The 72,089-nt window shown below is 42.5% G+C and overlaps 1 protein-coding gene across 1 annotated transcript; it reads right to left on the bottom strand.

The window, feature by feature from the left end:
* Positions 1–14,190: 14,190 nt before the first annotated feature.
* Positions 14,191–59,254, bottom strand: LOC126426923 (ankyrin repeat domain-containing protein 65-like). The gene is made up of 3 exons (XM_050089026.1): positions 59,164–59,254; positions 29,316–29,892; positions 14,191–14,711 (listed from the first exon to the last, which is right to left on the bottom strand). Exons 2-3 carry the CDS (start codon positions 29,879–29,881, stop codon positions 14,225–14,227), a joined length of 1,053 nt encoding a protein of 350 aa, XP_049944983.1. The 5' UTR covers positions 29,882–29,892; positions 59,164–59,254; the 3' UTR covers positions 14,191–14,224.
* Between the last annotated feature and the right edge of the window lie 12,835 nt (positions 59,255–72,089).

Genomic DNA, 72,089 nt, shown 5'->3' with positions numbered 1-72,089 from the left:
CACGGCACAGAGGACACACCAGGAACCGCGGTGTTGGCCGTCGAATGGCGCTAGCTGCGCAGCATTTGTGCACCGCCGCCGTCAGTGTCAGCCAGTTTGCCGTGGCGTACGGAGCTCCATCGCAGTCTTTAACACTGGTAGCATGCCGCGACAGCGTGGACGTGCACCGTATGTGCAGTTGACGGACTTTGAGCGAGGGCGTATAGTGGGCATGCGGGAGGCCGGGTGGCCGTACTTCCGAATTGCTCAACACGTGGGGCGTGAGGTCTCCACAGTACATCGATGTTGTCGCCAGTGGTCGGCGGAAGGTGCACGTGCCCGTCGACCTCGGACCGGACCGCAGCGACGCACGGATGCACGCCAAGACCGTAGGATCCTACGCAGTGCCGTAGGGGACCGCACCGCCACTTCCCAGCAAATTGGGGACACTGTTGCTCCTGGGGTATCGGCGAGGACCATTCGCAACCGTCTCCATGAAGCTGGGCTACGGTCCCGCACACCGTTAGGTCGTCTTCCGCTCACGCCCCAACATCGTGCAGCCCGCCTCCAGTGGTGTCGCGACAGGCGTGAATGGAGGGACGAATGGAGACGTGTCGTCTTCAGCGATGAGAGTCGCTTCTGCCTTGGTGCCAATGATGGTCGTATGCGTGTTTGGCGCCGTGCAGGTGAGCGCCACAATCAGGACTGCATACGACCGAGGCTCACAGGGCCAACACCTGGCATCATGGTGTGGGGAGCGATCTCCTGCACTGGCCGTACACCACTGGTGATCGTCGAGGGGACACTGAATAGTGCACGGTACATCCAAACCGTCATCGAACCCATCGTTCTACCATTCCTAGACCGGCAAGGGAACTTGCTGTTCCAACAGGACAATGCACGTCCGCATGTATCCCGTGCCACCCAACGTGCTCTAGAAGGTGTAAGTCAACTACCCTGGCCAGCAAGATCTCCGGATCTGTCCCCCATTGAGCATGTTTGGGACTGGATGAAGCGTCGTCTCACGCGGTCTGCACGTCCAGCATGAATGCTGGTCCAACTGAGGCGCCAGGTGGAAATGGCATGGCAAGCCGTTCCACAGGACTACATCCAGCATCTCTACGATCGTCTCCATGGGAGAATAGCAGCCTGCATTGCTGTGAAAGGTGGATATACACTGTACTAGTGCCGACATTGTGCATGCTCTGTTGCCTGTGTCTATGTGCCTGTGGTTCTGTCAGTGTGATCATGTGATGTATCTGACCTCAGGAATGTGTCAATAAAGTTTCCCCTTCCTGGGACAATGAATTCACGGTGTTCTTATTTCAATTTCCAGGAGTGTAATATTTAAATCCACATCACTAATGTGGTTCACTTACGTTTTAATAAATCCAAAGCTACTTATTAATTCATTAAAATGAATAGGATTATGCCTTGTGCAAGTATAGGTCAGGACAGCATAGGGTTCACATGTTATTTACACACACATACATGCACACCTGTTGTCTATTCTACAAACTAACTACCCATAAACATGCATTACTCAATATTCTACTTCTATCCACTACTAGTTAAGCCAATAAGCTACTTCAATGCTATTTCAACACCGTGTATATACCACTACAACATTGTTCTAATTCGTCCTCTTCTTGACGCTCGCGGCATACATCTTGTCACATGATAAATATGGACAAAATTTCCTTAAACATACACAGTAAAAAGAACAATGGTTATTTACACACCAAAACATTTATACCAGTTCGCACACCTGAAAAGAGACTCGAAATTATACATTTATCATACTCATATATTCACACATAAAACAGTAAGAAAATTTCATCTAAAATTACGTTATCACAAGAATTAATCACACAGATGGCTCTGAGAACGGTAAAAAATGTCTGCACTATACAGGTTATACTACATTTTCTTACCCATTTTGCTGCGATTTCGTTCCTTCTTTAAGTTACCTCTCGCTTCCAAATCAGTCATTTCGCCTGTGGTGGTTATTCTGGATTCATTTCTCATGAATGGCAAAATTGTGGTCACCTCTATTCTGTAAAACAGTATCATCTTAACATATTGAACTTACAACAGACACAAAAGATCCGAATCCTCCTGCAGTTTAAATGACAAATGTTTTGCTTCATCCTTATTACCTTAAACCAAGCTTTCCTTCGTTCCCATAATCAAAATTATTTAATCATCCTCTACCTTCAAGAGGGAAATTTCCTCAGTACAAATCATATAGGCTGCAGTGCATCCCGCACCAGCGAAAACGGTAAGCTGTAATGCTCACAGCATCAGCAAAAATACATAGACGTCGCTTTCCTAGGACAAGTATTAACGCAGAATATTTTTTTTTAGGCTCTGGCTCAACATCAGTGAAGACTACAAAAAGGATCCACATTTCTGTTCCATTCTCCATTTGCTGGAAAACTGCTCGTATTTGACTGCCACAATAATATTTCAGGGCGACGTAAATTACACAAACCACAATTCTTCTTTCACCTTGAAGGGAATCAATCCACTTACGAAATCCACAGACAGCACTTTCCGTACTCAGCTATAAAGAACAAAAAAGACATATATCATCAATATTAACATATCATCTCATATTGGGAAGCCAATGGTTAAACAATCGTATTATCGCGTCCTGTTTTCAAGATTCCAGATTTACTCATTCCTTTCTCAGAGTTCTCCTGTCTTAAAATATTCATACAGCACTCATACTATAGTATGAGATCCTCATTTATACTGACAGATATAGAATAGTAATAGATAGATAGTAGCACTGAAAGCAGAAAATCGGAAACAAGGCTACTAACAGCTGGGGACCTGGGTTTGCCAGACCCATAATACCCACAGATCGGATATTCCCCTGAGTTTTGCATTAATTCAACGCAGATCTTGCTTCTCTCAGGAGCGGCTCTTTTCAATTTACACACACAAAAAAAGAAAAACAGCATTTCACTCGTTCACAAAGAAACCTTTTCTCTTCACGTTTGAATCAAACTAAATCCTAATTGCACAAGGAAAGAAAAAAAATTAAAACATCACTTCAATCAATCACATAGAAACATCTTTATCATTATTTTTACCAACATATTATTCAAAATGCATACGTCACAAATTTATACTAATCAATTCTTTCTCCTCACCGTCCTCTCTACTTCTCACTGTCCTTTCTACTCATTTGCCATGTCGCTCATTTGTTCTGATTGGGCGCCTTCTGCGCTGATCATTTGTCATTGCCGGTTTTGTTCATTTCCATTTGCTGGATTATGTCTAGGATTGGCCGGCCGAATTTCGACATCATGAGGTGCTCCGCCTACAGTCCTATTCCCACCATATTCATCGTAGTATCGATTCTGGTTGCCGTACCTGTAGCGTTCACGATCTTGTCCACGTCCTCGATCATTTCCGTTGTTCCACCTGTGTTCGCGAGTGTTACCCCAGTTTCTATACGGCCGGTCCCGATTATTGTTCCGTTCGCGTCGCGACGACCAGTCACGCCGTTGATTAGTACTACGGCCACGACTGCGTCCGCGCTGCTGTGCCCCATAATAACTTTGTGCCTGATTAGGCGGGCATTCTGCTGTATTATATTCCAACTCTTGGAGAAGTGTCTTAAACGTTTCCACGTCCTCTTTGCATCGTCCCGCAAGAATGACGTGCCGCAAGTGCATCGGCAATTTGGTGATGCATATCCTAGTTAGTTCCGCAGGCCCGTATGGGTCGTATAAAAATTGATTTGCCTGCAGCATGTGGTCGAATAGGCGTGCAGGGCTGCCGAAACCAGACTGGTTCAAATTTGGCAGCATAATTATGCCATGTTTGACCCTGTCTTGTGCCGCTTCCGACCAATAGGCGGAGAGAAAGGCTTGTCGAAACTCCCGAGTGGAGTTGCAGTGACGCGCTGCCGACCTCATGCGACTCGCCGGTTCGCCTTCCAAATAGCCACACATATATTCTATCTTATGTGAACTTGCCCAGTCGGGGGGAAGACAAAACTCAAATTGCTCGAGCCATGCACGTGGATGTATTCCTTTTTGCGAATTTCGGAATATCTCAAACTTTCTTACTGTAAGGAAATGTTTGAAATCAAATCCCCGCAGTTCCTCCTGGCGAGGCCCTTGAATGTTTCTATGTCTCTCATGTCTGCCCCTTAAATTACATTCTTCCCTGTCGTCAAAATCTCCCTCGTGGCCGGAGTCCCTCTCTGCACTGTTCGTATGGCTATTTTTAGTGCTATTGGCGAGTTCGGAATCACACGCCATGCGGTTTTCCAGATGCGCCACGCGTTCTTGTAATTCGCCTGTTATAGCTTTGTTTTGCCTGTTCACTTCTAACTGTCCCTTCTGAAATCTCAGAAGCGAACGCACTTCTTCAGTCTCTGCGGCCGCTACCAGTGTAGTATTGTTCTCGCTTTCCGTCAGCTTCATCGTGCCTACAATGTCCGCTAATGCCGCAATCTTATCATCTATTTGTCTCTTGTCCTCCGCCCCAGTCTGCTTCAATTGTTCTACTTGCTGTTCCAACGCGTGGATCGCTAAACTGTTGTCCGCTATTGTGTTGCTAACGGACGTGGGACAATGCGTTTCCGCCTCTTGGACCCTCGAGAGTACCTGCTGGTGTTCCCTTTGGCATTCTTCTCTCAGCACTTGGAAATTCCTAAGTAGCTGTTCTTTGCTCTCTTTAAATTCGGCATCGCCAATCCGCTTACCCTGTTCTAACGCTTGCAGACGGTCATTGATTTGTTCAAATGTACGGCCTAATTCTTTCATAATATCACTTTTTATTTCACTTACCAGATTGTTTATTCTTTGTCAGATATCATCGGACACTCTCTGCATCGACTTGTCGACTTTATTTGTCTGCTGGATTAGTTTTTTGTCTATTTGTTCGCCTAGCTCGCGGATAGATTTTTCAGATGATTCTTTTTGCTCTCGGAACGATTTTTCTGATTTCTGCGTCATTTGTTCGCCTAGCTCGCGGATCGATTTTTCGGATGATTCTTTTTGTTCTTGGAACGATTTTTCTGATTTCTGCGTCATTTGTTCGCCTAGCTCGTGGATCGATTTTTCGGATGATTCTTTATTTTGTTGCAATAAGGCTTTCATGAGTTCTGCCAAATCAATTTGGTTAGTAGGAGGCAAATTTATTTCTGGCTCTGCTGTGAGCCCGTTCGTCCTGTCTTGCATTTCGTCTGAAGTATTCCCCATTGCATTTTCGGAACCGCCCGACGCGTTAATATTGGCAATCAAATTATCCCCTTGGTCCATGTTGCTTAAGTTGTCGGACCGCTTACTTTTAGCTTGGTTACGTGTCTGCATTAGTGCACTTTCATACCCAGTACGCAACACACTAATCACAATAAATGTATCCCACAAAAATTACGACAGTCACACGAAAGATACCCAACCTAGTACGCACATTTTCACACGCAAAACAAATTTTTATCTTTGATCGAAAAAGTGGAATTTACAAGCGAGAAAAAAAAACCCACACACACATAAAACACACAAATATAGAAAACAAACAACAAGACAAACAACACAACGCCGCTCAAAAACGCAGTGAATCTTTAGAAAGTCTCCTCAGAAACAACGCAGAAGTTGTTTGAGCACTGTAGGGAAAAAAAATTAAGATTATACAACGCTTGCAATCTAACGTCTCAGAGATTACAGAGTCTAGCGGAATCACAGAACAGGGTCGCCATGTGTAATATTGCTACAAGAATTTGCTATGCTGAAATCAGGTGCTAATAGTAGAATAAAAGCGGGTTAAAAGCTGTGAGCTGTCTGGGGAGAAGTTAACCATGCATTACTGCGCAACTGTTTCACCAGGTAACTAGTCTACCACATTACCAATCAGACTAACATTGATTATAATCTTTTACAGTCATACAACAACCGGTAATATATCTATATATAAAAAGGAGAATTTAAATAAAAAGAAAGAAATCAGTTTATATTTGGAAATTTATTTTAAGATTGTTCATTGAAATTTCAGCATATTATACGTGAGTTATAACTGAGCTGGTGCCTTGTTTAAGGATTGTAAAAATGTGAGATTTTAATCTTACGGAACACATCAAATATGGAGCCAAGATTGGGAGACTGCATACAACCCTGCATTCACAAAACAACACCCAAAGAACGTTGAAACATAAGCAAGAAGAAATTAACCACAACCAACAGATTCAGTTTTCACCCAAAGAAATTACGTTCGTAACACAATCCTGTCCGTCATGTAATTACCACACACTGGTATACTAAATTCATATTAACTCTTTGTGAAATCTTCCCAAAAAGAATAGCTGAAGGCTACTTTGATGATTACACCACATGCTCCACGTGGTCAACTTGGTTTACAGAAAGCGTATAACTCCACAGTAATTTTGATAATTAAAATAAATTCGATCGAAAAGCAATTGACAAAAGAAAAACCTTGAACTGGTTACTAACGTCTTACTATTAACCTGATGGGTCAAACAGTTATATAAGCACGTGGTACTGGTCTCGCAAAGTACACTCCACGTGGGTTGAACATAAAGAAAAGCATAAAGAAAAGTTGCTATATTGTAAAATATTGTCAAGACGAGACGTTATAATCACACAAGCATTCACATTTAAGATTGATTAACTTAGTTAGAGTTACTGATCAACACGTGGTTCCACTTTACTCACAAAGTAATGACAAAGCAACAACCGGAAACTAATATGAACTTCACACGAGAATTACACTACGCTGCAATTTAAGATAACCTTAGATATTTTAGAGCTAAATCCGAAATAAAGATGATTAAATTTTCAGTTAGGCTGAACTTAACAAATCCATTGTCCTATGGACTTAGCAGACACGCGCTTAGCCGGAGATCTTACCACTTCAGACGCTCGCCACGGTCCCACAGCAACTGCCTACTGCCCAGCGTGCTTCCTGAGGGTGGCTCACAAAGACAAACGGAAGTGGCCAGAGGGGCAGCTTCCTATACCAACATGACAAGGGACGGACAGAACCATACTAAGGATAGAAACCTCTCTGCTTTAAGAAAGCGTAGCTACCTGTTCCGACGTTGGTCCTACTGTTCTGTAGCAGACAGCCTTGTCTGCTACCCTCAAGCATGCAACTACAAACACATTTGATCATTCATCCTCTCACACAGAAGGGAAGGGGGATGATAGTATCTTATCATATACAGTATATAACAGAAAGCTGATGTAGGTTCCGTATGAGACTGTGAGACATGAATTACATATAAACTGTGTTTTAAAGTGTAGTAGTGTGACAGATCGTTCTTGTTTACGTGTAAAGGTAACACGTTCCACTACTCAGTCTCCTCCCAGATAGTCAGAAGCGCCACAGTAAATTTAGAAGAGGAATTTATTCCATAAATGACAACAGATTTAAGAAATCAAACATGAAAGGAATGCAACAGAGACCTTTCAATTTCTCTATAATTAGAGTAACAGTTCTGATATTGTGATTGTTCGCAACTCTAAAGATAAAGATTAGCAATATTCAGGGCAATCATTTCAACCTGAGTCATTTGTTTGGCAGTCAAACAACATTTTTAAAAAACACTGGTCTCTCGCAGGTGTATTGTTTGATATACTGGATAGCCTGGATTCCGCAGCGTCTGCCGCACACACTCCCGCTCAGAATTCAATGTTGACACAGTACTGCTGCCCTGCACTGAGATTTACGTGTTTATATATCAAAATACATTTTACCAGTTTCTCAGATACCAACCAGACATTTACAAACACGAGTTTAAACAGGAACACGTTTTAGAATATATGACGTTCCCTTACTGAGCAGATATCAGCGGTGAACACAGGTGTGTTTGACGATACGGGGAAAGGAGATGGAGTTCTGGGCTGTTTCCCCTCTGCTGAAGCGCGCTGTACCGTTCCAGTGTGCAGTAATAGACAACACCATATGAAGGGCGCCAGGCGCATTCCAAATTTTCGGTGAGGGGCATAACATTGCACTGTGTTACCTAGACAAAGAGTGTTTAATATCACGGCGGAGGTGTGTAAGATTGTGTGCGACATGGAAGTTATAGATGAGCTCAGAGCAATGAAACCTCAGTGTATATGTGCCACCTCTGGGGAAGATCTGGAAGAAAGAAGCAGTCATGTTAACTACGATATTTCCTGATGACGTTTATCCTCTGTTATCAGGACAGCTGATGTTTTTAAGAAATTGATCTAAAATGAATGTGACACCAACAGAAAGTTTTTAAAAAAAGGTCGGCAACGAGATGGTCTGTGTGGGTAGGTCCCATGCCCCCATTTGCAGAGGATTTGCCAGAATTACGAAGGGTGGTAGAACCTGCAAATAACTTGGACTGCGGGGCCACACACTGAACTGAAGGGCTTTCAGAAGTATTTGAAATTATTCCAGTATGTCTTACAAATGTTTTAAAAATTATTACCTGCAATAAACATCCGTAAAGTTATACTTCCAACCACAGAAACAATGACATGTTTTAAGTAGTACTATTAAGAGTGTCGCGAAAGAATTAAATCAACTGACAAATGTTGCGATACTATTTACGCAGGAATTTGGGAAGTAGCAGAAAGTATTGGAATATCACCTGAACTGAATGTAATGATTCATGACAGAAACAGAAAGACAGAAGAAATCGCTTTGTTGGTGAAGCATCAGAAGACGATTTACAACAGAGCATGAAGGACAGTTTTTAACTAAATGTTTACCACGTTATTACACAGTTGTGGGAAACTTAAGTGTAAAGTGTGCTGCCACAGACAACACAGACACATTCCGTTTCTTGTGGAACTATATAAGTGAACAAGATTCTCCAGTAGCAGACCATGTGGAAAACTTCGAATCTTTCAGTAGTGTAGATGTTAATAAACACGGCCTGAAAGAAGAAATTTTGCTCTTAAAAAGATCCATGAAGCCACTTCTTCTGCGCCTTCTCAAAGCTCTTCGTACATCCAATTTTAATGACGTACTGCAGAATACAATGATGGCCTTACAGATTATTCTGCACTTTACTTTGCCTGTTAGTGGCCACTCTGCTTGCGCAATGCTGAGTGTTCTTGCAAAAGTTACGAACTGTTACAGAACAGCATGTTGGATCAGCTTCAATAGCTATAGGGTCACAGTTTATCCAGTCGTTACACTATATTGGGATCATAGAAGATTAAGCTTCCAGATGTGTGGTTCCTGAAGAGGGGCAGCAGCCTTTTCAGCAGTTGCAGGGGCAACAGTCTGGATGATTGACTGACCTGGCCTTGTAACATTAACCAAAACGGCCTTGCTGAGCTGGTACTGCGAACGGCTGAAAGCCATCGTAAACTAAAGCTGTAATTTTTCCCGAGGGCATGCTGCTTTACTGTATGGTTAAATGATGATGGTGTCCTCTTGGGTAAAACATTCCGGAGGTAAAATAGTCCCCCATTCGGATCTCCGGACGGGGACTACTCAAGAGGGCGTCGTTATCAGAAGAAAGAAAACTGGCGTTCAATGGATCGGAGCATGGAATGTCAGATCCCTTAATCAGCCAGGTTGGTTAGAAAATTTAAAAAGGGAAATGGATAGATTAAAGTTAGATATAGTGGGAATTAGCGAAGTTCGTTGGCAGGAGGAACAAGACTTTTGGTCAGGTGATTACAGTGTTATAAATACAAAATCAAATATGGGTAATGCGGGTGTAGGTTTAATAATGAATAAAAAAATAAAAGTGCAGGTAAGCTACTACAAACAGCATAGTGAATGCATTATTGTGGCCAATATAGACATGAAGCCCACACCTACTACAGTAGTACAAGTTTAAATGCCAACTAGCTCTGCAGATGACGAAGAAATTGACGAAATGTATGATGAAATAAAAGAAATTATTCAGATAGTGAAGGGAGACGAAAATTTAATAGTCATGGGTGACTGGAATTCGATAGTAGGAAAGGAAAGAGAAGGAAACGTAGTAGGTGAATATGGATTGGGGGTAAGAAATGAAAGAGGAAGCCGCCTGGTAGGATTTTGCACAGCTAACACTTGGTTCAAGAATCATAAAAGAAGGCTGTATACATGGAAGAAGCCTGGAGATACTGACAGGTTTCAGATAGATTAAATAAAGGTAAGACAAAGATTTAGGAACCAGGTTTTAAATTGTAAGACATTTCCAGGGGCAGATGTGGACTCTGACCACGATGTATTGGTTACGAACTGTAAATTAAAACTGAAGAAACTGCAAAAAGGTGGGGATTTAAGGAGATGGGACCTGGGTAAACTGAAACAACCAGAGGTTGTACAGAGTTTCAGGGAGAGTATAAGGGAACAATTGACAAGAATGGGGGAAAGAAATACAGTAGAAGAAGAATGGGCAGCTTTGAGGGATGAAATAGTGAAGGCAGCAGAGGATCAAGTAGGTAAAAAGAGGAGGGCTAGTAGAAATCATTGGGTGACAGAAAAAATATTGAATTTAATTGATGAAAGGAGAAAACATAAATACGCAATAAATGAAGCAGGCAGAAAGGAATACAAATGTCTCAAAAATGAAATCGACAGGAAGTGCAAAATGGCTAAGCAGGGATGGCTAGAGGACAAATGTAAGGATGTAGAGGATTACCTCACTAGGGGTAAGATAGATACTGCCTACAGGAACTGGTAGAAGCAGAAGATCAGTTTGGATTCTGTAGAAATATTGGAACACGGGAGGAAGTACTGACTCTACAACTTATCTTAGAGAACCACTTGTATGAATATCAAGAGCTCAGATGGAAACCCAGTTCTGAACAAAGAAGAGAAAGCAGAAAGGTGGAAGGAGTATATAGAGGGTCTAAACAAGGACGAGGTACTTGACGGCAATATTATGGAAATGGAAGAGGATGTAGATGAAGATGAAATGGGTTATATGATATTGGGTGAAGAGTTTGACAGAGCACTGAAAGACCTAAGTCGAAACAAGGCTCCGGCAGTAGACAACATTCCATTAGAACTACTGACAGCCTTGCGAGAGCCAGTCCTGACAAAACTCTACCATCTGGTGAGCAAAATGTATGAGAGAAGCGAAATACCCTCAGACTTCAAGAAGAATATAATAATTCCATTCATAAAGAAAGCATGTGTTGACAGGTGTAAAAATTACCGAACTATCAGTTTAATAAGTCATGGCTGCAAAACACTAACGCGAATTCCTTACAGACAAGTGGAAAAACTGGTAGAAGCAGAAGATCAGTTTGGATTCCATAGAAATATTGAAACACGTGAGGCAATACTGGCCCTACAACTTATCTTAGAAGCTAGATTAAGAAAAGGCAATCCTACGTTTCTAGCATTTGTAGACTTACAGAAACATTTTGACAATGTTGACTGGAATACTCTCTTTCAAATTCTGAAGGTGGTAGGGGTAAAACACAGGGAGCGAAAGGTCATTTACAATTTGTAAAGAAACCATATGGCAGTTATTAGAGTCGAAGGACATGAAAGGGAAGCAGTGGTTGGGAAGGCAGTGAGACAGGGTTGTAGCCTCTACCCGATGCTATTCAATCTGTATATTAAGCAAGCAATAAAGGAAACAAAAGAAAAATTCGGAGTAGGTATTAAAATCCATGGAGAAGAAATAAAAACTTCAAGGTTCACCGATGACATTGTAATTCTGTCAGAGACAACAAAGGACCTGGAAGAGCAGTTGAACGGAATGGACAGTGTCTTCAAAGGAGGATATAAGATGGCATCAACAAAAGCAAAGCAAGGATAATGGAACGTAGTCAACTCAGGTGATGCTGAGGGAATTAGATTAGGGAATGAGACACTTAAAGTAGTAACGGAGTTTTGCTTTTTGGGGTGCAAAATAACTGATGATGGTCGAAGTAGAGAGGATATAAAACGTTGACTGGCAAAGGCAAGGAAAGCGTTTCTGAAGAAGAGAAATTTGTTAACATCGAGTATGGATTTAAGTGTCAGGAAGTCGTTTCTGAGAGTATTTGTATGGAGTGTAGCCATGTATGGAAGTAAAACATGGACGATAAATAGTTCGGACAAGAAGAGAATAGCACCTTTCGATATGTGGTGCTACAGGAGAATGCCGAAGATTAGATGGGTAGATCACCTAACTAATGAGGAGGTATTGAATAGAATTGGGGAGAAGAGGAGTTTGTGGCACAACTTGACTAGAAGAAGGGATCAGTTTGTAGGACATGTTCTGAGGCATCAAGGGATCACCAATTTAGTATTGGAGAGCAGGGTGGAGGGTAAAAATCGTAGAGGGAGACCAAGAGATGAATACACTAAACAGAATCAGAAGGATGTAGGCTGTATTATGCACTGGGAGATGAAGAAGCTTGCACAGGATAGAGTAGCATGGAGAGCTGCATCAAACCAGTCTCAGGACTGAAGACCACAACAACAACAAGTTACCAAGAAAAAAAAAGCTAAACTGCAGTTTAGTAAAGCGTCGAATATAGGCAAACTGCGAGAATCAAAGTTTCTTTAAAAAAGCCATTGACTGATTATTGTTATTATCGTTATCTGGCGTTATCCGAATTAACATAGTTTAAAATAGGAAAATTTGGAGGATGCCCAAAAACATTTAGCGGGGGCCCGGAGAGTCTAGTGCCAGCCTTGCCTGTTGATATCTGTATCGATATGGAATAGCTGCTCTTTCATAACAATACAAACGAATTACTCTGACTTCAATTCTATTTAAAGTCAGAGAATATGTGCGATCAGAAACAAGGGAATTAAGTAACATAATAGTAATTGACATTCATTACACTTATAAACGTGATGTATGAGTCAAAGTAAATATAATTTTATTACCTGTAGTTCCACGACTTGTGTTACCGTCTCAGCTGTGCCACTGTGACTGATGAGTGTCGAGATTCGTGTGTATCGTTGTGAAATTTGTTTTGCTTGCATGTGCTGAAATTTGAGCCTCAGCGTTCTGTATCAAATAGAACTATAATTACTTTGGTTGTTGCAATCCTTTATATCAATTACAGACAACAATACTAGAAGGACAGGATTTCTTTTACATTTTGTATGTGGTATCGTTACTTTACAACTATTTTACTGAGACTGGTGACTGCTTTTCATTAGAATCAAAACGGAGATTTTGTGTCTTGATAAACCAAGTGGTCTATGATGAACCATCCATACATATTACAGCTACGTTCCCCCAGTTTATAGCAGGTTTATATTAAATTGCCGCTATATGAGAGAGTGAGGTACAATGTAGGTGATGTTTGGTTCTGAGTTGTAATTCAATGTTTAACTATTGGCACTGCAGATGATACTGTTTTCTAATTTATTTTCGAAAACTGCAAAGTTCTCTCTGTGTGCATAGTTGTTTCACAGAATATTAGTAGCATCATTGGTTTTGGTGCTTTGGTAGTGGAACAGGTGTGACATTCCTGTGCCAGTTGCAGAGCTGGTGAGAGCTGTAATTCCGCAGACCGCCACCTGGGGGCAGTGAGGTAGCTGCCGGCAGTGGCGTCTGGCTGAGGGAAGTGTAGTGTAGACTGATGGGAGGGGAATGTGAAAGAGAGCGGGGAAGTTTATTGTTTTATCCTGTAATTTGGGAATAAAGGTGCACGTCATCCGGTAGGTAGTGGCACGTTTTGCAAGAGCAGCATAACAGCTGTGTGGGAACTGTGAGGTGGGAGGTTGTACTCTGATCGTGTTTAGTTAAATGTGGACTGACCATATAGTTCCAGATGATAGGAGCATAATATAGTGTGAATATCACTACTAATATCTCATTGTAATTAGACATGGGGAGTACAGTACTTTACAATGTTTGTTGAATATGCAGAAGTAAATTGAGTGTGATATCAGAAGTGAAAATTCTGGTGATGGAACTCATATAGCAGTGATTTCGATATGTTGCAAATTGCAATAGTCTGATATAGAACCTTGCTGACCGCTGTGAAATAGTATTCAGCGATCAGATATTATAGAGTAACAGTGTTTATTCACATTGAACTGTTGACTTTTGCAAAGTTTAGTGTAGAAGTGTACTCGAGGAATTTTCCTTGAGAGAAAGGTTGTCTGTTGTTACCTGAATTACTTTACTGTTACCTAGTGCTGTGTCAGTTTTGCCACAGAGTTGCTTAGACTATTTGTCTGCAGTATGCTACTCGGGGAGGAGTAAAATTAGTGAGTGACCGTAGGATTGAATTTTTGAATTTTTTATTGAAGAATAATGCTAATTATTATTGGAGAAGTTGTTTCAGTTCTTTTTTGCGGAAAGTCCGTTGGAGTGGCTGCCTCATGACAGCAACTCCATCAGCCTCCTCTCGTTTTCATCACTGGCGAGGTCCAGTGCTGTCCGACCATCACTAGCTGTGGCCCCCTTGTCAGCTCCCGCCTCGAGCAGCACAGCCGCAACTTCTGCGTGGCCATTGGCTGCCGCCCAGTGCAGCGGCGTCCACCCTCTGCCATCCCTGGCGTTGGGATCGGCAGTCGCCCTCAGAAGCAGCCTCGCCACAGCAGTGCCGCCCCACATTGCAGCCACGTGCAGAGGCGTCCTCTGCCACCAGCTGTCTCTGGCGTCCACCCCCGCCCCCGCCTCCACCAGCAGCCACGCCACCTCGACGTCTCCCCTGTGCGCTGCACAGTGCAGGGCAGTCCACCCCCACACACCGCCCCTCGCCTCCACGTCGGCCCCCTCAGCGAGCAGCGCCCTCAGCTCCCCCACTGCCCCCTGCTCGGCCACCTGGATCAGCCTGCTGCATCTCTCCTTTGCAGAGAGCCTCCTGCACAGAACACAGAAACTGCCACACTTTGCTACAAACACACACACACACACACACACACACACACACACACACACACACACACACACAATACAATGAAGAAAACTGGAAAAAAAAGGTTCAAAATGGTTCAAATGGCTCAGAGCACTATGGGACTTAACATCTGTGGTCATCAGTCCCCTAGAACTTAGAACTACTTAAACCTAACTAACCTAACGACATCACACACATCCATGCCCGAGGCAGGATTCGAACCTGCGACCATAGCGGTCACGCAGTTCCAGACTGAAGTGCCTAGAACCGCACGGCCACACCGGCCGGCGAGGTAAACTGACACACGAGGAAATAACTGTTGTGAATGCAAGTCTGTCCTGAAACAAACCTACAGATTCCCACTCCCACAATACAAAACAGTGTTCAACTCTGCATATATTAAGCTACAGCAGATTTGTTCAATCCCCCTTATAAAAAATTTTCATTCATTGTCCATTAAAAGTTGAATTATACAACCTATGAATGAATTACGTTGTCACGTTTTGTCTCACTCATTCCTGGAAGTCAGCTCCTTTGATCTCACTACGCTGTAGCTAATGCGTGACTCACCTCAACTGCAAAACAGGCTTATTACAGGTAATACTACTACTCTGTCTGCAGCTTAACTACCACATATCACACTCCATCTCAAGATTTTCAACGAGGCACTGCCGTCATACAAAGTCAAAAAAATTCAATCCAATTATCGGTCCATTTCTTGATACAGGCTCAGAGATACTGAAAGTTTCTGACACACAGACACACCGAATGGTTTAATACATCTCAGATATAAATAGCACCAAACTGGCAACTCTACACCCATAAAAATGTGTGTGTGTGTGTGTGTGTGTGTGTGTGTGTGTGTGTGTGTGTGTGTGTGAGAGAGAGAGAGAGAGAGAGAGAGAGAGAGAGAGAGAGATTTTGTGCGCCTGATAGCATATGCAAACGTATTTAACATGTACTATCATGCACAAAACTACCTGCATCATCAGAATTTTGTTTTACCTGATTTGTATGCAATCCACATAATACACGTCCTCTGCTCTCTTTTCAGTAAAGTCGTTTCACTATACAAAATGGTCAAAATGGTTACTCCAAGGGACACAAGAGACAACTGCTCTGTGTGACTACCAGTTTAGATGCAAATTAGTACTACGATAATGCAAATATCAGAAAACATGGTATTAGAGATTACACAGCCATTACGATTGTACACGCGAATTCATTACATAACCAACGTTTCAAAAAGCAACTTCCACCTTAAAATTGTACAACAAAAATTTTGTTTCTGAATTACACTCTCTGAATACAATCCAGCAGCTATTACTCCTGTTAACAGTAACATGAAATATGATAAATATGGTTTCAGTCACAAGTCAGGAAGACTGCCCATGTGTAAACTTGAAATGACATGAGAAAGTTTTCTGTTGACCGGAGATTCCAACCCCGAACTTAAACTGACACTTAAGTAAGCACAATCAAACATTAGAAATCGTCTTTTTTAACCAGTAGCGCGATGATAAACTGAAATGACGAGATGAAAATGTTTTACCTTACCAGGGTTCGAACCCTGCACCCCACAACGTTCACTTCTAGTCAAGTGTAGACGTCACATATCGGTTTACTTACACAACAGCGAAATGTGCATATGACGAAAATATCTGTGCCGACTATGAATCTAACATTGCACACATCGTTGTTGGCCTCATACAAAGAGACGTTGATTATCGAATTCCTTTTAACCGGGAGCTCCTACCTGAAACACATGATATGACGAAAAGTTCCATGTTTGACTTGCGAGTCGTAACCAGTACCCATAATTATTGTTGACAAAGTCCGGAGAATTGTTAAAAACCATAGTAATTTGTCACATGTTCTTTTGTGTGTGCGTATGAACTTGAAATGACAGGCCATGATTCGAACCCAGACGCGTGTATTTGTGAAGGTCTTGAGGACTTTGCAGTCATGCAGAAACAATGAAAGGGCGGAAATGTATCATCTCAAAGGGATCAAACGTGACGAAAAGGCAGATTTGAGTGCAGCACCAATATTTTCCACATCTCAAGCTCAAATGCAATAAGAGTCAAGTACCGTGACATTGCACGTCGATTGGCTCATTGATTAAAGAAAAGAAAATATCGTTTAAGAAACGCAATTGGTGATAGAGTTTCGACCTGGCATGACTTTCGCCTCTGCACTGACTCTCCTCCGGGTTACCAGAGGTGGGAGAGATGCTGCTTCTGCTTGTTAAAAATGATTGCCTGGTGTCAGAAACGAACCCAGATGTTGAGCCTAGGTAGCTCGAATCATTTCAGCTTCTTTAACTGATGCCTTCATGGAAGTGATGGGATTCAAAGCCACTACGAGCATACTAGAAACTCGCCGCCTTAACAACTTTTTTCAGTTTTATTTTTTAACCACTACAGCATCCTTTTCTCTACACGATATCTTCCATTACAAAGCTTTACTTTTTTATTTTTTTAGAGTGTCAGTGCCAGGAAGGTGGCCGCAAAGAGGGCAGGGGCCAAGAATCCACAGACTTGTCTGCCGTGCCGCCCTTATACCTGTCTCAGCTGTCCGCTCTCTCTGTGATGTACCGACATTCTTTTTCCGGGAGTCACTGGTCAGCACCAGGCAGGCGGGGCCAAGGAGGCCAGCAGTTGAGGACTCCGAGGCCTGCCCGCGATGCATCCCCCGTCCCTGTCACCGAGGCGATCCAATATTTTCGTGGATGATTTTTTATTTTTTTTTATTTTTAATACTTCATCCAGAAGACCATGTCTGCAAAGAAAGTATCTCAGCTGTGAGCGACGACTTGGAAGTTACGTGTTCACGGTTGTTTGTTTTCGATTTATTTCGCAGTATCTTGTAAGTCGCCCAGTGCGTCAGTTCCTGAGGTATGTTTGCCAAGTTGGTCTTCTGTTATCTTCCACTCGCTGGAAGCTCCATGCTGCGATTTCTGAATGTAATGCATAATAGTAGAAATCAGGACAGTCCCTTCTTCTGGTTAAAACAAGTTTTGGCGTACAGAATTAGGTAAATAACATTTATTAAAATGTACGAAATCTCTCTTGAGGACAAAATTGTCCTATGAGTTTCCTTCAACATAAAATAAGGTACTCCTGAGCTACGTATTTTAGAGTAGATTTCTGTTTCCTTAAACATAAATAAAAAAAATACCGTTTAAGAAAAAAAGAGCTTTAGCACGATTCGTTATGTTGTTCTTGTATTTACGTCTTTGCCTATTCACTTTGCAGACTGTTTCACGTAACTATATTAACTAAAAAGAACTGCGAAGTTTCTCTTGTAGTTTTTCGCCTCGGCGAAGCACACGCGGGGGAGACGCGCCACCCCGTGGTCCCGCGCCACGTCCGCTTGCGGCCGGCGTGCGTGCGGCGCCTCACCCAACGTCTGCTCGATTTGTTTCCCCCTGTTACCAGGTAACACGTTGTTCGTCCTTGTGGCCAGTTTACACCATTTCTTCATTGTAGATGGACATAGCACGTCTATATGATTCAAAAAATTGTTGGTAGGTGAGGAGTGCTGCTGTTTATCCAAATGATCTCCCAGCTGTAGTGCGACTACTTTTTGTGCAGTCACATTTCTGCTTTCGTTTTCCGTTAATTCCACGTATATGTTCCTAACTTTTATCATATTTGACGGGCGAACTCTGGTTTGGGTATAACTGAGTTCGAATTAAAGTAGTTAAAAATTATAAAAACGATTGGGGACGTGCCCTACTTCTATCGGTGGACGCAAGACAGTGGAAGTAATTTCGTCTGGTAAGTGGGACGTGAGGTTCATGGGTGTCTTCTTCCATAGCTCATATGTTGAACGCAGGAAGAGAGTTTGTGACTTTCTCCATACATATGTGAGATTTAGTCCCCCCCTCCACATTTTCAGCTGTGGAGTTAAAGTGTCAAACTTTACCTTCAAAATGTTACCACGAGTTACAAAATGACTCGAAGCTGAGAGAAATCTTGCTGCTGTTTCACGTGGAATGGGTATAACCTATGCCACGCTGTTGACTTTAGAAACCACATACATACTTGCAAAGCTGGCCTTTTGGATATCGTCAAGTCTTCTCGCGCTATGTTCTTTGACGCTAGCTGGCACGCTGGCAAGGATTTTCCTAGTTCGCAGATGTAGTACGATTTATGTTATACCTGTAGCCGATACCCAAGATTTGCATTTGGATGACCACACTGAGGTCTCCCGTGTTTTGCAAAGATATTCCACGAGTGATTTAGTGTTGCTCAGCTTCGCACTCATGCAAGTTCGTGTTTGCTGATTACCTGCAATGCCTTCTCCCAGTCACTTTCGCCGGTGATCACGAGACCCACAAACAATACTCTGGCGCCGGCCGCGGTGGCCGTGCGGTTCTAGGCGCTAAAGTCGGGAACCACGTGACTGCTACGGTCGCAGGTTCGAATCCTGCCTCGGGCATGGATGTGTGTGGTGTCCTTAGGTTAGTTAGGTTTAAGTAGTTCTAAGTTCTAGGGGACTGATGACCTCAGATGTTGAGTCGAATAGTGCTCAGAGCCATTTGAACCATTTTTTTGATACTCTGGCCATGTATGTGCAGCCCTCGTAGCTCTTTCTGCAGAGTGGCTAGCAGGGGTCCAGTGGCAATGGCAAACAAGGCCGTCGACATAGGACAACCGTGTCGCACCCACCTTGTGAACCCAAGTTCTCTGGTTAGCTGACCATTAATCCTGATTTTTGAGGTGCTGTTTTTTGAGGTGCTGTTCTTCAAAATTCTACCAGCGATGTCGGCAAAACACTTGGGAAAATCCAGTACGGTCATTGTTTCAAGAAGGCACTGATGGCTCACCTATCGAAAGCATTCTCAAAGTCGAGCGATGTACAGCGCACTGAAAAAATGGCTCTGAGCACTATGGAACTTAACTTCTGAGATCATCAGTGCCCTAGAACTTAGAACTACTTAAACCTAACGAACCTAAGGATATCACACACATCCATGTCCGAGGCAGGGTCGAACCTGCGACTGTAGCGGTCACGCGGTTCCTCCAGAGTGTAGCGCCTAGAACCGCTCGGCCACTCCGGCCGGGTACAGCGCACTGATGCCTGGGAACATGTGTTGTAGCTAGAACGTGTCTATATTCACAGACAGTTTGAATGACTGATCTGTGTCTACCTGCACTAGATTCATATGGGCCAGTTACCTCATGCATTGACATTTTTACTCTGCAGTCAAGAACGTGCACTACAATTTTGTAATCGCTATTCAGGAGGGTAACTGGTCTTAAGTTTTTTACTGTGCACTGTGTGGCTGTTTCGGAACTAGCACCACGATTCCTTCAAAAAATTCCTTTGAAATTTTTCCGTCAGAATTCATTATTTCATTACACACTACGAGAAGTTTTTGGTCTCCACAACCTGCTATAAGTCTGCTGGGAGGCCCTCAGGCCCCGGCAGTTTCCTTTTGGGACTCTGCACAACTGTGGTTCAATAGAAGTCTTGTGAGGATGGACATGGTCTGTTTCGAGAATCTGCTGTCTACAACAGAAGATGGAACTAGCAAGTGCAATACAGTCATGAGGGAGCCTATCTCACCTTCTCGAAAGTAAGAATTAAATCATATATTTGTATGTTTTGTGATCATACCAACCTAGATCACTTATAAAATAGCAGTACATGCCCTGTTATGTTCCAGCCTGGTTGTAACATTACGTTTCCTGGCGACTGGGGAATGATTTAAGTGTCTGGCTTTTAGTCACATAATAGCACAGACCACCATTTTATACGTTGTTGTGGGTGTATGCATTGCAGTTTGCAACACTTTGAAGGATTAACTATTTCTCGCATAATTTCTAGTTCAGATACGAGCATATCTTGCTAGTGGTGAAATAAACCGACATTGTGCTTCTATATGTGGCTAGAAAACGGCGTGATATGTGCTGAGTTCGGAATGCAGCAGGTGAATACTTTGTTGTAAAATCATTTCAGTTTCATCATCCCTCTACTGGTGAAAAATTTCGATACATTAAATTTTATTTTGCTTCATTCACAATCTCTGCACAAAACAAAACTTTATGCCCCATCATATCAAGTTTTAATGCTGTTACATGTGGTTAAAATGATAGTTAAGATCTCTTGTGCTTTGTTAGCCGAGACAGTAGTGAGTGGATTGGAGTCCTGGGTCCCAGTCCAATACAAAACCATATAGTCTGAAGTTGAATTTTGACTTTCGAAATGTCATTTATTTTAATGAACTTGAGCTTACAAGCACTGACGACTGTCACCTCTGGTAACAGATCTTCTGATATTTACGTTATTGTGGAATTGGTTTTCATATGGACTATAACCGTAAAGGGCAGTTTTCTCTAGTGGTCTGTTGTAATAATATTGTGTAGTGAAACGACTGTATCAGAAAGAGAGCAGACAAACTGCAAGACCGTTAGGTTATGTGGCTGCATAGAAACCAGGTGGAACACAGTTCAGGTCATTTGGCTTCTTCTGAGCATGATAACACATGCATATAAATTGCACAGGCACGACACTCATCTGGTTGTGAAAAAAATTTTAATGTTATTAATGTGATACTTCGATCATCAGACAGCATTTTCGATCATCAGACAGCATTCACAGCGTGTTTTAAAACCTGGCCTTTGAAAGGTACAGATAACGAAATGGTTGACAGTGTGTTTCAAAGGAGGGGAAATTCAGTACAGCAGGCAGTGCAGCAAGGTGGAACTAGTGACTTGACAACAGAAAGAGGCTGTGGCAGTGCAACAGTTACTCGTCATGAAAGTATTACAACATAAATCTAAATAATATGGTTGACAGAAATTTAAGTATTTTTCGAACGAGGGTCCTCCCTTTGTAGGCACACATGAAACCATGAGGCAGTTAAAGTAAGCTATGTCATAGTCCAGTCACAGAAAAACAAACACTGATGTACTGATGTGTGTGTGTATAGAGGGGAGGGGTTATGAGCAATGTATTAAGTTGTGCTGTGGACTTGATACTGAAATTAAATTAAGTTTGTCCTCCATATACAGTAGATGTGAATGGTAAATTGCATGAGAACTGATGTCTAGAAGGCCTGGCATGGATACAAGGGGAGGAGGATGAACATGGGATCATGAGACATCCTCCCTGAAAAATAGGAAAGCACTGTATCACTTCACTGTATGAAGTGAAAAATAATTCTGCTTGCATGCCGTTGTATCCATCTTATTTTAATTATTATTAAAATTCTAAGAATTTTAGTGTGAAACTAAGTATAATTTTTGAGGGGGAGGGGGAGTGAAATCAGAGAAAGACCGCGGCAGCTCCAGAACCAAACATTGTATATGTGTCTGCAACTGACACCCATTAGTGTGAGAAGTATGAGGCAGTGGCTTGGGTTAAGATCACTAATTACAGTATGGATCTAATACACATCAACAAGAGAACTTGTAAAATATGCACAAATAGTTCTACTGGTGTAACTGAACTTTGGTAATGTAGACGTATAGTTTTTTTCAGTAACTGTAAAATTTTACCATGAGTGAAAGGTCTGTCGTAGGTTTGTGAGTAGTGGATTACGGTGTGGGATTTGTTCAAAGTATTTTCATTGGGGGGAATGCAGTGGGGAAGCCAGTGGTCATTTTAGCGTGATTTTCTCCTGCGAATGTAGAATCTGTAGTAGAAACAAGTTAATAGAGGAGCAGGACCGTAAGATCTGTGCCCTTCAGGTCCAGTTACAATGCGCAAAGGAGGAACTAGATAGGTTGAGGAGAGTGAAGGGTGGTGGGGAATGGGAACTGGCAGTTGGCAAGAAGGTAGCTAGGAAGAGGAGGTATTCAGACAGTTTCACTTTGCATACATGCAATAGATACAACCAACTGTCAGAGTTGAGTGGAGAGGAGAGGAGCCTCGTGTAGCCGTAGATGTAGGTAACTTGCAGCAGTCCTCAGCAATTAGGAGGCCTAGGTTAGTTGCAAAGTCTAGCAGAAAGAAGGTTCTGCTGCTAGGTAGTTCCCACGGTAAAGGTGTGGGCCAGCAGTTGCAGGAAGTGTTGGGGAGTGAGTACCAGGTCACCAGCATTGTGAAGCCTAGTGCAGTAGTGCAGGGTTGGCTCAGGTGACTGAAAGCATAGGGGAGTTATGTAAGAATTTTACGAAAGAGGATCAGGTAGTGATAGTGGGTGGAGCAGGGAACAGTCTCGATAGGGACGGGGAATATGATGTCAGTGGTGACTTGGTTAAGACAGCTACTCAATCTGGTGGCACTAATGTGCATTTCGTGCAACTGTTTCAGCGTCATGCTCGGCCTCACCTTAATGCAGCTGTTAGGTGCGTTAATGTGGGGCTGGGGAGGGCACTGATGGTGGGGGGCATGGATCACATCTCAGTGGTGCCAGTTGGGTCTATCAGTAGATGGTGTTTCACTAGGCACGGCCTGCACCTCAACAGGTATGGGAAGGGGAGGCTGGCTAAGCTTATAGGTGACAGTGTAGTGGGTGGTGGTGGTGGTAGTGGTATCACTCATGGAAAAATTCCTGTAGTAGTTGGTGTTAGAGCTGCACCTTTTTTAGACTGAAGTCAGCTGATAGGTATACCTGCTTAAAGGAAGTGCCTGTAACTAAGGGCTCACCTCCAGAGGATGTAATGTTTCCAAGTAGAGAAGGAATTAGCATATTTCATCAAAATATAAGAGGTATTAGAGATAAAGTTTGTGAACTGCTAATAGATGTTAACTCTGTAATTATTGGTATATTAGAGCACCACTTAAATAATTTGATAATTCAGAGGCTTCCTTTACCAGGCTACAGATTAGCTGGCTGTTTCTCAAGGAGTTCCTTGTGGGGTGGAGGAGTGGCTCTGTACGTAAAAAACAGTATTTCATTTGAGTCCATAGACGTATCACGAGACTGCACTGAACAGATATTTGAAAGTTGTGCAGCATTAGTTGAATTTAGTGAAACTAAACTTCTAATTGCTGTTGTTTATAGGTCCCCTAACTCCAACTTCAAAGCATTTTTGCTTAAGCTAGAGAGGGTTTTTGATTCACTGTCGGAAGTACCAGAAAGTAGTTAAATGTGGTGACTTCAGTATTAATTTTGTACATGATTGTGCAAGAAAAAGGATGTTGGTAGATCTCCTAAATTCATATGATCTGATGCAGACTGTGTTTTTTCCAACTAGGGTGCAGGGGAACAGTAGCACAGTCATAGACAATATTTTTATTCATTCTTCATTACTAGGTGAGCATTCTTTTAGTAAAAGGGTGAATGGCCTTTCAGACTGTGGTGTCACCGCCACACTTGCTAGGTGGTAGCCTTTAAATCGGCCGCGGTCCGTTAGTATACGTCGGACACGCGTGTCGCCACTATCAGTGATCGCAGACAGAGGGCCGCCACACGGCAGGTCTAGAGAAACTTCCTAGCACTCGCGCCAGTTGTACAACCGACTTTGCTGGCGATGGTTCACTGACAAAATACGCTCTCATTTGCCGAGGCGATAGTTTAGCATAGCCTTCAGCTACGTCATTTGCTACGACCTAGCAAGGCGCCATTATCAGTTACTATTCATATTGAATCATGTACTGTCAAGACCGACGTTCACCATTAACGGATTAAAGTTAAGTATTCCACCAGCTACATCCTTTTTTCTAAATTCTAATTTCCTTGTCCTGTTCCAGACCTCACGCCAGCCTGCGTGAGCTAAAATGCGTGCCTTTCGGCCTCCTTCTAGTAACACGGTGTTGGCTCTCCTGCCAACTGAAACACAGACCATGATGCACACATTTTAACACTAAAAGGTTTTTGTACTCAAACCAATGTCGTATTTAATTACAAACTACGTAGGAAAGTTAATCCAACAGCAGTAGAGAGTTTTGCAAAACTTGTCAAGGAACAAGAGTGGTAAGATGTTTATAGTGCCGATAATATAGATGATAAACAGAACGCTTTCCGTAACACATTTCTCATGCTCTTTGAGAGTTGCTTTCCATTACAACATTCTAAACGGGGTACTAGCAGAAATGGACAGTCTGGTTGGCTGACTAGTGGGATAAGGATATCATGTAGAACAAAGCGGGAATTATATCAAAATGTTAGAAGTAGTCACAATCAAGCTACAGTAGCCCACTTCAAACAGTATTGTAAGGTGCTTAAAAATGTTATTAGCAAGGCAAAAAGTATGTGGTATGCAAATAGAATATCTAATTCACAGGATAAAATTAAAGCCATATGGTCAGTTGTGAAGGAAGTGTCTGGTCAGCAGCACAAGGTTGATGATATAGTCAGTTCGCAGTAATAATATTTCTGTTACTGGTAAATCAGATATATGTACAGTATTTAACAATCGTTTCCCGAGCATTGGTGGTGAATTAAATAAAAATTTAGTTTGTACAGGAAATCATATAAATTTCTTAGCAAATGCCTTTCCGAGATTGACGTCTGAAATACTCCTCTGTGATACAGACAAGAGGCAGATTGAGTCAATAATTAAATCACTGAAGACTAAGGACTCTCATGGTTATAATGGAGTGTCTAGCAAACTATTAAAGTACTGTGCTGCACATGTTAGCCCTGCATTTAGCCATATTTGTAAGTTTTCCTTTAGGAATGGTTAGTTTCCTGAGTGATTAAAGTACTCAGTAATAAAGCCGCTTTATAAAATGCGATAAAGGGATAATGTAGATAATTTTAGACCTATTTCTATGCCATCAGTGTTTGCAAAAGTTATTGAAAAGGCTGTGTATGTAAGGTTAATTGATCATTTTATATGACACGATTTGCTATTAAATGTACAGTTCGGCTTTAGAAGTCGTTTGACAACTGAAAATGCTATATTCTCTTTTCTCCGTGGGGTGCTGGATGGGCTAAACAAAAGGTTTCGAACACTTGGCGTATTTTTTGATTTAACAAAGGCATTTGACTGCGTTGGTCTCACAATATTGCTCCAGAAGTTGGACCATTACGGAATAAGGGGAGTAGCTCACAATTGGTTCACCTCTTACTCTAGCAACAGGCAGCAAAAGGTCATTTTTCACGATGTTTATAATGGCCATGATGTGGGATCTGAGTGGGGTGCTGTCAAGTGGGGGGTGCCACAGGGATCAGTGTTGGGGCCACTCCTGTTCCTTATTTATATAAATGATATGCCCTCTACTATTATGGGTAACTCTAAAATATTTCTGTTTGCTGATGACACTAGCTTGGTAGTAAAGGATGTTGTGTGCAACATTGACTCAGTTTCAAGTAGTGCAGTACATGACCTCAGTTCATGGGTTGTAGAAAATAAACTAACATTGAATCACAGTAAGACTCAGTTTTTACAGTTTCTAACGCACAATTCAACAAAACCTGACGTTCAATCTCACAGAATGGGCATATGATTAGTGAAACTGAACAGTTCAAATTCCTAGGTGTTCAGATAGATAGTAAGCTGTCGTGGAAAGCCCACGTTCAGGATCTCGTTCAAAGACTTAATACTGTTATTTTCACTATTCGAACGGTATAGAAAGTGAGTGATACTTCGACACGTAAATTAGTCTACTTTGTGTACGCGTAGGCTTCCGCGGCCGTTTTCTTCAATAAAATTCTTCAGGGTATCAGACCGCATCGTCATAATTTAAAATGCGCCAACGTTTCGGCCAGCGTTGCAGCTAGCCTTCATCAGGGCCTTACGTTAATTGCTAAATGAACACACTTGGTTCCTTAAATAGCTGCACGAGAAAACCGTGTCGTTACTTGATTGGCTGTAAAAGGAGGAGGAGGAGGAGGGGTGAAAGGTATGCTTTATTGGTGTTTCCTTTATTATCTGTCATTGGCTGGAATAGCTGTTTTCTATTGGTCTTTATATTAATCCACCCCATTGGAGGAGACGGACGAATAGCGAACAGGTGATGGCTGTGACGTCACACTGTTTCCATGCTGTCCAGAAGCCGGCTGCGGCGTGCCATTGCTTTGTATGCTCGCGACCACTACTGCGGCTCTCCGCGTGTCTGCATGGGCCGCCACGGCTCTGCCGCCGCTCCGTAGCCCTGCTATTGCAGGCAGCCAAGACCTCGGAAGCTTGTACCCGTCCTCTCTATTCATGTTGGCGGGTCTTTTGGCTATTTCTATCGCCTCTCTAATCTTTCTTTTGAAAGTGAGAGGCTGTTTCGCCAGGACGCGGGCTTCTACTTTGCTTATTTTCATTCACTTATGTTGTATGGTATTATGTTTTGGGGTAACTCTTCCCATTCTAGAAGGATATTTTTGGCTCAAAAACGGGCGGTTCGGGCAATATGTGGTGTGATTTCACGAACCTGTTGTCGACCTCTGTTCACGAGTCTGGGTATTTTGACACTGGCCTCTCAATATGTATATTTCTTATTGTCGTTTCTTGTTACCAATATTAGTTTATTTCCAACAATAAGCAGCTTTCACTCGGTTGATACTTGGCAGAAATCAAACCTCCATTTGGATCGGACTTCCTTAACTCTTGTGCAAAAAGGTGTGCAGTATACTGCTGCATCCATTTTCAGTAAGCTGCCACTCGAATTCAAAAATCTTAGCAGTAATCCACGCGCTTTCAAATATAAACTGAAGAGTTTCCTCATGGGTCACTCCTTTTCTGTCGCGGAGTTCCTTGAAAAATTATGATTCTCATTGTATTGCTGATAGCGTTTGCTTAAACTTATGGACCGATTTTCTTTCAGGTTCATGAACATTTATTTTTATCCATTATTACTTTTATGTTGTATGTTCATGTACTGATACGTTCCATGATCTTGGAGATTTGCTCCTCAATTTGGTCCTACGGAACTTGACATGTAAATAAATAAATAAATAAAAATTACTGTTAGTAAAAATATTACCGTTAATAAAAACTTTTTCAAACTTAAGAGCCTGTGTCATTTCCCACAGGGTGCAGAACGAGTTTGGAATGATGTTTTAAGTTTTTTCAAGAACATAAATAATTCTAATATGTTCATTGTTTCAAACATGAATTTTCATGTTAGTCTTTATTGAATAAAAGAAACACACTGAATGATTTACAATACTAGCTACAAGTTCATTAAAACTGGTTCATGGAATGCACATAGTGTCATGTCAAACACAAGATTTCCAATATGCAAATTGCACATAAAATACTACATAAGTATTAAAATCTAGCTGAAAAATAAATGATAATTTATCAGTGTTAATAGCTATTAGACTTGTATGGACATATGTTATTGTAAGATAGTGCAAAAAGAAAGGAAACTCTGGTTGCAGAGCCTCATTAACGCTCACCAACTATCAGAGGTGGAAAGCAACAACAATAGATGGAATATATATATATATATATATATATATATATATATATATAATGTCATAGTGTCACAGTAGAATGAAAGTCTGTAGTGTTCACTGGGTGGCTATAGTAAAGCCATAGAGCAATCGACAGGCAGACAGGGGAGGGATACTTGTTCATGGAAGACACAGTAAAACATGGTATTCTGTGTGTCACAGAAGGGAATGTATCCTAGTACCGCATGAACTTTATGTAAGGGCTGAATAGAGAGGAGAACAAAATGAGATGGGAAGACTCAATTTTATGAGACCAGCCAGAACCGCCATGAGGATTGGTTCTAGTCTCATGAGGTGGCCTCACGCTGCAAGAGGTGTGAGCAGCCATACACTGGAGCACCGATGCTTACTTCACCTGGTCTTCTGAACATCTTCCATACAAGCTCTGACAGCAGACCATTATTATTTTTATGTAACGTGCCTTTAGATCAATTAGAATCTTCCATGCAGAGTTTGGATTAGGAGAGAACGAAGAATTATGTTGGGTTGCTTACTGATATATGGCTGGAACATAGAAAAAAGTGACAGACAACTATGCAACAGACAAAGCTGTAGTACTGAGGTGTGAATAGTGATTACTCTGATAGTCTGCTTTACTACATGAAGAAAATTCCACAGGTCAACACCAGCAATCTAAAATTATAAATATGTTGCCGCCCTCCTATAATCATTCTGCAGTACACTACCTTGCTCTAGGTGTTGGTTGTAAGTGACTTACTCGGTCTCATCTTTATGCAGCGTGGCACTATTCAAATGTGTCTCATTGTCATCTGCCACAGAGGCACTGAAGATGTTTAAACGCTACTTTATGTGAACAGGCTTACAGCAACCTGTACAGGCTGCCGGCTGCAAACTACACACATCAAAGTGTCTGAGCCCTTGCTGGGCAATACAGTTTTGTGCCCACAGCAGAATGGGCCATGCTCTATTCGCACAGTGAGTGTACCATTTCTACTGACAGTTGATGCCAAAACCTAAACAAGCCCTTTTTGTATACATGTAGTTTAACAGAATAATATCTACAAACTGGCTCTTTGAAGATTTTTGTTCGCTAACATTCCTGGTAATGAACTGGGTTCAGTTTAGGGATTCACTGACTCTGATACAGAAGGGCAATGATAGCATTGTGAGCTGTGATGAAACGACTGTCTACGATGGCGTATTTTATGGCATAGACACATCTAAAGAAACTCAGTGGCAAAAATTATAGAGTTGTAAATACGCACACACACATCCAGAACTGAGAGACACAAGTGAGTGGGCTGTCTCACACTAACCTGATTTTTGGTGGTGGATCGTACAGCAGCGGGCTCACTTCGATCAAGTCTTGTGGCTGCTTCCACATGGCATCCGCCCACCCCTGAGTGGCCATCACCTCACTGGTTCGTGTCTTCATAAATTCGATGGCGGCCCGCCTGAGGTCGCTGCAGGAGTGGCGGACTGCGAGGGCAGCTGCAGCCGCCGCGGTCTCCACAGTCAACTGAGCGGCCACCTGACGCTCACACTCCGCCTTCAGCCCCGACACGCCGTACTTGTCCGCTGCGGCCAGCAGCTGGCTGGCCATCGCGGGCAGCTGGGGGGCCCGCAGGGTGTACAGGTAGGAGACCAGCTGCCTCAGCACGGGGCCCCCCACGTCGGCGATGCTCACCACGCCAGTGCTCGCCTCGAGGGTGTCGTGGGCGAACATGGCGGCGAACACGGGGCTCCTGTCCACCAGGACGGCCCTGTGCGCCACCAGCCGCGTCTCGCCTGCCACGAGCGTCACCATGGCGTCGTCCCCGGCGTCTAGGAGGGCACCCAGGTCCACGGCCACCGTCTCCGTGACGTCCTTATCTGCTTCCATTGCTGACGATTCTGAAACACGACATCATCGAGCAGCCCTTTCAGCTTACATGTGACTGTCGATACTTCTACCGGAAACAGACACACCTGTCTCCAGCGACACTTTCTGTCAGACTGATGCCATTGGTGAATAACTGCAATTCTTTAATATTACCGTTTTCAAGGGTTTTTTTCAGTTCATTTTATTAGTAGAACAAGCTCCATAAGCGGCAGGGGAGCGCCACTCGCGGGCGCGGACCGAGAAGGGAACACCAGGAGGCCACCACCGCAGTTCGAGGCGGCCAGAGCGGGCGCGGACGGAATAGGGAACGTCCAGAGTGGCAGGGGAGCGCCACTCACGGGCGCGGACCGAGAAGGCAACACCAGGAGGTCACGACCGCAGTTGGAGGCGGCCGGAGTGGGCGCGGACGGAATAGGGAACACCTAGAGCGGCAGGATAGCGCGACTCGCGGGCGCGGACCGACTAGGGAACGGCAAACAGAACACCAGGCACCGGGCAGACATAAATGTGCGACCCGGTCCAGCAAGCAGCCATCCAACAGCTCCGCGATCAGGGCCTGAAAGTAAAGACAGCGTGGAGAATCACCTCAAAGGCAAATAACGCCCCAACTGAAAAGTACAGGGTCATCACGCACGATCCGCAAACGGTGGACAAAATGCTGGCGGAAGGCGCGGTGATAGACTACAAAAGAAGAGCCGCAGAACCCCCGCACGACCCCCCTCCACAACCGGCACAGTGCGGGAAGTGCCTCACATTCAGCCACACAACAGCCAAATGCACTGAACAAGTGAAATGCGCGCGATGTGCAGGCGCCCACAGCCTCTCCCAGTGCAAACAAATGGAGAGGCAACAGTGCTCCAACTGTGGCGGAGAACATTCGGCACTGTCCTACAAGTGCCCCCAGCGCCCAAAAAAGGCCTCCAGCAGTGAAACCACGGCCCCCATCAAAACAATTGATGGCCCAGCGCCCCTCCCAGCAGAAGAAATTTTTCCAGAAGAGGTAGTACTGAAGGACGACCTCATCAGACTCCTCACAACGGTCTTGCTGGATTTATTTCAAGACCGCCGTGAAGAAGTTAAAAGATCCATTGACAGAGCCTCCAAGCAAATACTCCAGAAGGGCATGTTCGCCACACAAGCAAGAAACTCACTCCACATAACAATAACAGACCGCTGGGACCCAGAACTGCAAACACAGTGGCACCCACAACACGACCACACACCACGACCCCACTCATCTCCCCCACCCCACCGCAAGACCCACGACACCACAACCAGCGCAAAACACAAACACACACAAGGAAGTAGGAAAGTACACCGCACCCACCCGCCCATCTTACCCACCTCCCTTAACATGGACAAAGCCAGTGAAGTAAATCACCTGAACCTCCTTTTCGCAAACACGAAAGGAATTAAATCCAAACGCCCCATACTAATGCACATGCTCCACCAAGAAAACATACACGTCGCTGCTTTCGCCGAAACATGGCTCAAAGACGGGACCAAATGCGATGTCCCAAAATATAATACATTTAGGAAAGACAGGCAGGACGGCAGAGGAGGGTGGCTATCTACGTCAGCAACACTATTGCGGCGAAAGAGGTCACCCTCCCTGCTGCTTTTGACAACACGGAAGCCATCGCGGTTGAGATAAAAGACAACAACAGGCGAACACTCAAAATAGCGTGCATGTATAACCCCCCAGGGACTGCGCTACAGGTCCAGTTCATCCAGTACTTTACTTCACTTCCTCGATCTATCTTAGTAGGAGACTTTAATGCCAGACACCACAGACTTGGCGACAGAGTAGACAATGGAAATGGACGCAGACTATTTGACCTCCTGACCACAGACCCGACCCTTCGACTTACACTAAATGAACCTACTTTCATAGGACACCAAGGTATCTCAGCCCCAGACCACATCATACACAGCCCCGACTTACACAACTCACTCCACCTACCCCGAATCGGAGACTCCATTACCAGCGACCACCTACCCATCCTCTTTTCCACATCCGCCAACCTCCCCCCTCCACCCCATCCCCACAGAAGAACAATAAGCCAGTATAATAGAGCAGACTGGGAAAAATACCAGGACACTATCAACCGTGAGCTATCCATTCCCATAACAATCACTGACGAAGACGACTTACATCTGGTCACCAACAAACTTGAAACGGCTGTCACCAAAGCGGTCCAGGAAGCAATCCCCACCAAAGTAGTAGAAAACTGGAAACCCACCATCCCAGAAGCAGCACTACAACTAATACGACAGAAAAACGACTACAGAGACAGATGAGACGAGACGACAATCCAGACCTAAAAAGACAATGGAACAGAATAAACGCCAGAATTAAAAGAGTAATATCTCAACACAGACAACGACAATGGGACGACACATGCAGCAAACTGGACTACAGGAGTGGGGGCAAGTTCTGGAAGAGTTTCAAAACACTCACAGGGCAACGCCAGACACACGCCAACACCCTGACAGTAAACAATGAACCTTCAACAGACCCCCTCGAGCAAGCAACAGCCTTTAAACAAACACTACAAGACGTATACTCATTCCCGAACGACAACAGATTTGATGACATATTCAGACGACATGTAGACATACAACTAGGAACCCTGATAAACGCCCCAACAACCGAAACCGAAGAACAGCAGGCCCTCACCAAAGACATCACAGACATAGAAACAGAAAACGCAATCTTCTCAGGACGCAACTCCGCCACCGGACAGAATGAAATTAGACGTATTCACCTACAAAAAGCCCCCCTCCTCGTCATAAATCCCATCCTATCCCTTATCTTTAATTACTGCCTACACAATGAGACAATACCAACAAACTGGAAGACAAGCAAGACTATAACGATACCTAAATCTGACAAACCTAGGACAGACCCAAAATCATACAGACCGATATCCCTACTGGACGTGATAGGGAAAACATACGAACGGATAATAACGGACCGCATAAGGACTTATGTCGAGACGAAAAACCTACTCCCCCTCACACAAGCAGGATTCAGACACAACCACTCGACCAACGACCCCCTCCTTAAACTGACAGACAGCATCACCAAAGGGTTCAACCAGGGACACTGCACACTCGCAGTGTTCCTGGCCATAGAACGGGCCTTCGACAAACTATGGCACCAGGGCCTGCTGTTCAAACTAATCAGCATCGGCATCCCAACCAAAGTAGTCAGGATTATCCAATCCTATATCACCAACCGGACCTGCAGGGTTCACGTCGCAAATCAGGCATCACAAGCCTTTACCCCACAAGCTGGCGTCCCCCAAGGTGGCGCCTTGTCCCCACTACTGTACACACTTTACACTGCTGACATACCTACCGTAACGACTCCCCACGGAGAAATGGGACTATATGCAGACGACACGGCTTACTGGTGTACGGAACTACGCACAACGACACTGCAACGAAAAACGACCACATACCTCCACCGCCTAGAAACCTGGATGGCAAAATGGAGGATACGACCTAACCCAACCAAGACACAGACAGTCCTCTTCAGACACAGACACTTAACAAAAAAGAAACAACAGAACGAACAGGACATCCGACTAACCCTCTGGAACAGCCCCCTACAACTAAACGACACAGCTAGATACCTCGGAGTATACCTAGACAAACATCTCAACTGGAAAACCCACCTGACGTACCTCCTTAACAAAACCCGACTCAGACAAAACCTAATACGACAAGTGCAAGGACGCTTCCATGGCTGCAACACTCAAACGGCACTACATACCTACAAAACCTTCATTCGTCCAGTTCTAGAGTATGCAGCAGCCCCCCTGGGAGGCATACATGCACCGATTGCAAAAAGACTATACAGCACAGAACGCAGACTAATACGAAGTATCGCAAGGCTGCCGTATCTGACACCAAGCAATGAAGTATATGAGACAACCAGAATGGAACCACTACAAACCAGATTAGCCAAAATGAGAGCCAGATACGGAAATCATATCCTAAACAAAAGACCGGACATGGAGGACCTAATCACAGTCAACCACAGAACAAAAAGGAAACCCAAATACAAATACACAACACCCACCCACACAATCGCCCACAACACAGCTAAGATGTACCCCGATCTCGCCCCAATCCTAGCACCACTAACAGCAAACACCACCATCCCCCCACACCTAGACGAAAGGACTCAAGCATAAAACACAAACACACACGAACATGGCCCACAAAGAACCACCAAAATACACCTAACCCAACTCCCTCCACTCCCCCTCCCTCGCTCTGTACACTAAATAAGAAATACAAAACAAATGCATATGTATAGTAGAATAAGCAATTGCCCATATTATAAGATATCTGTAATTATAAACTATTAACGAATAAGAACAAATGAATTGTAAAATAAACTGATGAAAAACGAAACTGTAATGTAATATTAACCTAATTGTTAAAATACCACTGAAATTGCTAAAACACTATTGTAGTTTTCCAAATCTCATTGTATTCGTTAAAATATCACTAAAACTGCTAAAATATCATTGAAATTGTTAAAATCCCAAAGTAAATGTTAAAATATCTAAAGTCATTGTAATTGTTAAAGACCAAAAGGAAACTTGCACTATGTAGCAAGACAAATGTAAAAATTGTATAAAAATAAAATGTACAAACCCATGGCTGAAGAGGGCAAATAGCAAGCCCTAAAACAGCCCGCTCTGTCCCCTCTGGGCAGAGAATGAAAAGTGAAAAAAAAAAAAAAAAACAGCAAGCAGCCAGTCTCAGGGGACACCTGATGACGTCGAAATATCGCGTTTGCAAGACGCTCATATCCGGCAGAAAACCCGATTTCCACGAGATCTCATATAGATCATTGTCATACTGACAAACGCCATACGAACTAGCGTGACAAATTTTTAAGACACTGTGAATGCAGACGACGGAAAATTTTCTATTGTAACACCCCACCCGTTGCTGGCAGGATTTTGCATGTGTGTTCGACCCTGACAAACAACTTACAGAGAAATTGGGCGTGGAACTGTACGCAAAAATGGATAACGCTAGATTTTAATGTGGCCCTGTTAATTAATCTGCGGTGGTAGTATTGGCGACAAATCACACCTATTTTTACTTCCAAATATGAATGATCACGGACACTTAGGGTGTTCAATGACACCAGACACATACACAAAAATAAAATAAAGCGAAAGAGTGAATTCAGAATCAACTACTGAAAGTAAAGGCTCTACTGAATCACAATAATTTTATTCTAACCTTCAGATCAATGCTGAATAAAACACAAAGAACAATTTACAAATTACCCTCCTAACTAGCACTGGCAGTGAACTGTGTTAATCGGTCCAAATGCGATCTCTCATAACTTGGCTCACCGACTGACATCGACACAAAACTCAAAATACGAAGAACCTCTACACCCCAAAGTATCGTGAAGCGTCTGTGGGAACAGCAACTGCACGTGATCCAACTATTTAACGTTACTCCTAACACAGGCCGAAGCGGGAGCGATCTCACCGTAATATTCCTGTTGCAGCGGCGGTCTCCGACGCCAACGGCGCGGCCGTCCGATCGGCGTGTGGCGTCTCGGAAAGTGCACTCCTACAATACTCGGACAACAGACCGCTGTCCGTAAGCTTCTCTAATTACGACAGTCTTCCCCGCACCAAAGAGCTGGCGCGGCTAACGTCGTCTCAGAACGAGAGACCAAGACGGGAGACGACTTGGCTAACGTCCGAAAGCCCGGAACGGAAGACCTCGACAGAGAGTCGAGCAATATCGCTCTTCACCTCTGTTGTCCCACCTCAACTTTTACCGAGCCAAACACACCGCGAGACAGGCTCAAAATACCCATTTTGCATGTGCCGCCCAATGTATGGCCTGGGAATCTTAAGTTTTTTCCAAAGCTAGAGCCACACGTGCAGGCAAGAATAGTTTTACTGGAATTTTTCTCCTAAGAAACCACTCGAGATTTTCTCGGCAAAATTCCCCGTCGTAGCGAACGCAGACTCCTGTATTGAAAGTTGTTATTCGGAACGCCTGGCCTGCGCCATTTGAGTTACTCGGAGGCGTAAAATTAGTGGGACATAGGCGAGGGCACGCGCAGGAAAGCCTGTCCAGCTACCCACTGCTCTGTTTTGGTAAACACGTGAGCATCTGCAGCCTCAGAGGCTGGCGGCAGCTGTGGCCTCTCTAAACTGATTACAGAACTTCCCCAGTTAACCATTTATGCCGTCAGGCTGCGGCCTTCTGCGGCTAGGCGGGGAGGTAGCCGAGCTCTGTCTCTCATACTGCATTTCTGCAAAGTTTTACGATTAGAAAAACGCGTAACTCTCACTGTATTACCTAGCCTGCGTGCCGATGTGTTTCCACATACATTTCCTACACCGTATTTTAGATTATTTACCAACTACTCATCTCCAAAGCGACAGCGCCGCCGCTCTCAATCGTTTTTATTGACGTCAAGTGCTCGCAAAGTGATTGTAGTCACGTTAAATGGACTCCTGTAAGGTGCAGGACCGATGCCACCTTACAGTATCAAATAATGTTAAGTAAGTTTATGCTAAAAGGGAAGTTAATTCGAGTGCAAATCAAAACAGTTAATCACGTAAAGTATAAATAAAATATCATAAAGTTAAATATTTATTTCCGAAAAAAGTACAATTCGAAAGTGTGTAATTTGGTGATTGGTCAGTCATGAAAAGCCCGGGCTAACGCGGGAGGATAATGTATTTCTATTGGCCTTAAAGAAAACTGATCAATCAGAAAGGAGTATTCTTCGTGCGTCTTTTGTCTTGGATACAGAATGCTTACGCCAGTCTAGAGGAGTCGGAGTCCAGCCTTTCAATGGTACGGTTGTGTGTAGTATGAGTTCCAAAGGAAGTTATAATTTGCCAGTTTTAGCTGTGGTACATGACTCAAAAGTGCTTTAAAGTGATGGCAAATTTATTCTGTTCTTTTTTTTTTTTTTAGAAAGTACGGATTTTTTTAAGTAATTTTGTGCATGAGAAAAGACAAATTCCGCTTGGCATATTGAGCAGATCGGTGACCGAAACCTTGATTGTATTAGATACCGATGAACTTAATAGTGTGGCGAGCATTATCGTATAAGAGCAATTCTTACTTAGTAGCTGTTCAGATTTCGGGACATACGTTGCCATAGACTTGCTAACGTGAATGAAAGGGTTAGTGCATGGCTGTGTTAGGATTAGCACGGGCTTCGCAGCGAACTTGTAATTCTAACTTCAGATTATACCGAAGTTTTATGAGTACTTCTACCTTTCACTCAAAATTAAGACCTTTTCCGAATTCTTAGAATAGTTACGTTGTGTGCAGCAGCCTAGGACGGGTCGCAGTACGGTAGGTTTCTGCTCGGCTTTCCTACCGGCGATCTGCTGCAACGAGTTCACAGGCAGGTGCAGGACAGAAGGAACCGTGCTGCCGCACATGGTGCATAGGCCGGGAAAACAGTTAAAAAGCCGTAGTACATTGAATCCGTGGTTGAGAGAAACTTTGTGAGAGACCTGATAGTGAATGATAATGAAAAATTTAGTAAATTGTTACATGCAAAAGTTTGAATGGAAACCGTTTCAAGTTGCCAGACATACTTAGAAGAAAGATGTTGAACAGTCACAATAACAACGAGGGCACATCGAAGCAGCAGACGGCGTCACAGCGGTATCAACGACCAGCGGTACGGCAGGGCCGCGATGCCAACTTACACGACGAGCGGGGACCCTGAAACTGGTACGGCAGACGGAGGGGGTCGGACTCTCAGTTTTAGCACGCGAGGCTGCATCATTCAACGAAAGGTGAGTTTGTTACATTTGTTGTGTGTTGTGTGTGTGTGTGTGTGTGTGTGTGTGTGTGTGTGTGTGTGTGTGTGTGTGTGTGTGCGCGCGCGCGCGTATTGAGAGACTGAATAACATGGAAAGTGAAAGGTTTTGTAAATACGAAAAAAGAGGAAGGACTTTCATTCAGTGTAAGTGCTTCGCAGACTAGCAAGCTTGAACAGACAATAGCGACCGATAAGCTACACACATATTATATGAAACACTAATAATCCTAAAATCAACTGAAATCTACCCAGAGTTAATTTGCTAAGGTTATGACACGATTCATACGACATTGCTGCCATTTCGCTCTACTAGCAGTTATAATGATAACTAAAGTACAAGAGAAGGTTTTTGACGATGTTTGTTATTTACGGACAGTGGAGTAGAATCTACTTTAACTGTATCAGTTAATGTAATGTGGAGGTAATGTAGATCCTGAAAGTGACATAAAGTATGAATTCGGTAATGTCTCCTACATCTGACATCATTCTCACTGCAAAGACCGACTTCTTTGGGCGCTTCATCAATTCTGTGGTATGCCCTTCCTAATCGAAATCGAGCAGTTTTCCAAATCTCACATTAACCTTGGATTAGCGTACTCACACTTTCCCCAATACAACTATCTTGTGCAAGACAGGAGTAAACGAATCTGTCACAATACGTATATGTTTTTTTCTATTACAAGGCTTTACACTTATTCTATTAAGTGAGCAGCACAAGAAATTAAGCTTCGAATTTAACCTGCAGTATTCAGTTTACATGTTACTTGGTACTTAAAAACGCACGTTGTTAACATTTTACTTCAACAGTGCAGGCCGGCCGTTGTGGCCGAGCGGTTCTAGGCTCTTCAGTCTGGAACCGCACGCCCGCTACGGTCGCGGGTTCGAATCCTGCCTCGGGCGCAGATGTGTGTGATGTCCTTAGGTTGGTTAGGTCTAAGTATTTCTAAGTTCTAGGGGACTGATGACCTCAGATGTTAAGTCCCATAGTGGTCAGAGCCATTTGAACCATTTTTAAACAGAGCTGTGGCGAAGTTCCGCCTACTTTCTGTTGCAGCTGCGAGTATAATATTTCCAATAGCGACCGATAAGCTACACACATATTATATGAAACACTAATAATCCTTCTAAAATCAACCGAAATCTACCCAGAGTTAATTTGCTAAGGTTATGACACGATTCATACGACATTGCTGCCATTTCGCACTACTAGCAGTTATAGTCACAACTAAAATGATGGATTCCAACCATGCCGTTATTTAACTTAACCCCGTAGCAGTATTTGGTAGTGAAAAATAACTTGACAGTTATTGATAACCGCTAAAAATAATGGTTATCAAAGAATAACTGGAACCGTGATAACGGTTACTCCAGAATAACCGTTTGGCCCACCAGTAGTAAGAAGTGTTGTCGGTGGGCGCGTAGGAGGGGGCAGAAGTACGGGGAGGGGAGGGGAGAGCTGCCGGCGGCCGACAGGTGGTGGGGGGCAGGCGCGGTGCGCGGCGAGGTCTGCGGTACCGAGCCAGGACAGTACTGTGTGGTCGTGAGTGGCGACAGTGCGGTGACGTCTGGCGAATACGGATATCCCACGACAGTCCTGTGGGCCCAAACTTGTTATGTGGAGCGACATTAGGAACAGCCAGCTGCCACAGGCTGCCGACGAGCAATGCCTTTATGCCGTCGGCACAGGGACCCTGCATCCGAACGTTGAGCGTACCCAGTTTCTGACGTCATAGCGTGGAATAGCACGTTCGGGAGTCTATCCGAACGTGCAGACCAATATCTGGCACGTCAGATATTCTGAGCGTGCGTCTGAGCGTTGACCAATGAGATGGCACAACGCCACTTACGTCACACGCACGTCGTCTCCCTTCAGTACAGAGATGTGAGGCGCCATATTGGCATTCATTTCAAGCCTATATGTATAAATGCGGTTTCTGAGCACCATCAAATTGAGAATCACTGGAAAACCCGTTGTTAGTTGTGTGATTCGTTCCAATAAAATAATGACAAACATCGTATTCATGGCAACAGAATTATTGTAACGAGCGTCTTATGAGAGTAGGCTATTTGAAGGCAGCGACACACTGAAGATCCACCCAAAACGCATTGTTCTTTGTACAATTTGTTATAATTAAATTTCAATTAATAACAATTATATACGATTAACGTTTTTAGCAAGGCGTAACACAATATTTTTTAAGAAGAGGAAGCGGTTTTTGGTTTTGCGTAATGAGTAGCGACACTGTCCAGTAATGGGGCTTTGTTTGGGGCGATGGTTCGCGTCTTAACGCTCCCAAAAAGAATTTTTCCTAACATTCGCGTTTTTATTTAGTTCTGATACTTTATTATTAGTGTAATATAAGTATATGCTATAATATTTGATGTTACGTAAATATAAGTTCACCTGTTTTTGAGGGGCAACTTTGTTCGATTGGCTTAATTACAGGACAGCTTGCGCTACTTGTATGAAGATATTTTGTTCCTTTTTCTTTTACGCTTCGTAATTCACATGTTGCAAAGATTCTGCTACTGGGTAAGAACAGTGATCAAGTAAGACTGGCTTTGGGGTTTTACTAAAATGAGGGAATGATGAAATAATGTTTATCTTATGCGGAGAAGTATTCCAAATTTGTACCGCACTGTTAGTAATGAAACTTTCATAAGCCTGTCTCCTTATTGGTTGGACATGGTACTTTCCTTTTCGTGGACGATGGAGGAAATGTGCGTTTTAATAGAGCTAACGTGGGAATTTTACGCGCGCCCGTTGAGTAAACAGTGTGATTTACGAAGTAGAAACATCCCTGAAACTGCCGCTGGAGTGCGTTGCTATCGCGTTTACCACTTTGGGGCCCACGTACCGTGTGCACAAGTCGCATCCTTCCTGAGCGTTCAGCAGCACGTCGAACTCGGCACGCTCAACGTTCACGTTCGACAGCACGGTCCGTGTGGCGACGGCTTTACGTCCTACCAGCAGCAACTCACAGAAGTAAGATCCGACCAGTTTCATCTTTAGGCTGTACGAGGGTTGCCAGCGTAGGAGTTTTTCTTAACTGAATGAAGAGGGTTCAGTGCAGCAACTGTTATAGACTAATGTACTTTACCTCAATCATTTACCTAACAGTCCTATCCATTCACCATTACTGACCCCGAGAACAACACCAGTGAAACTATACTAAAATATTGAAAGTGATTCCTTATTTAATTTCGGTAACCAAGATAAACACGTGCAATTTAGAAAACAGACTGCTATTCAAAACCGCCATTTAACTACAGTGAACTTTGTTGCTTTTCAAAGCAACTAGTTAAAGAGTAATGACAAAGTTTAAAAGTATAAATTAAATGCCTCTTCACAAAATATTACCACAGAATGATATGTTTTTGTGTGCGGTGCAAACTCTACTCACATTTCCAAATTACGTCAACAGAGTGTTTACACGTCTAGTTCTGCAGGACCAAACTGAGAAGCTAATCTCCAACGTCATGCAAGGTGTCTGTACATAAAAGTACAACACAGAAGTAATAAGAGTGAAATAAAATGTTTATGAACGCAAAAAAGACAAGCCATAAATTTATGTAAACACAGTCAATAACACAACAGAGGAACCAGTTTAATATTTCAAGGAACTCCTCGACAGAGCAGGAAGACTGAGCCATGAGGAATCTCATCAATTTCGATTTAAAAGCGCGTGCATTACTGCTAAGATTTTTTAATTCTTGTGCTAGCTTATTGAAAACAAGCGTACCATATACTGCACACCTTATTGCACAAGAGTGAAGGGAGTCCGATCAGGTAAAATTACTGATTCTTCGCTGCATTAAACTTTGCGAGCGTTTAACAATTTAACGGTGAACTTACAACGCACTGATGTGTTGCCGCGTGGGCCTAGGTAAGAGACGGGATAGGTGTATCGAACGTTTTCATGCGATGGCTGCCACAGCAAGGTTTTAAAAGTCAAAAGCTTCGTCTAGTGGGTCTCCAGTGTGAAGCCGTGCGTCGGTTGCTTGAGTTTCAACGTTTCGTACTCGCACTGCATGGTTTAAAATGGCCGGAGATCAAAGGCGCCAAAAAACAAAATCAACAGTCGAGTGTAGGTAAAAAAAAAGGAAAGAAAAAGAAAAAAAACGCTGTGCGTGAGTACGGTCGCGAAACGAGAACAGGATGTGATCTCATTGGAACAAAAGCTTCGCGCTTTGCGCAGAATTGATGCTGGTGAGCCACCCGCGAAAGTTGCTGCGGATCTGAACGTCGGTTACTGATTGGAAGACAAATCGAACTGGAAATGAAATTTTTTTTTTACATCCAAGCGTCAGGCAGCGCAGTGAAATCCCGAGAAACAATGAGAAAAGGCGCACATCCTCAGGAGAGGCCTTATGTTTGTGGCACGAGCAGATAAGAGCCAAAGGTGTGATCGTGTTTCAGGTCCTCTACTTCGCCAAGAAGCGATGACATTTTAGGAGCTGATTGAAGGAAAGGAACAAGAATTCCTCGGAAGTGATGGCTGGCTGGATCGGTTCGAGAAGCGGCATGCTATTCGTGAAATTGCCATCCGGGGATAAAGCAGCTATTGCTGATTTTAAGAATAAATTGCACACAATCATCGACAAAGGAGGTTATAATAGCGATCAACTTTACAACTGTGATGAAACTCGCTTAATTACAAAATGCTGCCAACAAAAACCCTTGCCACTAAACATGGAAAAACGGAATCCGGATATAAAAAAGCAAAGAAAGAGTTACTGCCCTTGCCTGCAGTAATGCCACTGGCAACAATAAATTGAGCCTTATATTAATGGGCAAATCCAAAAAACCAAGAGCATTTAGACGGAAACCAGCTGATAAGCTTTAGCCGTTGTGGTACACGAATCAATCAAAGGCATGGATGAACGGTGCCACCTTCAAAGAGTGGTTCCACGCAGGGTTTGTTCGACCTGAAGAAAAATACATGGAGGAAAATGGACTTCTTCGAAAAGCGCTACTTCTTGTGGACCACGCTCCTTCTCACCCTGATGATCTACAAGGTGGGGATATCAGAGTTGTGTTTCTCCCATCAAACGTCACGTCTCTATGTCAACCGATGGACCAAGGTGTTTATGAGGCGATGAAACAACATTACAGACGCAAGCTGCTGGAATACTTAATCGGTGCGATTGATGCTGAAGAATATTTTGTGGAAGCTCCATAAAAAATCGATGTTTAATTCGTCGGATTGCTGAAGCTTGGATCTAATTCTCCAATGTCTCTCGTTAGGTTTTGGAAAACACTCTTAGACCATAAGGCTACTCATCAGTGGTGGGAAGGAGGTGGCAACACCAAAACTCAAGCTGACGTGCCACAAACAGATGAAAATGACGTAATTTTTGTGAATTTACTGGAGAAGCTACAGGGTTGTGAAGATGCGAACTTCCAACGTGTTGAAGAGTGGATGTAAAACGACTGCTTTAATTTGACTGAGGAAGAAATCGCCCAAATTGCGACCAATCCGAAAGCGTCAGAAGAATATGTATCTGATGACTAAGCAGAGATAAAGATTCCTCACACAGTCGCTTTCGAAGTGATCCAAACCGCCCTGGAGTACGTCAGCCAACAACAGGAGGTGACTTGTCCCGAAGTCGTCTGTTTCCAACGTTGGAGATATATTCCTGCAACAAAAGTTTCTCAAAGCAAAAAACAAAAACCCATTAGACTTTTTACCAAAAAAATAAATTCTAATTGAGCATCGTAGAGCTTTGAAACGTCCCCTTAGGAAAATTATAAATGACTGTGCTTAAACTGACACACAATATTTTTAGTGCAACGCAATCTGACATTCAAAAATCCCTGCAAAAGAATGGCCCTGACTAACAATAACCTATACCTTTCATGAATCATTTACCTCACAAAAATCTTCGTTCCTCGAACTACTGCAATACAGCGAACGCCAATACTGCCAGCTGAATGAAAGATTCAAACTACTGAAGGCACTAACTACTGATAGGCATAGTTAGCAAATAAAAGATTTTGATAGAGAACGAACAATGTATTTACGTTAATAGTGTTCAGAAGTCATCCGTTCATGACATCCAGTCTTACAAATTTACTCTCTCTCTAATGGACACACGTCCAGATAATCCGCTCTCAAAACTCCATCTCACTCCCCATATCCACCACTGCTGGCGGCACACCTCCAACTGCTCAAGGCTACGCGCTGTTCACATACAACTGCCCAACACTACAATAGCGAATATTACAACAATGCCAACCAGCCACAGACTGCACACAGCACAGCCAGTGATTTTCATACAGAGCGCCACGTGGCGTTACCGACATAAAAACCCCAACAGCCTACTTACAACTTCAACGCCCATAAGATCCTCTAGACTCATTTTTCGTTTCTCTGAGTAATCTCTAGACTTGTTTCATAATTTTGTAAAGTAGATTATTTTTTATTCAAAACGGTAGGTAATAAAATTAAAACTCCTGTTTTTTTCCTGCTGCCAAACAAGGCGGGTTTTTCCTGTAAGAACGCAAAATAAACGAGCTTCGTTATTGAGCATTAAAAAACTGAGTTTTTAATCATACTTTGGCGGCTTTTTACTACGCCAACACAATTTCTTCAGTCAAAAATGCAGGCTTATTCACAAACGTATCAATAACATTCTACGTTTCCTACATAGTTTTAGGATCATATTTCTCGGTACTGACGCAGTTCGGGGTGTTTCACGCGTGAAAACAGTGGAACTTTGGTTTTTCTGAAATTTTCGTTATCCGAACAGGTCGCCGTCCGGATCATTTGGGATAAACGGGAGTTTACTGTATTACATCGCTTGCATTCCAGGACACGGATGCACCAGAAATACGAGGGAATTTTATTCAGCCAAGACGTATTTCGAAATATACTACCTAATTCTTTGGGAACACTTTCTGTCATAGTTTCACTTCTTACCATAAAATAACATCCGCTTCGTAAGAAAGCATTTCTGAGGGAACCCGTAATTTCCATTCATATATTCTGCTACTTAATAGCAATCTGAATCAATTCTACCTACACGACCTGAAGAAAAGCCTAAGATGCATGTTGCTGCCTTTTGAGATAACTAGAACAATGAGAAAACTCGTTTGTTTCGAGATTAAACTGAGCACATACTAACAGTTGAGTAGTCGCCCAGAACAAGCTTGTAACGCTCATTTTTAGAAAAGCTGGCTTTTACACAGAGAAAGGTTAGCAGTACTTGGCACAAGGTAGCGATGCTGGAACTGCTCTACACAATGTGTTGTAGGCGACAGACTGACAGGTTTGCGTTGCGCAGAGCAAGGTTGTATCTGTAAGAAAGATGGCGGTCACATCAAGTACACCTCTTACAGTCAGTGCTCAAAAACCAGAGATCACTGTCAGAAACACACGAGCAGGGCCGAAAAGCGTAAACAACCTGTGAGTGACCGGCGTGATGTGAAACGGAAGGCACTCAGGGATGCTGGGAAACTATACATATCAAAGAGGGGGAAGGTAATAGTGGCAAAATCTCCACCAGATGAGGTACGTGCTACGAAGTTGCAACTCATTTTTTCATTGTAATATTATAATACCATAACCTAAAATAACTAGCCTAGTTTGTGACTAGCGAAGCTAATTTTTCTCTAGCCTTTATTGTGAATTATGACCAAGTAGTGCAAACCATATTGCAATGAAAAAGTTATGTAACGATGCGTAATACAGTAACATAACAGAGCACGTGACTTACACCTTTAGGCATCATTCTTTAATCGTTGTCTTCGACTGGATAAATAAGGTGTTAGCCTGAGTTTATGTAAGTACAGTAGGTATTTATTGAAACACTGTTTCAAAACGTGATTATCGTTTTTTTGCGCACCTAGCAATGTAAACAAATTACATTGGATACAAAACACACACTGGTTAAAGACTTCCGTACTTCCAATTACAATCAACAGTCGCCATTGTTAGGGCGAAACTGTATTAAACTTGAGGACATTAAAAGAAGAGAGGTTGAACATCTTTGTCGTAGACACTGCAGTTTTCTTTATTTGTTAAGACTACCGTCAGGTGACACCGGGTTTGTCAAAAGACGCTGTTTCATGTTTATAACACAACTCCTCGTAGAATACAGAAATGGCAAGAGAAAATAAAAACTTGGGAGTCGTTCTGTGTCAAGAGGGGCAAACATAAAAATCGACATTACACTATACCTGATCATGGGAAGATATGCAAAATCATATACGATCAGTCAAAACAGGAAAGTCATAGTCGCCACAAATCCGGAAAGAGTTGCTTGTCCGCTGGTGTAAATTTAAAAAAGACATTGATATGTTTAGAAAACAACATCCTGAATATAAGTGCAATGAATGCACAAATAGAGCGATTTTGCACTCGTGTTGCAATCTGCGATTTCGTCTACGTAGAGCAGATTCTTGCTAACACTGTGACAGGTTTTATTTGGATATTATGTCAGCAGAGACAGATGAAAGACAAGCTTTTGAAATTCATGGAAGATTACATCATTCCAACGCTGAAGGGTCTTATAAAGCAATGAAGGAAGACGAAAACAATCCTATCTACATTGTACTTACCGTTGATGTACAGAAAGTATTTTTCTGTCCTGTATTGTCCCACTCCTCCGTATTCTATCAACGGCAGTATTCCTGTTGCAATGAAGCCACACACAATGCTGGAACAAGTGACGGAACAATGTGCTTTTGGCGTGAAAGTGTGGCCAGGCGCGGATCAGCCGAAATTTCTTCGTCAATATTGAAGAACATCGCCTCAAACTATCAACCCTTGCCCGGGGTGCGAAACAATAACAGGCATATGTTGTCACTTTGGTAATACGTAATAGCTCTGGGATATTTTATGACAGTCAATCAAAAGTTCGTGGTATCAGGTCAGAGTTTTCTACAGTGTGACCGAGACTTTGCCCTGATAGAGCGTCAAAAGACACATACTGTGCATGTTCCTGAACACTGGGTAGAGGTTATCACTTCAGCAAGGCGATGAAACCTTTCCTCGTATGTGATATGCAGAGGGCTTTTAAGATTTGAGTGATCTGGAACATTCGCTGAGAAGGTATTCGAACTTAAAATAACTTCATCACATTGTATGCTGATATCTGCAGATGATCTAGGAAGACTACGCATGAGAATTAGCCACAATGTACTACAACCGTTGCATGCATATTCCACCTTAAAGATATCACGAGGGGTTCGCAATACATACTGTGTAAGCCCTATAGTGTGCCACTAGCTGAAATTCCTTTTCTCTAGTCTCAGCGGTTGCCAGTATAAGCAGGAAAGTTGAATGACGTAACGGATATGTATAACTATATTCCAGTGGAACTGAAACAATTTTACGAAGAAGTGAAGGTTGAGTAACATTTTAGTGTACAGATTTCTTTGTAAATGAACTAAGGATTATGCATACTAGAAGAAATAACTTCCATGACAATTTGCTCTGCGCTGCACATAAAATATTGCCAGATCTATAGTAATTCAGTATTCACAATATTTCATATGAAGATTTTGTTGAATACTGTGGTTAAATACAATCCTTTATATATTGTTGTTTACAACCTTGTCCTTATGCGTCAGGTTAAAAACATGTACTTTGTGAAGATGTTATTTTTTCCGTTATTTCTTGTTTAATTTACATGTGGCCTTAACAAGTGCTTGTCAGTCAAATGACGAAGTCAGTACAACTGTTTCATTACAATTTTGGCTTTAGAAATATAAACATTTATGCAATATAATGTTTTCCTTTTTCTTGGAAAAAAATTACTTTTGTCTGTTACAACCTTGTTTTGGGAGGCTATTCAGTTACAATAGCACTCTGTATTCTGCCGCTCTTTATACTGAACTCAAGATATTACTACCGGCAATAGTTGCAACATTTTTTGTATGCAAAGGTTCCACACTTGAGAGAGCAGGACGTGATACGTGTCATACACGTAAGTAAGTACGTCACTGGATGTGCGATGTTCCGTGTCTGCAGCCACGTGCGCGTTCAGACGAGACTGGAAATACAACACGACGCTGTCTTCAGCTTTAGAAAGGATATCGACAGGTGAGCCACACATTACGCAGCATTTTACGGCCTCGGGTCGGAAACCAGACAGTGTCTACATTCTTCGACCGAAATGCTACGAATTAGATTGCATGTATTACGTAAATTCCAAGGATAACAACTAAGAAAAATAAGTGGAAGACGACTGTCACTGTCAAATAGCAAAGCGGGACCGTGACACACTGCATAACATTTTTTATCACTTAAGAAATTACGCCTCTGCACACACACACACACACACACACACACACACACACACACACACACAAGCGCGCGCGCGCGCGCGCGCGCGCTCCCGGCTGGAGGAAAGCAACTGAGCGCCGCTTCACGAGCGAGTGTTCCAGGAGTGGCGGGGCAGCGGCTCTGACCTCACGTGATCCCTGATGCCCCCCCCCTTCCCCTCCCCCAGCCACCAGCAACAAACGCTGCAAGCCGTGACCTTCGCGCTTCGGCCGGCTTTTTTTTCTCTCTCTCTTCCAAGAAGCGGTAAACTGAAGAGCAAGCGAGTCAGTCCCCACTCTGCCTACCCAGCTACGTCACAAGGCTCTACTACAGGCTGTTTCACAACGTCGTACCGGACCTGCCGCGGCGCGCACTTCAAATCTGTGGCAACGCCGTGTACAGATACGTTCCGGCTGCGTTCATTTTTAGACAAATGTGTTAAGACTATAAGGAATACAAAAGACGATAGCTTCTTCCGAAATGCAACATTGTAGTGTAAATAATATTAACATAATGTAAGTCAGAATTCTACTACAAACATAGAACCGAATGCCTGTTCGTGTCATTTTATGTTCCTCTAATGCTATTCGTATAACGAATCCCATCTAGTGCAGTCAATCTGTAGAATTTAAGGTTTGTTCCTACTTTGTGTTTCTACTAAAAGAAGTTTCCTTAGAAGGGCTGCGTTGAAACTTAACAATTCTTCGCGTTCCTTCCTTATGTATCCTATTATGGCAAGGCTGACGTTTCCATAAATTGCAGCCCTTTGATTGGGACTGGTAAAATTAGCAAACAGTTCTTTTTGTGTCGCCTCCTTACACACGCTGTTATAGCGTTAGAGACGACTGAACGCTCGTTACTCCGCAGATACCTCCTCTTCGTTTTCTGCACATTTTCTTGCAATGCAGGGCGATTATCCATCACTTCCGGACACCTAAGTATATCAGTGAGTATACAGAGTTAACTGACTGACACTGGAAACTACGATCCCCGAACAGAAACAACGTATATCACTGTACGCCGATCTACACCGCTGAACAGGTAACGGGTAACTGATTTTGGGTGCCCCTGTAGGCCAGTGACAGCGTTCTTCCGGGAAGGGCCACTTCCCCCACCAAAAGCGCTGCTCGCTCTTCGGTTTACAGACAGACTATAGCACAGTCAACGCCTCCTGTGACATCCCGAATAAGCCGTTCCGTCCACTACTTGCCTCTATCTAGTAAGTCCGCTCAGTGTCTTTCACCAGCGACAGGGAAGACCCTAGTCCAACGTTTTGACACGAATCCCTGCTTTGCAGTGCAACGCTAACGATGCTTGGCACAATAGACCTCCACTTTTGACGAATACGGGAATTACCTACACTATGCCGTATGTGCTAATCAGATACGTTCGTCCAGTCTCAAGTATTGTCCCGTTTTTTGAGGCTCAAAAATTTGTCCCGACTTTTTTTTTTTAAACAAGCAATTTGTCCCGATTTTCAAGGATTATTTTCAGACATTTACAAAGTGGTTAAAATATTTTCTGAGTGTCGATTTTATAAACTATCAATTGAAACTGACATTCTGTACGTTGGTACCCCCTGATAATGTACAGCTTAAGCACTATAGTTGTTGCGTACTCTTTGTTTTCTTTGCTTTTACTTGCCACTGTTGTCAGCACTCAGTATCAGTTTCGTGAAGTGCTAGCACGTCGTGGCGATGCAGAAGCGAAAATCAAAGTTTTCGGAAGAGCTTCAGAGGAAATTTCCTTGCTTCACGGCTACAGACAATGATTGTTCAGCAAAATGTAACGTATGTAACTGTGCTGTTATCCGTGTCTCATGGTGGTGCTGCAGATCTCAAGCATCATATGGAATCAGGGAAAGACAGGAAGAATCCACGGCCTGCCGGAGTCGCCGAGCGGTTCTAGGCGCTACAGTCTGGAACCGCGCGACCGCTGCGGTCGCAGGTTCGAATCCTGCCTCGGGCATGGATGTGTGTGAAGTCCTTAGGTTAGTTAGGCTTAAGTAGTTCTAAGTTCTAGGGAACTGATGACCTCAGAAGTTAAGTCCCACAGTGCTCAGAGCCCTTTGAACCATTTTTGAAGAATCTTCGATCGGCAGGTTCCTCGCAAAAAATGACGAGATATTTTGTAACTTCAAATACACAGGAACAGAAAAACGTAGCTGCAGCAGAGGGAACCCTGTCATTCCATGTTGTTAAACACCGCCAAAGCTATCGTTCTAATGACTGCAGTGTTCAACTAAACAAGAAAAATTTTCCTGATTCTAAGATTGCAGAAAATGTTTCGTGTGGAAGAACAAAGTGTGAAGCAATTATCAACAATGTTATAGCTCCGCATTCCCAGAAACAGGTAATAGCTGCCGTAAACAGTGCAAAATACTTTTCAATATCTACTGATGCTAGCAACCATGGGCATCAGAAAATTTTTCCTGTGATAGTTCAGTATTTTTCTGTAAGTGAGGGTTGACTGCAGACGAAATTGTTTGACCTTGAAGTGCAGAACGAAAAGTCCGAAACAATTTCCAATTATCTTTCTCATGTTATACAGTCATTCAGTATCATCTCAAAGTGTTTGCATTTGGTGCAGACAATACTAACTAATTTTGGGGGTTAATGAAGAAAGTGGGTAATAATGTTTTCACACATCTCAAAGAAAAATTAAAAAACTAACATTGTTGGCATAGGTTGTCCAGCACATGTTGTTCATAACACACTTCAAAGTGCTTGTGATGTTTTACCTGTTGACATTGACTGCATTGTCATGACGTTGTACAACTATTTTCATATTTTTTCTATTCATGTTGCAGAACTCACTGAATTCTGTGAGTTTGTTGGTGTCACTTGCAAAAATTTACTTTCCTTTTCCAAAACAAGGTGGCTTTCATTGTTGCCAGCCATAGAAAGGATCTTGAAAATGTATGAACCTTTGAAATCTTACTTTTTATCACAGTCTAACTCAAAGTACCCTATAAATCCTATAAATGAATTATTTACTTTTTGTGCATTCACAAATGAGTGTTTTCCAACAATCCATTCTGAGCATTGAGAAACAGAATAATTCCATATGCGACGTATTAGCAGTCTTAAATAAAGCTTTGACAAGTCTAAATTCAAGGAAACATGAACATTTTGTACCACTAAGTGTAAAAAAACTGCTGAATGATTGTGATGACCAGCCTGTTAAGAAATTTGACATAACAGTATCGACGTTTTATGATGCTTCAGCAGACTATTTATCCTCATGGTTACAGGGAATAGCTGAGTTTTCTGTATTCTCATGGATGATGCTCACAGAACCACCAGAATGGTCAGTAGTTGAAAATACTTTAATGTGGCTAAACGAAAAGGGCATTCTAGTAAATGACAGCCTCTTATTTGATGGAATAGTTCATATACGGTCATTTGTAAAACAACAATTGGAAACTGACAGTGAACAATGGAATCAGTTGATGGCACATGAAAAATGGTGTAGGTTTTTCAGATCTTGCCAGTGTAATGAACAGTTCAGAGAATCGCATAATATAGCGCAGTACTTCTTTTCACTCCCTGTCCACAATGCAAATGTTGGAAGAGTTTTCAGCTTACCATCATCACAGTGGACAGATGAGAGGAATAGATATACGGTGAGGAGCTTTAAGTGTATTTTACTGACCTGTTTAAACTTCAGTAAATACAGTTGCACTGACTTCTATTCATACCTATTAGGCAAACCTGAGTTGCTGAATGAAATTTCATCTTCGAAGAAATATGATTGCAGTGTGGAATCCACAAAACCATAAATTCCTTGTGTTCACTAAGAACCTTTTGTAGCGATTGTTACTGTATGTCTTTCTACACTCTGTGTTATAAATGTTACATTTCTTAGTAAGTAAATTTCTGAAAACTACACACACACACACACACACACACACACACACACACACACACACACACACACACACACACACACACACAAATATCAGTGAAGGCTATATTTGCAGAGGAAGAAGAAATGGTAGCATTAAAAGTGATATTTAACGAGAAATAAAAATTGTCCCACTTTTTGGCCAAGAAAATGTATGAAAGTCCCACTGTTGCCCGAAGAAAAATGGTCACCCTAGTCTCAAGCAAATCTTACGCTCAGAACGTATCCCTAAAGACTATTTTCGCTTAGAGCACTACAAGTACCTTTAACTCGAAATGGTCGCCGCTTGAAGTTTCCATAGTTTTATTTTGATTTCAGTACTACAGAGAAGCTGATAGGTTGTAAGTATACAACATAATTAATTCGTATCAGCTGGCCATTCAGAACATTTTACCGATTCAGTTTCTGTTGGCTGAATTGTATCCATCCAGGAACTTACATTTTACCGTCTATTCCCTTGTGTTGCGCCGAGTACGACGGCCGGAATTGTTATTTTGTGGCAGCAGTTATCTGCAGTAAACGTCGTTTCTGCGCCAGTCATTTTTAACAGTTCCCAGTAAGCGGCTGTTATCTGTGCTGTGATCCGTTGACGCAGAAGAAGCTGACCAGTCCCCGTATTCAGTTTTATACTACCGGAGCACTGGTGCCACATTTAGTGGCTTTGTGCTGAACATAAGTGCAAGGGAAAAAAATCCCTCGAAAATTCTTAGTTATAGGTACGAAATCTTACAATATAACAGCGCAAAATATCGCTATATGACAACGCCATGCCCGCAAACTGCACTTACTTTAAGGTCAAATACTTAGTTTAATTTCTGCTGCTTCAAATCAACTACAGTAAGATGCCAACTGAGCTACAGTAAGAAGCAAACCGAACTACAGTAAGAAGCCAATCGAACTACAATAAAAAACTAACTACAGTAAGAAACTGACTACAGTAAGGTCAGCACTGTGGATCACCACACAAAACTGTCAAGAGTTGACGCCCTAGTAGTTTTCTTCAGTCCTGTCGAAAATATTTCGTTGGAGAAAAGCCACGTTAGTAAAGTTTTGCATGGACGCAGTAAAACTGCGCCATTCATCATGTGAAGACTGGGTATTACATTTCGTACTGTGAGAATGGACACTGCTACACCTGTTATTACACTTTTTTCAAGACCTCCTAGGTGGTGCCTGCACATGTTGGGACAGTATCTGACCGCCGTGTCGGCTCCTCTATCCTGACTAATGGACCGACGTAATGTGTCGTGCGTTCTCTCCGAGCAGTTCCTCTGCTAAACAGAAATCCGCGCCTCGCCGCGGTGTGTGAGAATGTGGAGAGGTATCTGTCAGGCCACGGCCACACAGGACGCGCATGGATTTCTCTTCGCATTTTTAATTATTATTCACTATCATTGTTTTAGCTTTGCCACCACTCGTTCACAGCAAACGATAAACTGCTGAAAAGATAATAAACACAAAGGCTTCATCAACAAAAAGATGAAAATCGGCTCCCTCATTATCGTTTCAAATAAGAATTTCTCCTAATTAATTTTGGGTCTCAAAAATATTTCGAAAGATCCGCACACGAAAGAGATTACAAAGATTAAAGTAATTCTCTTGCAGCAGCATTAAAGAGTAACCGACCACAGATACAATTTGCATGTTTTACGTCTATGTATGTGCTAATGATCATCTGCATATTTTTTTATGTGAACAAGTAAAAACAGGAAATAATTTGTGCAGGCGATAGGTATAAAGAAATATTCAATACTAATTTACATACTAGGAAAAGATACACAAATAGCTGTTTGAAACTGATAAATTAGCAGACTAAAAGTATAACTCTGACTTGGTAGTTAACTTTAATGCTAGGAGTTGGAAAAATTTACTCGACTAAAGAAAATGGTTCAAATGGCTCTAAGCACTATGGGGCTTAACATCTGAGGCCATGAGTCCCCTAGACTTTAGAGCTACCTAAATCGAACTAACCTAGGGACATCACACACGTCCTTGCCCGAGGCAGCCGCGTGGTTCCCGACTGAAGCGCCTAGAACCGCTCGGCCACAGCGGCCGAGGGCGTGAAGGTCGAGGGCGTATTCTGATTAAAGTGTAAGTTGTGCAGTATTTGCTATCACTAGATTTGCCTAAGGATTCAGTTTGCTGATATTATGTAAGGCCAAAAATTCTTTTAATTATTAACCAGACAGGTTGACGATACTGTATTTACAAATTCTTCGAATAACATAGATAATATCTGCACACACAACCTGCCTCCAAGGATACTCCTGACAATGGTAACAATCAAAGTACTCCTGTGCTTCTCCAATTAATCACTGGAGAGCTTAATATTTCATTCACATAATGTACTAGGACTTCTGTACTCGTAATGTACATAATTTTCGTTACCGCTCACAAATGATTCTGCTTCTCGTTTATTTATTTTTCATTGAAGGCTTACTGAATCTCTAGTTGAGTTCACTGTTGCCTTTCATTTAGTAGTGTGGTGTCCGAACACAAAGCTGCGATGTAGCAATCGGCATGGGAAAATTTACTCAATTTCACATCTCCAGAGAAAAACCGATCGTGAAGATTTGATATTTTGTACAGAAAGGAATATTCTTTTAAATGGCGGTTAACGCAAGTACTGATGAGCTTTTGAAAGCCATCTGACAACGGATTTTTGAAAATCGGAAACCGGTAATGGTTTTGTGTAAATAAACTGTGCATATCATTCTCGTGGATGACTGCTGTACGTAAGTTATATGTTTATAATTCTACTACAGCCTAGTTTCTCATGATGTTTGTTTTCTAGACTGTAGCGAGAGACAGCGGGCTTCAGTGCACTATTATTTCCACAATAGTGTGCGTCGAATCTACATCAATATTATTCAGATGGCCATTAGTAATCGATACGAATACCTACTAGTGTCGTAAGTATGCACGACAGTATTCTTCAGATCCATTTGGTACTTTTTGGGCCACTCGGGCAATGGGTTAAGGAAAATTTGAAAGCACACGAAAAACGGGAACTTAATAGTAAGACGCAGCAAAACAGCAAACGAAACAACCGTGGACGGAGCAGCTCGGTCTGAATTCGTGTGGGACGTGTGGAGACTCCCGCAGTGGCCCGTGCCCACGTGTCAGAGGCGTGCGAGGCTGGCTGCACCGATGCCTCTCCGTGCAAAGGCTGCGTCCGTCTCACTCACACCGAGAGTTACACAGGTGTAAACGTACCTCTGCACTAGGGACGAACGGTGTCCTATACTGAACATGCCGATTGCTACTATATTTCAATCCATGACATCAAAACGGACATAAAACACTCTTCGAAATCTAACATGCGTAAAATACGTGCCGCAGCAAGACTTGTTGTTACTTGAACATTCCATTTCTTTGGCTCCGCTAACTGACAACAATACTGTAACCTGTCTACCCAGCCTAGACCTCGGAATATGCAACAGATCACTTTTCCATTACAACCTACGTAACAAAAAATAAAGTAGCAGCTATGTTTTCTCCTGTATCCGTGTGCACATACATGTCGTCACACAGCACATCATTACGCCACGGGGCAACGTCGAAGCCCGGTATGGGTACCTTCAACCTGCTCCAGTTTTGACAGACGCCTGTACTGGAAATACAAGTATTTGCAGAACCCAACGAATGTTGATACTGTAAGAAAAATGAAACATACGACGGAAGTCGGAGACAACTGCAGATTTGTAACCGACTAACTACTAAATGGTTTGTGACAAAATGGACCACAAAGGTGACAGTGAAATTTTCACTAATCGCTTTTTTCTTCAACGCACACATAGCAGTACTGGTTGGCCGTAAGTAAAATGCGGCCACTCACCGAGGTCCAGTGTGGTCTGTAGTCTTCGCATGGCAACGAAACTTGGCAGATATGCTAATGCGTTAATGTGAAACCCGTTCGCACCGGAAAAAAATTAGTTCCAATTTTGGGTACCAGGTGCGAATCTGTCGCTGTGCAACATCTCGCCGAAATCTCTGGTGCTCATACTGAACAAATTGAGCAAGTGGCGGTTAATAACAAGCTCAACATTCTGCCTTTCTCACTTGTTTGCCCTTCCTGCCCACGTTCCGTTCCCAATCCATTACATATGGAAAAATTTCTGTATGTTTTTCTTCCATTCATAACACTATTTCGTCGCAACATTGAAAACAATTTCTTTCCAGTGTAAATCGGTTTCACATAGGCGCACTAGTACACCGTGTTTCGCTGCCATACATAAGGTGCAGTCCACACTGGATCTCTGCGAGTACCTGAACCTCACACTGTGATCACCCCGTGGTACAGTAGCGTTACTTCCCACGCGGGGTGCCGTCAGCAACGCGTCATGGCGATACCCCGCCACCGCCTCCACGTGAGTCACGTTTACTGCCAGCCCAAGTACCATGTGAGACACCACACTATCAAATATTTTGCTGATGCACAAAACACCGAAAGAATTAAAAGCACCCAGAAACAATGTACACATTCCTAAGCCACACTAGTGATCTTACTCCCTTATTATGGGCAATCGATGTGTGTCTCAAACCGCGGATTCCACACGTTCGCGGTTAAACTTTTTTATGAAACTTTTGCCTGGAGTTACTGTTCATGCGTCAACGTCACATTTCCCGACAATTCTGCACAACTAATCAGGCTACACACGAGACCTTTTTGGAGAGGGCTTTAATACGGAGCATCAATTGCGTTGCATATTTCGCGATAGGCGAGTATGAATACTTCAACCACTGCACACAGTTCAATGTCACAGAAGTGAAAAACATTTAGAGCTCCGATTTCTGGTTACTTATTATTAGTAAAATTCGTGCAACTGATCAAATCATCCTGTCCCTCTCGTGTGAAGACAGTCAGTTTTCCGTGACGTCACGCGTCCTGTGTTGCGACTGGATGAGGGGAGAGAACTGGGCAGTCGCTGTGTTGATCTACCCATCTGCGAAGTTGAAATTGAAAATTTTATAGTTTTGAACTCAAATTTGCGTTATATGACGATGTGCAGTGTAACTGAAACACATTTTCAGTAGTTTGTCATGCTAAAGTGTCTAAGTGTGACGTCAGTGACTTACCATCAATTACGTGTAAGGCTTCCGTAACAGTACGTGGCTAAACAAAGTATTTACTACAGGTTTCATTCAAATATAATTAGCAAATGCCTCCACAAATGTAATTCTATCGTTATTCAGTCCTCTGTGGGAAACTAATAACATATCTACCTCGATTCTCCCAATTATAGCACTGGGTATGGCACAAATTAAATCTAAATTCTGCCGTCGTCATAGGCTGCACATAAAAGTTTACACTGCACTTTCATCGTGTCATTTGAACGTGAAATAGAGAAGTTAGTAAATGACGTGTCAAACAAACACTAGCATTCATTCTTTGGCCACATAAGATACGACTACCGCGCAAGCACGATTCCAACCATTTTTCTCCACAACAAGCCGCACAGAACACGACGCGTCTCAAAGATCTCTGATGCCTATATTTGTCGACAAAGCAGGCTCTCTTATCAGACGAATATTAACACGAGACCAGCCAAACAAAGCGATGAAGTGTTGTACAGTGCAAAAAAAAAAAAAAAAAAAAAAAAAAAAAAAAAAAAAAAAAAAAAAAAAGTGTAGTGTGTGATCGCTTCCCTTGCATCAGCAAATCTCAAAAGACGAGACGTGACGTCACAGAACATGAAATAAAACCTTTCGTATTCGCTTTACTATCGAAGGACAATCATTACGATAACTTCTCAAGAATTCGCCACCTACTAACCAAATCTTCGCCTCGGTCTAACCAGGATATTGGGGAAAGGAACAGATCGATCGTGCATCACAACGGTAATTCCATAAAATTGTAAAATACTGAAATGAACGCGAGAGCTGCGTTTCATCGCCAGAAGCATGTCGGCATGGCGCCACGAGTTCTGATTCGCGAGTGGACTACTGGATTCGGAGCGCCCACGCACAAAACAGCTTCCGACGACTGGTTACTTCGCAGATGAGTTAACGTGTGTAGTATCCGACGTTGAGCATGTAAGTGAGAAGTTAAGGAACGGCTTGGAATTATTGTTAACGTGTGTTCTAAGTCGCCAAGTGCTCTCATTCTGAAACACAGGTTTCAATAGTCTGACTAGCTTGCCCTCCTTTTTAAACAAAAGTACGTTTTTCTCGCGGCTAAATGTTTGAGACAGAATATCTCCTGGTGTGTGTGTCGTACGATCATATAATTTTGCAAATACTTTCTATGGGGTGTGGGGATACCGTCTGCAAACTGTGTTGCGAATACAGTTTGTATTAATACATTATAACGTTATGTCTGATGCCTAAGATGACTGCATGAAAATGTGCTAGTTCACGTGTGTGTGTGTGTGTGTGTGTGTGGCGGGGGGAGATTAGCGAAAATTTTCTCAAGTATTTGAAATGTCGTCTGGAGTTTGTTGCGAGCCGCTGACTGCCCTTGTTCTGAAATACTGGCTGAATGACGTCAGCGTATTTCAGCGCCGTGCGTTACGTTACCTCGCGACAAGCCGAGTTTCCAACTGTGATACTTTTCTTACTGTGTGAAGCCCTTCAAGTCAGATTACACCCCTGAATGAGTACATTACGACAGCATTGTAGAAGTTTAAAGTCGGCCAAAATAGGCGAAATATTGAAAAGTAAATGTCTGTCAGCTAGATGGGCAAACTGCAATCGCCCTCGGCTTGCGGGCTGGCGGTCCAGCATTACAGACAACCACGGCTGCTGGAATCAGTGGCGGAAGACGCCGCGTCGCACTAAAACTCACTCGGTCCCAAGTGCTGACTCTGATGGCTTTCACATACTTGCATGATACGAACATTGGTTATTTCGTTGCAGTTACGTGATCAGAAACGCGTGGCTTTCGCTTTGAGCAACTGTGCTACGAGAATTCTGTTGGAATCGATACTGGCACATCGAAACACTGCCCGACTGGACGTGGCGCTATCTTCCGTTCGTTCCACGTTAATCTCGCTCAAGTTATCAGTGGTTAAACGACTGTAACAAGGCGATAAATAACAAATAATAAATTATTAAAAACTCGACACGCTAATTTATCACATTATTCCCTTTGATCGTATTGATCCTAATTTTTTGAAGTAAGACAATGTATTAGACAAGAGTAGTTCGTTGAGGTTGCTCTGTCGCGAGTTACGCGGCAGACCACAGTAAAGCGTACAGAACAGGATCCGCAGCTTACAAGTAATCCAGCAGAGGCCAGCTGCCCGCCTTACCTCTCTCTGGTATCCTCGCCGAGGTGCGGGACTGCTTCGCACGCTGTCACCCGTCTGGCTGCTCCGTCAGAACTGCGCCGGTGCCCTGCTGTCATACGGGGGAAGTAAATGAGCGCCGCCTAGCCAGCCACTGTGGTGGGGCAGCGACTCTGACATCACGCCACACCTCCCCTCTCCGCCGGCTCTGACATCACGTGACCCCTGCCCTCTCCCCACCCCTACCGCACGCAACGAACGCTGCAAGCCCTGACCTCGCTTCGTGTAGTTATTTATTTTCCAAGAAGCAAACACACGCAACGCTTGCTGGGACAGAACGCTGAAATCCGAATACATAATTCCGTCCTCCGCTTGCCTCTACGTCCGCTCAGCATTCTTCAGTAACAACACGACGGATCGAAAGCGCCTGAGGCCCTGCTTTGCACTTTAACGCAAACGATGCTTTGCACAGTCCATCTCTCTTTTTGGTCGATACAGAAATTATCTACACAGAGCCATGTGTGTAAACCGCATACGATCGCAAGCCTCCAACGAATCATAGGTTCACTACGAATCCTTAAACACTTTAGCTGCACTTCCAGCATTACACGTCCTTTTAAATCGAAATGGTCGCCGCTTCTATTTTCCATAGTTGTTTTGATTTCAGTCTTACAGAGAATCTGATAGGTCACAAGTAAACACAGTAATTAATTAGTACAGGTTAAATTTTTCTGTCTGCTCCCCTGTGCTGTGCCAACTAAAATGGCCGGACCGTTTATTTCGTGGCAGCAGTATCTGCAGTAACGTCAGTTTGGCACTGGTTACTTATAAAACTTTGTAACAAGAGGGCGTTATCTGTGCTGTGATTGGCTGAGGCAGAATACACTGAGCAGTCGCCGTATAGAAGGGACAACCGATACAGGTACTCAAGGTACCCTCCGCCACACATCGTCAGATGGCTTTCGGAGTATGGATGTAGATGTAGATGTAGATTCGGTTTTATACAAGCGGTGCTTTGGTGCCACATTTGCTGACTTTATATTGAAACTTAGGTCCAAGGAAAAAAAAAAAAAAACCAGCAAACACTCAAGTTACCTGCGCGATTACTTACAACGCAACAACATCGGTATACCACAACGTAATCCCTGCAAGCTGCAGTTACCTTAGCGTCGAATATCAAGTTTAATCTCTGCCACTTCAAACTAACTACAGTAAGATTAACGCTGTTGATCACCACACGAAACTGTTGACGTCGAATCCTTTTGTTCAGTCCTGTCTGAAAAGTTTCGTTCGAGAAAAACTTTGTTGATAAAGTTTTGCAACAACTTATAAAAAAACTGCGCCATTCGTCATGTAAAGACTGGCTATTTCATCTCGTACTGTGAGAACAGACACTGCCACACCTGTTTCAAGACCTCCTGGGTGGTGTCTGCACATGTTGGGGCAGTGTTTGACCGACGAGTCGGCTGCTGAGTCCTGACTACTGGACCCACGGAAGGAGTCGTGCGTTCTCTCCCAGCAGTTCCTCTCCTACTCAGAAATCCGGGCCTCGCCGTGGTGTATGAGGATGTGGCGGTACCTGTTAGGCCGTGGCCAAACAGGACGCACCTTGGAGGTTTCTTTGCATTTTTCATTATTATTCACTATCGTTGTTGGTTTGAGTAATTAGCTTTGTTGGTACTCAGCCTACGATAAACTGCTATAAATATAATAAACCTCAAATGAAGATTTGATCAATAAAAAATTAAAAATCACCTCTCTCATTCTCATTTCAAGTAAACAGACTTTTCATAATTAATCTCGAGTCCCATAGAAAAAAAATTTAAAATTTGTTTACAGACACCTACGAAAATAGAGATTACAAAGATGATACTAATTCTCTTTTAGCCGCATTAGAGAGTAACTGTCCACGGATACAATTGGCATGTTTTACGTTTATCTAGTCGCTAATGATCATTTGCATATTTTAATGATGTAACAAAGTAGAAAGAGGAAATAATTAATTTGCGCAGGCGGAATGTATAAAAATATTTAGTACTAATTTTCATAATAGGAAAATACAAAGAAAAATTGCCATTTGAAATTGATAAATAAGGAGACTAAAACTGCGTCTGTGACTTGGCAGTTTACTTGTTTGTTTGGAGTTAGCAAAATTTACACGACAAAAGGAACAAGGCATGAAGGTCGAGGGCATATTTTGATAAACTGTAAGTAGAACAGTACTTGCTGTAACTAGATTTGCCTACGTATTCAGCATTTTATTTAATAGTTACAGCTGCCGAAGTATGACACAGACTAATTTTTCACTGGAGCTTCATAGCTTTCCTGTACCATTGTAAAGAGCTTTCCTCCAGAGGACTAACGACATACGGCGACCAAACAGTGACAGGGTAACCGCTCCGCAGACCTCTTTCCCTCAGTCAGCAGAGCAACGCCCACACACGCCTGCCCTGCTGCACTCTGTATGTCGGCAGCCACGAGACGCGGGTGCGGCCCGTGTGTTTGCCGCTTTGGCTGTCACGTAGTGTTCAGAATGTCGACACGGAGCGCCGATAAAGGGCACAAAGTGGTTCCGGACAAACGCCAGTGAACGTCAAATTTCGTCTGGACTTCAGCACTGAGGGCCGTGTCATGTCACGTCGGCGGCGGCGTTTCCTCTCAGACTTGTCGTTCTAATTTGTCCGTTGACCTCTCTTGAAAATGCCAGTGATGAGAATTTTTCAGTCGCTTGGTACCACTCATTGCTCCAGCGGCCTGCGGTGAAATGCTGCTGGGACGGGAGCCAGTTCTCCCTCGCAATCCCTGTAGAACATTGCAGGTACATCATCCGGTCCCGACGCCTTCTAACCGTTGTGGATTTTTAGATGAACCTACATTCCGCAACCACTTTACATCTACCATTTCGGCGTTAGTGCGAAGACTGAAACGAGGAACCGTATTATGATCTTCCACTGTAAGATAACTTCTGAAAATACTGTAAAATATTAATTTGTTTTCAGATAGCCACATTTTGCGAAGTATCGCGTGTACAAATACGGTCGATGCGTGAACATAGTGGTGAACTAACCAAGATGGCATTTTTCACTCCACGAACGTTCTATGAGTGCCCCTCTGGTGACACGAAACACGCCCAAGCGGTGGTCAAGATCGTTCCGTAACTTATGCAGCGACATCCTGCCAGTGGTTAGCACAGAAACATTGACGGGTTCTCTCAGCTGTTCCAGTGTTCTTGGCAGTGGGGACACGTGAACACGGTCCACTGATGAACCCCTTAAGGACAAAAGTCAGAAGGCGACCTGGAGGTCCAAAGGAACAGAGCGACGTCATCTTCCACCCCTACAGCCAATCCAGCGATGCAAAAGTTCGTCATTTGGGCAGCGACAGGCATCGATGAACCCATAAGAGAGGGGTGTCGTGTTGGAAGATGAAATTCCTGGAATCTGGAATCAGTTGCGCAAACAACCGCAAGTGCTACATGTCGACGTAAGAGGTACCTGCCATACTTCCCTCACAGAATAAAAACGGCCCATTCAGCTTTGTCTGTGACACTGCACAGAAAACATTAACCCTCGGCGGATGTCTTTTATGAGGCCATTTCATGCGGATTTTCAGTACACCGCACCCTCACATTGCGGAGATAAACTTTTTCATATAAGTCTTAGTTGCTTCGTCGCTGAATATCAGCATGGAGGCGAAATGTCCATCCTCAACTAGTCCCTCCATTGGGGCGCGAATCTGCAGGCGCCAGCCGTAACCTTCCGCTTTTAACTGTAGTATGGTTCGAAGCGTAACTGCCGACGCGTGGTCTTCCACACACTTTGCTGCCATGTTTACAGTTCGCGCCTTGTGGCAGCTATTGACTTCTTTGGACTCTCGCTCACCCCCCTCCACGGTTGCAGCTACCACATTTGGTCAAATACCTCGCATGTTCCAACACACGAAAAGTCTTCCCTTGCCTTGTCGGCATTTTGGCAAGGCGCTAAATTCGCAATGCCATCCAATCATATTGGTACATGTAATATTTCCGAAAACTTAGAATTCTGGAAATGAATGATTCATTTATGCTTGCCCTACATTTCGCCTTCTGTCTGTCGTCTTCCGTTTCTGTGGCAGTGACCCGGTCTGTCATCTTCTGTTTCTGTGGCAGTATGGTCACTGAGCGACTCTACTCGTCATTGCTGGTTTTATGTAAGGCAAAAAATTATTTTAATTTTTACTCAAGTTGGTTGACAAAATAGTATTTTCGAATTCTATGAATAATGTAGATAACATCAGAACACACAATATGCCTTGACAATGCCTGACAATGTTTACACTCAAGGTACTTCTGCGCCTCTATAATTAATGACAACAACGCCTGATGTTTCATTCACAGAATGTACTAGCCCTTTGGTACTTCCTGACCAGACAGTGCCGCAACTCAATGTACTAAATTTAATGGCAGTACATATACTGTGTACGTTCTGTACAATGCGATTCAGTTCTCAAAAACAACAAATTTTGTCAAGTTGCTACAGCTAAAGGAAAAACACCATTTATTATAAACAGTATGTTGATAAGATTTCACTACTAATAGAGGGTGGCACTCATGAGATTCACGCATTTTTCCAAGTAATAGGAAACATGCACCAAAAAAGGAAACTTCGTTGACTTCCTGATAAGAAAGTGGACAACAAACACAAATTTTTGAGTTTCAGGAAACCTACATAACAGCTAGTATCATTAACACCAGTTTACGCCATCCTTCACGATATAAAAATGCCTCCTTTACATGAGTGATTCACTGGCTCTATCGCCAACCTTTACCAAGAGTGAAATACGTAAAGAACTAAGAATTTTAACCGAAATTCCAATAGCTAATGGCTTTTCTGTAAATAATGTCATATGCTCTTACAATGGGCTGAAAAAACAAAAAAATAAACATCAGGCAAACGCTTACTCACTCAGAAAATAGAGCTAATAAAGAAATAATGAATCCCATTCCAGTGAAAATATGTCCCAGCAAATGGAGAAACGTTTGGAAATCTAATGCTGGATGTGGCTTTCAAATTAGCAACATACCAAAAACTTAAAGTGAAACATAAACCGATAAGTGTGTATGAGAAATTTGATGACTCTGGAGAAGGCAGGACTGATTGTAGTAACTGTGATATATATATATATATATATATATATATATATATATATATATATATATATATATATATATATATTGCAGTGAACACATCGTGTGTCGTGGGGCGATTACTCTGTTTTTAAAATAATTGAAAAGCCACGATCGATTGAATCGTTTATTAGATGACCGACCGGTTTCAGCACTCTGAAGGTGCCATCATTGTCAAACAAAGCAAAGTAGGCATTGGGTACAAAATCACTGTGCCCATTGAGTACCATTGCTGGCTCTCGTTTTCTCGCTTCATAAATTTCAAGTTCGTCTATCAAGTCTCAATAGTCCCTACTGTATGATCAGTTTCTGGTCAGTTCAATTCCAAAGCCGTTTTGTTACATGACTGTGAATGCTCCTTAAACCTCAAATTAAAAGTGGGTCCGGTTTCGCCGACATAATATTTATCGTAATTGAAAAGCCACGATCGCTTCAATCGTTTATTAGATGACACTCTGAAGGTGCCATCATCAGATCTGTGAAGGTATAACAACACGTTTGAGGGAGGGCTTACATGGGTTAACTATATACATTAAAATTATTACAGAACCACTACCTGAAACGTGAATTAACATTTATAAAACCATATGGACATCATGGTATACGAGGCAGACCATCTGATAAAATAATTGTCACAACCAATAAAAAATAATAAAAAACTGCTCTCATAGTCGTTCTTTGCATAAAATATAAAACTGAAGTCACCAGATAAAACTACCACTGCTCGCCTAACACGGGTCGGCATTATCACTGCCCCATTCCGCACAGGCTCACCTGCTGTGACTCTAGCGGTTCACAACCGGCCACCAGATAGGTTTCAGGTACGTGGTTCTATAATAATTGTAATGTATATAGCTAACTCATGTAAGCCCTCCCTCAAACCTGTTACGTTATACCTTCACAGATCTGATGATGGCACCTTCAGAGTGCTAGAGTGCTGGAACCTGTCATCTAATAAACGATTGAAGCGATCGTGGCTTTTCAATTACGATAAATATTATGTCGGCGAAACCGGACACACTTTTAATTTGAAGTTTAAGGAGCATTCACAGTCATGTAACAAAACGGCTTTGGAATTGAACTGACCAGAAACTGATCATACAGTAGGGACTATTGAGACTTGATAGAAAAACTTGAAATTTATGAAGTGAGAAAACGAGAGCCAGCAATGGTACTCAATGGGCGCAGTGATTTTGTACCCAATGCCTACTTTGCTTTGTTTGACAATGTCCTACTTTAGTCGTTGTACTTCTCTTATATACATCTTGCCTTTACGTTTATCTAGTATGCAGTGCATTACATATTTACTTCATTTTTTACGTTAAGCGTATCACCCTCATGTTTAAATATACCTTTTCTGTTCATATATTTTGTGGTATCGATAGCTAGGATGCCACGGCGTAGCTTCCAGTTAAGTTGGCACTACGACAGACAACGACGACAGCGCTCTCTAGCAGGCTCACTTCAGCTCTACGAGCACCACTGTAGACTCAGCCCATTTGATCAAGAGCAGACGGCCGGGACACTTCACTTCAGCTTCGCACCTCAGGGCAAAGTTATGTATTACTCTTGTTGCTAAAGTAAAGGTGATTTTAATTCAGACTGTAGTACCGAGAGATTTTCACCTTTTCCTGCTCGTACACACGCGACGCCTTCCAGGCGGGATACAAAATATTGTATTAACTAGATGATCCGACTAATTGACTGGTGAGGTGTTCTGTTCTTGGGAGGGAGTGTTAAAGACTACGAGACACCCTCTGGTGGTTAAGTTCCTCTGGCCACTTCTCTCCTTAGCAGCATTCTGATGGCGACACCAACAAAGGGCACTGATTACTTACTGCAGTCTGTCGTTTCATAAATTTGGCTTGTTTCTCTATTTATTTTATCCTTTGATGCCACTCTGTTATTTTCATGTTCTTAGGTATGTCATTATATTTTTATATAAAATCACCACAAGAGCTTATCAGAATTATATATTGTCTCTTAACCATTTCGTTCTTAACAATCTGCATTTAACTGTTGTCCCACTTTAATCTGTTGTATTTTATAATTGTAATAACTTACACACTTGTATAGCCAACTATAGACTCCACTTATTGTATTATTCTTTTATTTCGTATTGTACTATTATGCATCAGACGAATATGAGTAGGCCTGCAATAGTGACATCTAATGAACTTGTGACAAACTTTTTGTGGCTACTGTACACAGTTTGTTGTGAAGAGTAGCGCTGTTAACAAGACTACACTGCCAACAATATGGCCTTTTATATACTATATTTTAAATACGTGCAACGATGCTAAGCTGATTTTGTGTTTATCGTTTGACGATGCCACTGTGGCTTTATTGCTTTATGATGTGTTTTAAAACATGTGCGCCTCGTCGTGTTTTAAGTGCGTGCTTTCCACATGTATGTCAGTAATACTTTCCGCTATACTCTATTTTGTTGTTCAATAGTTGTAATTGTGTTTTTCACATTTTTGGCTGCAGCTCTGATGATGGTCATGACAGATCGAAACTGGTAGTCTAAGGACCTAACAATTTTTAATCATAGAACGAGATAAAAGAAATTTAATCATTCGCTCTTTTCAAACGAGTTCAGGCATTTAGAAAAAAAAGGTCACATATCCCGAGGTCGCAATATTTTGGAGGAGATAAAGTGGAACATACTTTTGATCCAGCATTAGCATTGTTTCTCACACACAGAGATTAATAACAAATCTGCATGTTTTGCACGTCCACCAGCGGCTTCCGTTAGGTAAAGGGGACCATCTGCTTTGTGTCTAACAACATAACCAGCTGACTTGCGTTCCTTCTGGCTATGGTCATGCATAGATATATGGGGACCCTGCCTCTCAAATTTACTGATGTACTGAAGTTTCATGGGAAGTCCAATACCATACGTTTATAACACCCTCTCATACCCATAAGATATTTTCCCAGTCACTGTGTGCGTTTCTGATAATTTCTATCATGAACCTAAGTGACCACAGAAGGGAGTAATTGTTATTTTTGTCGTTAATAAAGCCCTGTTTTTTTAGCTGCACCCATCTGGACGACAGATATGCAAGGACCCCCACACATCGGATCAAACACATGTACATGAACGTCCAAACACAGAACATTACAGTGAGCTTTACCTGCATCCATTTGCTGAAACTCAGAGAATAAAATCAACGAACCACTTAGCAACTGAGATACCCCGTGATATCCAGCCAAAATCACCTCATTTTTGTATAAAGACGTTCTTCAATATACACTCTTTATGTGGGAGAGCGAACTCTCAGCATATTGTAGCACTGCACTTAATGGCAGAATACGGCAGATCATTTAAGGTCTTGGAAAGTTCCCGTTCCAGATCAGATATACACTGTTTCACGAAAAGGATGGGATCACGGTACCCCACCATACTGCAGGTGTAGGTAAGCAAGATTCAGTCTCCAAGTGTAACTCGAATCAGTTATTCTTTTGTGTTTTCAGTCCTAGTAATTTAAGCATCTGAGGGTTCTTTGAGGTTAACAGTAGTTCTTAGATTATAAATTGAAGTGCTGTTGGCTGTGTGTGCTGGTTTTATATCATGTGCCCAACCTGCTTCAAATGAAGGAGCATCACGTTTTCCTACACCTCGAAAATCGACGAGACGGTCTCTCTGGTCCACAGTCCTAAACTCAAGATGGTGTAACATGTGAACACTCACTAGGAGGTAAACCTCATTGCTTGGTGTCTCCACAATTTACATCGTGGATTGACTGTAGGGAAAGATTGGTGCATTGTGTGAATCAGTTTCTTGTTGAGAAATGAATTCATAGTAATATTGCACTCTACTCGAATTGTGTCAACCAGTAGTATATTCACTGAATGAGGTGACTCTTCAAATTTATTCGGATCGTTTTGCAGAATGTTATCCTTTGAGAAACTTAGCAGCAATCCTATAGAATTTTCGTTTGTACGTTTGTTACATGCTTGGTCAGTCTTATTTCATTTTTAAACATGTTGACGCTTGCATGTAAGTCTGCCCATTTTAAATATTCATTTATATCATCAAGGTAGTATGTGCTGTGAGGTCCTTCCACAACTTTGTCACTTCTCAGATGTTGAATTCAGTTTCATGCTTTGATACAAGAAATAGTGTTGTTCGCTTGTAAGCCTATCAGCGCGACACTCCAGTCGTCTTTCTTTACTCCGATTGGTGTGAAGTAATTCACGCCTGGTACCGACAATACGACCATTTAGAGTCATAGAGCTTGATATCACTCCTAAAGCTCAACTGATGAACAGGTGTGCACGATTACTGTTTTTATACCCTCATTGTAGTTGTCAGGATGAACATGAGACATAATTACTACACTTTTTGTAGCATTGTGAAATGTATGGTTGCCAGCAAAGTAGCAGCGCAATTCTTCTAGAGGTCGTAAATCGCCGAATGAGTCAAAGTAATAGACACTATTTTGGGTTCTTCTTCTAACATACGCCACCTAATGAGATCCAGTTCCTCCCGCAGCATCGAAATTTACATTTCCACATTCACTAGATTGCCACTGAGTCTTGGTTAGTGTATTCCACATCAACACTCCATGAAATCTTGGAATAGAAGAATTAATTGAGGAATTGAAATGTGTCTATATTTGTAAGTGGACTGCTTCGCGGTATTGGTAATAATTTTTGCGTTTTTTCACGAACAATCGAAGACCTTTCCTGCACGGTTTTAAATGTAGTACTTTCCAAATGACCGCAGGTTCCATCAGTGCACTGTGGCTTTTGGTTCGTTAAGCTGCTGTCGTCCATTGTCTGCATTTTTCTGTGCCCTGGTTGCTGCCACACTGCCGGACCAAGGCTGGATTATGAACAGAAGGACTGCAACTTATATGTTTGGCTGTGGTAATGCACTAGACAGTTTAATCTGTTTTCATTTTGACGATCTTTGAGCTGCCATCAAGATAACTAAACATGTTCTTAAACATCCTGATGTGCCCTTCTTCTCCTTAACATTCTTATTCTCCAGCAGATGATGCGCTGCATTCATAACCCAATTACGATTGAACCTCATACTCATTTTAAATTTTGAACAAGTTGTTTTGTCTATTGATAGCGCAGCGATATGCTGACCCATATTAGTATCCCTTCTTGAACATATTTCTTTGGCTTCGTTGGCTAATATATGATCTGCAGTGTTACATCTTGCGAGATCCTTAATTGTTGTGTACGCTATGTCATGACATCTGCAGGCAAGATCTAAGCGATTCATTCCCTTGTCACCATGCACAAGTCATTTCTCAAGCTTGTTTCCAGGTCCACAGTAGTTGTTTGAGATTTGCATGCTTTGTTGTGTAGGAAACCAGCTGCATCCACCCAACTGCTTTGCGATGGATGGAATCCAATCCATTTGAAAACAGCCACTTTACTCTGTCGCCTTATGACAGCTTTCTATGAGGGAAATGTAATAGTTTGGTGTAAAAACTACTTGCAGTTTAATTGTCACACCGATGCTTTAAGATGTAAGTTCTAGGGTTTCTTCAATGCATCTGTTTGCGTCGCTCTAGCATTTTAATACTACTTTAAATGGTATTTACAAGTCTGTAATCATGTACATCATTTGACCTCCTTTTGATTATCCTTTCCACCGCCTGGTTACACATATCAGTGATTTGTGTAAGGATATCATTTCATTTATAAGAGCCACGATGGTTAAAACGCGTCCACTTCCGCACTTTTATCAAATTGTTCAAACATTCCACAATACAAGCTTTCATCTGAGAGAACGTCAAGTACCAGTGGTTTATACTGCATGTGATTCCTTTATCATGCTGAAATAAAGACTACAGAACATGCCACCACGACCTATGTCAAGATTATAAGTGAAGCGGTTGGTCGCAATCCGCAGCGGTTGTTCAAAGATCTGCGTAACTGCCTCCCCCACCTTTGTCTTCACAGGTAGAGCCCGGGGAAATGTCAAGTACATATCAATAACCATTAAAATGCATTTGAACCTTTATCCTCCTGCGAATATTACCCTATAACTACAAGATCCGCTTACCATAAGTCACACATATCTCGAATTATAACCTGCGAACGTTGTAGTCCCTTGCACGCTGGTTTATCCACCTCCTGAACAACTATTTCGGCTATTAGTGGATGGTAGGTCTTTCTCCAAGCTGTGAAATTACTGAAACGATTTCATTCGAATGTGCAGTATTCCCAGTTGCAGCCGATATGTGAGCAGCAATTATCACTGAATTATTTCGTTGGGGTCGTTATAATAGAGATATTGGGGAGATCTGTTGATAATTTTCTTATTCTGAACGTTGATAATGCCACTGTCAAGTATGCTCGCTAATGCATGTTGCATAATAATTTTGTATTTCGAAATGTTGGTGTACTTTGCTCCTACTCCACTAGTTTTGTTATATATTTCCATCATACATAATGTCTGACCACAATTTTCGATAACTTTGGTGAATAGCTATCTAATTTTGTAGATTTTAAGAATATTAGATACAGTAAACCAGGTGTTCTTTCGAATTCTCTATCACTAATCTGTATTGCGTTCTTGATTAAATTTATAGGTTGAGTACCTGGTTATATGTTTTTTTCTACCTTACACCATAAGTTCTATCTATCTCTCTGCTGCCGTGATGTTAAGTGAAATTACTAATAGACTCTTCTTCTTTCTCTTCTTTAGCCCTCTAAAGTCGTTCAAGAGATTCTATGACAGGTCTAAACGTGTCTCTGAGTGACTGGTCTCTTCTCAGAAGCCCTAACCTCAGCATCGCAGTTTCTCTCAGATAGCCCTACACTGTTCAACGACCTCATGTTTTGTCGACGTGTTGCTATTTACTAAACAGTATTTGGAGCAGTATAGAGCTCATATACACTCCCATTCTCCTTCCTTTCAATTACAGTAACCTGTGCAATTGTCTTCTTTCCTTCTACATCAGCTTTTACAGTTAATCCATTGATTAACCTCAGAATGGTTTGAGAAGATGTATTTAATTCCTTGATACTTTTGTTGAGTGCTTCAAACCTAGTAGTATGACATTTAATACTATTAACGACCGTCTGGATTTTCGCGTCAGTGTATAGACGTATGTTCTGCCTTTTCCTCTCAGACTGATTGTTCATACCATAAAGAACAATGATCTAATTACGCGGTCGTTTCACTATATATACACATGCCATTCCCTTTAAAAAATCTTTAAGTTTCTGAAGTATTGACTACCATTCAACTACCTCATTCTGCTGATAACTAGAAAGCTATACTGTGAATGATTCAAGAAATGTGTGTATAAACTTGTAAATTCATTGAATGTCATTTCAGTTCCTACATATGTCTGATAAATATGCTTTAAATTGATGTTGTCCTGTTTGAAGGCAATAATAAGCTTTACATTATCTGTTAGCAGTTGCTCTTGGATCTTAGAACGCGTCTGGCTTAGGCAGAAGGCATCAAGACCTCTATGGCCAAAAAAACAAATGTATTTCCCTGTCTGATCTCGAATTTCCACTAGAACATCGTCAAATATGAGCACTGTATCAGGTTTTACTCCTTCAGTTGATAGAGCATCGTCACTTTGGATTAAAGTCTTATAAGTAATACTGTAAACACCTGGAAGTATTTCCTGAATTAGCTTACATTTTGGCTGGAACAGTGTTTTCGAAAAGTATGTAAGTTCTCGAAGCGCACAGCATATGGAGACACTAGGGTGGACATGAGATTGTTTGTCTGTCCATAGTCAAAATGCCCATCGGTAACAGGCCTGATACTGCCTGGCAGTAGTACCCCATTCTC

This window comes from Schistocerca serialis, chromosome 11, assembly GCF_023864345.2.
Source record: "Schistocerca serialis cubense isolate TAMUIC-IGC-003099 chromosome 11, iqSchSeri2.2, whole genome shotgun sequence".
NCBI classification, from domain to species: domain Eukaryota; kingdom Metazoa; phylum Arthropoda; class Insecta; order Orthoptera; family Acrididae; genus Schistocerca; species Schistocerca serialis.
Note: the sequence above shows the minus strand (reverse complement) of the source record. Positions and strands in the feature narration are given on the sequence as shown.

Bases quoted from the DNA above. Each gene is read 5' to 3' on its own strand.
- LOC126426923 (XM_050089026.1), bottom strand. From the start codon at position 29,881: ATGGAAGCAGATAAGGACGTCACGGAGACGGTGGCCGTGGACCTGGGT. The intron at 14,712-29,315 runs GTTAGTGTGAGA...TGTTCTGTGCAG, and splicing joins GATCCACCACCAAAAATCAG to GAGGCTCTCTGCAAAGGAGA.